The sequence below is a fragment of the Gadus chalcogrammus genome, chromosome 16 (genome assembly GCF_026213295.1).
Source record: "Gadus chalcogrammus isolate NIFS_2021 chromosome 16, NIFS_Gcha_1.0, whole genome shotgun sequence".
NCBI classification, from domain to species: domain Eukaryota; kingdom Metazoa; phylum Chordata; class Actinopteri; order Gadiformes; family Gadidae; genus Gadus; species Gadus chalcogrammus.
Window position 1 is genome coordinate 2,179,819 of NC_079427.1, and position 72,089 is coordinate 2,251,907.

Sequence of the window (72,089 nt, forward strand, 5' to 3'; positions counted from 1 at the left end):
CACCATCGACCCTTTAACGTGTTCACTCTCTCAACTTCGACCCCTTTAACGTGTTCACTCTCTCACCGTCGCTTTCTTCAACGTGTTCACTCAGTCACCATGGACCCTCTAACGTGTTCACCCATTCACCATCGACCCTTTGACCCTCACCCAGGCGTACTAGAACCTTTCCTATTGGGTAATATTAGGGCTGAACCAATGAGGGCGGCCCAGAGGTCTCCGTGGTGCTCTGTGTGTGACCCCCTCTCCGTGCCTCTCCTCTCATCACCCTGCAGGGTCCCTGGTCCACACCATGGCCTGGAACGACGCGGCCAGCATCCTGTGCGGTATCCAGGGCAACCAGTTCACGGTGTGGTACCACCCCGGGGTGGTGCTCACAGACAAGGAGCTGCTGCCCCGCACGCTGGAGCTGAAGGACGGCAGGTAGGGGGCGGCTCACTCCTCCTCACTCCTCCTCCTCACTCCTCGTTACTCCTCCTGCTCACTCCTCCTCACTCCTCCTCACTCCTCCTCACTCCTCCTCACTCCTCCTGCTCACTCCTCCTCACTCCTCCTGCTCACTCCTCCTCACTCCTCCTGCTCACTCCTCCTGCCCACTCCTCCTCACTCCTCCTGCTCACTCCTCCTCACTCCTCCTGCTCACTCCTCCTCACTCCTCCTGCCCACTCCTCCTCACTCCTCCTGCTCACTCCTCCTCACTCCTCCTGCCCACTCCTCCTCACTCCTCCTGCTCACTCCTCCTCACTCCTCCTGCCCACTCCTCCTTACTCCTCCTGCCCACTCCTCCTCACTCCTCCTGCCCACTCCTCCTCACTCCTCCTGCCCACTCCTCCTCACTCCTCCTGCTCACTCCTCCTCACTCCTCCTGCCCACTCCTCCTCACTCCTCCTCCTCACTCCTCCTGCTCACTCCTCCTCACTCCTCCTGCCCACTCCTCCTCACTCCTCCTCACTCCTCCTGCTCACTCCTCCTTACTCCTCCTGCTCACTCCTCCTCACTCCTCCTGCTCACTCCTCCTGCTCACTCCTCCTGCTCACTCCTCCTCACTCCTCCTCCTCACTCCTCCTCACTCCTCACTCCTCCTCCTGACCACTCCTCCTCACTCCTCCTCCTCACTCCTCCTGCCCACTCCTCCTCACTCCTCCTGCCCACTCCTCCTCCTTACTACTCCTGGTCACTCCTCCTCACTCCTCCTGCCCACTCCTCCTTACTCACTCCTCCTCACTCCTCCTTACTCCTCCTGCTCACTCCTCCTCACTCCTCCTGGTCACTCCTCCCGCCTAGTAAAAAGGGGGATAATGCATAGAACGTCATTATCGAAAATAAGCTTATTTTCCAGATATGACCGGAGTTTACACATTATCCCTTACATACAACACCACTCTCTCCCAACAGTCTTGTCTGCGCACTCTCATCCAAATACGTCTTGTTTGCGACGGAGGAGGGGGTAGATATAAAGAACGGACGAGAAACTGACGTCGCCGTGCTGTCCTCCTTCCTCTTAATTGAAGGAGCAGGCAGAGAAAAGCGCTCTCCTGCTGGGCTGTCATTAAAAGCAAAAACATAAAAAAGCCAAATACTGATAAGACTTCCATTATGTCGCCGCCGGTCCAGATGTGTCAAATCCAGATGTGTGCGCGAGAGACATTTGAAGGCATCACTTACCACTTTTGTAATTGCCATCTATACAGTACATTCGGATCGCAGGATAGGGTTGGATCTATTCCAACTAGAAATGTTCAAGTAAACGTGGCTACTGTACCCGTTCTCAGTGGCGAGTCCCACACACACACACACACACACACACACACACACACACACACACACACACACACACACACACACACACACACACACACACACACACACACACACACACACACACACACACACACACACACACACACACTGCCTCTGAGCGCCCCTGGGGGAGGCAGGTAGTCCAAGCTCAATCGTAGATTACACGTCGGCCCGGGGAAGCTGGCGTCATTTCCTTCAGCACAAGAGGCGTGATCAACGGGCCTAGTTCAAATGACTCTGTACGCGATTGGCTGCTTGCCGGCGCTTCCCTGTCGTCGTTGTGTTAAACCAGCCAATAGCGCGCCAGGGGGGGGGGAAGCCAGCTTGGTGATTGGCTCCCGCAAAAACGTATCTGAAGCAGAAGAAACGTATCGCTCTTCCCCGGACCCTTCTGCGAGGCGAACTCAAACCGCCAGCAGAAGGGGCGGGGCTGCCCAGGCTAGGGGGCAGGTCGATGGACAGGAAGTACCCTCACCACGTTGTCCCCCCCCCTCCCCCTCTGCTTCCCGCAGCGAGTTCGGCCGCGCGCCGCACATCCTGAGCTACGTGGGCTCCAAGGTGACGGTGCGGCAGGGCGACGGCTCCCTGGTGTACAGCAGCGTGTCCCCCTACCCCGCCCTGCTCCACAGCTACAGCGCCTCCGCAGGCTGGGAGGACGCACTGCGCCTCTGCCGCTTCGCCAAGGTAGCAACACGCGCACGCTAGAGCGCACTCGTACGCGCACACACACACATACACACATACACATACACACACACACACACACACACACACACACACACACACACACACACACACACACACACACACACACACACACACACACACACACACACACACACACACACACACATACTTATATAGACACACACACACACATAATAAAATAAATACAACTTTATTAATCCCACTAGGGGCAATTTGTTTGCACACACACAAACCCTACACACACACAAATACATGCTAATTTGTACAAACGCACACACAGACACACGAACACACACACACTCACTCATCCGTGCACACACAGACATACACATGTACACACAAACACACTCCTATGCACACATACAAACCTACTGTCATTCTCATTCTCAATTCCCAGTCTGGGGCCTCACCTGGTGGGGGGGCCCTGGGGCCTCACCTGGTGGGGGGGGCCCTGGGGCCTCACCTGGTGGTGGGGGGGCCCTGGGGCCTCACCTGGTGGGGGGGCCCTGGGGCCTCACCTGGTGGGGGGGCCCTGGGGCCTCACCTGGTGGGGGGGGGGGGGGGGGGCCCTGGGGCCACACCTGGTGGGGGGGGGGGCCCTGGGGCCTCACCTGGTGGTGGGCGGGCCCTGGGGCCACACCTGGTGGGGGGGGGGGCCCTGGGGCCTCACCTGGTGTGGGGGGGGCTGCCCTGGGGCCTCACCTGGTGGGGGGGGGGGGGCCCTGGGGCCTCACCGGGTGGGGGGGGGGGCCCTGGGGCCTCACCTGGTGGGGGGGGGGGGGGCCCGGGGGCCTCACCTGGTGGTGGGCGGGCCCTGGGGCCACACCTGGTGGGGGGGGGGGCCCTGGGGCCTCACCTGGTGGGGGGGGGGGGCCCTGGGGCCACACCTGGTGGGGGAGGGGGCGGGCCTGGGGGCCTGCTCGCCTTCCCCCGCCGTGTTCCGACCAATCACGTTGCTGGAGGCGCGTGGTTGGTGGAGGCGCGTGGTTGGTGGACACAGAACTCTTATACACTGTGCGACACAAACTGGTCCTGCGGTAGTAAACTGCAGAGACGTGTCTGTAGAGTTTTCTAATCAACACCGTGTGGAAGTGTTCGTCGCAAACAGGAAAGAAGATGAAGCTCCACCCCTCGCAGTTTCTGGTTTCCGGCGTCGACCCTGTTGCCTCCCACACAGGATCTGCTCAATCATAAAGCTGCTCTGTGTGTGTGTGTGTGTGTGTGTGTGTGTGTGTGTGTGTGTGTGTGTGTGTGTGTGTGTGTGTGTGTGTGTGTGTGTGTGTGTGTGTGTGTGTGTGTGTGTGTGTGTGTGTGTGTGGGGTTGTGTCATGGGGGTCACAACATGCTGGAATATGACACATGCACATAATATATAGACTTCATTTTGTTTAATTTAGTCTAATTGCCGTCATTATTCATATAACTGACCTCTAGAAGGTGATAAGTATTTGTCAGCCCAGAACTATGACGAAGTCCAGCGTGTGTGTGTGTGTGTGTGTGTGTGTGTGTGTGTGTGTGTGTGTGTGTGTGTGTGTGTGTGTGTGTGTGTGTGTGTGTGTGTGTGTGTGTGTGTGTGTGTGTGTGTGTGTCTGTGTCTGTGTGCAGTTTACGGGACCAGACCAGCAGACTTTAATTAGGCCTCAATTAGACCGGTGACACTATTTACCGTATTTCACCCGCTAGGATAAACTCATAAATACTCAGATATACACACACACACACACACACACACACACACACACACACACACACACACACACACACACACACACACACACACACACACACACACACACACACGAATACTGAACACACACAAATGTACACATGCACGCACACGTATAAATACTAAACACACATACAAAATGTACACACACACACACAGGGATGATGAAAATGAGTTAACCACAGGGCTGGTTGGAGGGAGACCTTGCGGTGAGGAGGGGGGGGTTTAAGAGACTCCCCCCAGCCCCCCCCCCCCCCCCTCTTCTTCTTCTGGTTAGGGGGGGGATTAAGAGCCACCGCCCCCCCCCCCCCCCCTCTTCTTCTTCTGGTTGGGGGGGGGGGGTTAAGAGCCACCAGCCCCCCCCCCCCTCTTCTTCTTCTGGTTGGGGGGGGGGGGTTAAGAGCCACCAGCCCCCCCTCCTCTTCTTCTGGTTGGGGGGGGGGGGGGTTAAGTGCCACCGCTCCCCCCCCCCCTCCTCTTCTTCTGGTTGGGGGGGGGGGGTTAAGAGCCACCAGCCCCCCCCCCCCCCCCCCCCCCCTCCATCTTCTTCTTCTGGTTGGGGGGGGGGGGGTTAAGAGCCACCAGCCCCCCCCCCCCCTCCTCTTCTTCTGGTTGGGGGGGGGGGGTTAAGAGCCACCAGCCCCCCCCCCCCTCCTCTTCTTCTGGTTGGGGGGGGGGGTTAAGAGCCACCAGCCCCCCCCCCCCCTCCTCTTCTTCTGGTTGGGGGGGGGGGGTTAAGAGCCACCAGCCCCCCCCCCCCTCCTCTTCTTCTGGTTGGGGGGGGGGGTTAAGAGCCACCAGCCCCCCCCCCCCCTCCTCTTCTTCTGGTTGGGGGGGGGGGGTTAAGAGCCACCAGCCCCCCCCCCCCTCCTCTTCTTCTGGTTGGGGGGGGGGGTTAAGAGCCACCAGCCCCCCCCCCCTCCTCTTCTTCTGGTTGGGGGGGGGGGGTTAAGAGCCACCAGCCCCCCCCCCCCTCCTCTTCTTCTGGTTGGGGGGGGGGGGCTCTTCCCAGAAGCACAGCGGTAGATGTCAGTGGGCGTGGCCTGGGGGGGTTGTACCCACTACAGCGCTGTGCGTGCTCCCTGCGTGTGCGTGCCTAGCGGGGGGGGGGGGTTCTCTCTTCTAGCGTGTGCGTGCTCCCTGCGTGTGCGTGCCTAGCGGGGGGGGTTCTCTCTTCTAGCGTGTGTGCGTGTGAACAGGCACCAGGCCGCTCCACCTCACTGACCAGTGCGGTGAGTAATCACCTCACTGATTGGTCCTCCTCTCCCACCAGGACCCCGCCCTGTGGGCGTGTCTGGCTGGCATGGCGATGGCCAATCGGGAGCTGGCCACAGCGGAGGCGGCCTACACCGCCATCGGAGAGGTCAGGCCACCTGTCTCCCTGTCTACCTGTCTCCCTGTCTGTCTGACTACCTGTCTCCCTGTCTCTTAATCTACCTGTCTACTGTTGTACCTGTCTACCTGTCTACCAGTCTAGCTGTCTACCCGTGTACCTGTCTCCCTGTCTCCCTGTCTACCTGTCTCCCTGTCTCCCTGTCTACCTGTCCATCTGTCTCCCTGTCTCCCTGTCTCCCTGTCTCCCTGTCTACCTGTGTTCCTGTCTCCCTGTCTCCCTGTCTCCCTGTCCATCTGTCTCCCTGTCTCCCTGTCTCCCTGTCTACCTGTCTACCTGTCTCCCTGTCTCCCTGTCTCCCTGTCTACCTGTCTCCCTGTCTACCTGTCTCCCTGTCTCCCTGTCTACCTGTCTCCCTGTCTACCTGTCTCCCCGTCTACCTGTCCATCTGTCTCCCTGTCCATCTGTCTCCCTGTCTCCCTGTCTCCCCGTCTACCTGTCTCCCTGTCTACCTGTGTTCCTGTCTACCTGTCTCCCTGTCTACCTGTCTCCCCGTCTACCTGTCTCTCTGTCTCCCTGGTTTTTGGGGCCCTGTCATCGTCACCACGGCAACCCTCAGTGTTTGTGACCCACTGTTAATTGAAACTAATCCACAAAGGTCCACCCCCCCCCGAGCCGGTTATGAGTTCAGCGTCACTCCCACACGGTGCAGTAAGAGAAGCCCCGCAGACGTAGTGCCACCACGCAGCGGCCCGGTCCCCTGCGCCCCGTGCCTCAGCCCTGGGTCTGTGCAGGTGGCCCGGGTGCAGTACATCCGCTTCATCCAGGAGCAGCCGTCCAGGGAGTCCACGCTGGCCCACCTGCTGCTGTTCAGCGGCCACGCCCCCGAGGCCGAGGCCGCGCTGCTGCAGGCCGGCCTGGTGTACCGGGCCATCCAGGTCCACATAGACCTCTTCCACTGGGACAGGTGTGGGGGGGGGCTGAGGGTGTGTGTGTGTGTGTGTGTGTGACTGTGTGTGTGTGTGTGTGTGTGTGTGTGTGTGTGTGTGACTGTGTGTGTGTGTTTTTAGGTGTGTGTGTTTCAGTGTGTGCATATATGAGTGTCTGTTTGTGTGTGTGTTTAGGTGTGTGTGTGTGTGTTTCGGTGTGTGCATATATGAGTGTGTGTGTGTTTCGGTGTGTGCATATATGAGTGGGTGTGTGTTTCGGTGTATGCATATATGAGTGTGTGTGTTTCGGCGTGTGCATATATGAATGTGTGTGTGTGTGTGTGTGTGTGTGTGTGTGTGTGTGTGTGTGTATGCAATTGAGTGTATGTGCAAGCTTACGTGTGTGTGTATGCATATAAGCGTGTGTATCTTGTGCATACAATGCGTACAAGTGTGTGTTTTGTGTGTATGCATATGAGTGTGCGTGTGCTCTGCGTGTGGTGATAGGGGGAGCTGTGTGTGAGTGTGCGTGTGCTCTGCGTGTGCGTGTGCTCTGCGTGTGGTGACGGGGGGAGCTGGGTGTGTGTGTGTGTGTGAGTGTGTGTGTGCTCTGCGTGTGGTGACGGGGGAGCTGTGTGTGTGTGTGTGTGTGTGTGTGTGTGTGTGTGAGTGTGCGTGTGCTCTGCGTGTGGTGACGGGGGGAGCTGGGTGTGTGTGTGTGTGTGTGAGTGTGCGTGTGCTCTGCGTGTGGTGACGGGGGGAGCTGGGTGTGTGTGTGTGTGTGTGAGTGTGCGTGTGCTCTGTGTGTGGTGACGGGGGGGGGCTGGGTGTGTGTCCTCCAGGGCTCTGGAGCTGGCGGTGAAACACAAGACCCACGTGGACACGGTGCTGGCCTACAGGGGGCGCTACCTGCAGCGGGTCGGCCGCAAGGAGAGCAGCAAGAGGTTCCTGCAGTACGCTGAGGGGGTACGTGTGTGTGTGTGTGTGTGTGTGTGTGTGTGTGTGTGTGTGTGTGTGTGTGTGTGTGTGTGTGTGTGTGTGTGTGTGTGTGTGTGTGTGTGTGTGTGTGTGTGTGTGTGTGTGTGTGTGTGTGTTATACTTGGCATAAAGAAGAGGAGTGATGTCAGGTTATAATGCAGTTATTTTCTCTCTTTGTGTGTGTGTGTGTGTGTGTGTGTGTGTGTGTGTGTGTGTGTGTGTGTGTGTGTGTGTGTGTGTGTGTGTGTGTGTGTGTGTGTGTGTGTGTGTGTGTGTGTCTCAGGTGGAGGTGGACTGGGAGAAGATCCAGGCGAAGCTGGAGATGGAGCTGACCAAGGAGAGAGAGAGGGCGGCCAACGTCTCCGTCAGGAGCAGTGTGGCCCCACGTCGCTGAGTCCTCTTAGCTCTGAGTCCTCTTGGCTCTGAGTCCTCTTGGCTCTGAGTCCTCTTAGCTCTGAGTCCTCTTAGCTCTGAGTCCTCTTGGCTCTGAGTCCTCTTAGCTCTCAGTCCTCTTGGCTCTGAGTCCTCTTGGCTCTGACTCCTCTGAGCTCTGAGTCCTCTTAGCTCTGACTCCTCTTAGCTCTGAGTCCTCTTGGCTCTGAGTCCTCTTGGCTCTGAGTCCTCTTAGCTCTGAGTCCTCTTAGCTCTGACTCCTCTTAGCTCTGAGTCCTCTTAGCTCTGACTCCTCTGAGCTCTGAGTCCTCACAGGATGCTGTTTGCTGGTCAGTAAGACTGTTTGTGGTGAGTTAATAAACGTAGTGCACTTCCACGACAATAGTCGTCAAGTGCATCTGCTAGCACGGATTGAGGTTTTGACCCGACAGTAGAGGGCAGCGTGTCCTTAGGGGCTGCAGAGCCTCATTGTTCACGTTAGTCCGACGGCGTTGGACTAACTTGTGTACATAGCGGGTTGAACGTGTACCGTTTGTTTACACATGTATATATCTTCTTTTTTTTTTTACATTGAGACGTGTGAAATAGATTTCAATAAAAAAAAGTATTTAACACATTTCATACCGCACGTGTGTGTTGCGTACGAGTGTGTATGCGTGTGTGTCTATGCGTGCGTGCGTGTGTGTGTGTGTGTGTGTGTGTGTGTGTGTGTGTGTGTGTGTGTGTAAATCTAAGACATCTGTGAATCGACAATATGTACGTTCTACATTAAGGAACGTTATTGTAAGTTTTGCTATTTCATGCCCTTAAGGAATGAGACTTTGTGGGTCTCTCTCCAAAATGCTCCCGGAACATGATGTAGAATTCATGAGGGTAGAGCTTATTGATCTGACCTTAGCTCCTCGGCTGTCCGGCTCCGGTAAGAGGAAGGCTGCTGCTTTATTGGCACTTATTGTAATGCTGCGAGCCCATCCATCGTGTTCCCACTCGCTGCCCACAGACACTCTACACATTACTGGCTCTATTCTCAGAGAGAAGTTTATCTTTGCATTTGTCGATGAAGATGTTTGTGTGTGTGTGTGTGTGTGTGTGTTTGTGATTCTCTGTGATGTAACTCTGGACACGTGTTGAAGGGCATTTCAACTATCTCCAATAAGTACTCTGAGTGCCTTCATCTTCCTACCATCTCGTTAAAGATATATGGGGAGGAAACTCGATGACTGTTTATGCTGCCTCTCTCTCTCTCTCTCTCTCTCTCTGTCTCTGTCTCTGTCTCTGTCTCTGTCTCTCTCTCTGTCTCTGTCTCTCTCTCTGTCTCTGTCTCTGTCTCTGTCTCTCTCTCTGTCTCTGTCTCTGTCTCTGTCTCTCTCTCTGTCTCTCTCTCTGTCTCTGTCTCTCTCTCTGTCTCTGTCTCTCTCTCTGTCTCTGTCTCTGTCTCTCTCTCTGTCTCTGTCTCTGTCTCTCTCTCTCTCTCTGTCTCTGTCTCTGTCTCTGTCTCTCTCTCTCTCTCTCTCTCTCTCTCTCTCTCTCTCTCTCTCTCTGTCTGTGTCTCTCTCTCTCTCTCTCTGCCCCTCTGTCTCTCTCTCTCTCTGCCTTTCACTCTCTCTCTGCCCCTCTGTCTCTCTCTCTCTCTCTCTCTTCCCCCCCCCCCCCCCCCTCCCTCACTACATCCACGCGGTGGGGGATACGGAGGCCTTCTGGAGCCTCTGTTCTGCTGTGCTTCAGTGGGGCTCAGGAGTGGGCTGAAGTGTCCATACCACCAGCCCCCCCCCCCCCCCCCTCTGGTATACCTCGAGCCATCAGGGCGCTCGCTGTCGACTCAGCAAAATTCAATAAGGAAACATTCTAGCATCCAAGACATGCGCTGATTGTAGGTCTTTCACAGCTCCTTTATTCATTTTTTGCAAAATATATAAATATATCATATTATATATATATATAATAATAAATGACATATAATAATGTATGGAGCCGGTTCAAACTCCTTCTTTTATTCAAAGACACATTCATGGACAAGGCTTCCCGGGGTCTGAACCCTAAACGTAGTGAGCGAGCTGCTTCTTACCGTCTGGTAACACAACACCATAATGAGGCCCCGTCCACCCGCCTAATGGGCGATGTATCCCCTCTGAAGCGCGGCTCATAACTTGGTTATGCTGAGCGCGCGTGGGCGGGAGTGTATCGCTTGGATTAATATAGCCCTGCTCGTATACAAGTCTTCAGAGCGGACCGGAATGGCAACGATTCAAGTGGCGATCGGTGAGTTCCAGCCAATAAACACCAAGTCAAGTTAACTCTGCCGAGGAGAGAGTTCAGAGAGAGGCTTTCTTCACGTCACGCACGGTACTGCGGGGTCAGGCCAACACGGGTACAATCAAGTGCGCTGCCCGGCCGCGTTCCAGGTTGCGATATGAAGAGGCATTGCTTTTTTTTAAATGGAATCCATTTCCAATCCATGCAAACTGAAGCAGCTCGTGAACAGAAGGAACAGGGTTTATGTTGAGCCTGCTGTCTCCTGCATGGCTGAGTGGCACACACACACACCAACACACACACACACACACAGTAAGTAATACACAAAGTCATAAGCACACGTAAACACAGACACACACTCCACCAGTATTGACCCACCCAGGCCAAGCCAGCTACATATAACCCCACCTACTCCTAGGGGTCTGGCTCTCTTCTGATGGATCCGATGCCGTGGTCCGTCGGGCTGCAGGCCCAAAGGCTCACTACAGATTGAGGTTCATCCCCGCTCTCTGCGTGATGCAGAACTTCCTGGGTTGGACCTCAGGGCAGAGGCTATGGTCCCTCCTGGGGTTTGATACTCAGAGTCCCGGATCCAGGCCTGACTCAACCCCAGATCCGGTCTGAGCTCGTACACAGTGTGGTCCCGTGATTGTCTAATAATCATCGTCAGTACGTAGGCCTACTGGATAAGAATAAGGCTGTAGTGCGGCCATCTCACCTCTAAACGTGTAGTAACTTCAAGTAAACGGCTCTAGCGTTCTGATCCCATCAAACTGAGGAGCCGAAGACACAGACAGACAGACAGCCAGTCAGACAGACAGACAGACAGACAGCCAGTCAGTCAGACAGACCGGACAACCGTTCAGACAGACGGACCGACAGCCAGTCAGACAGACAGACAGACCGGACAGCCATTCAGACAGACAGACAACCCCAGAACAACGGAGGTTTGACCCCCGTCTCCAGGAGAAGTGACCCCAGAGGGGGTAACCCCGTCTCCAGGAGGAGTGACCCCGGAGGAGTGACCCCTTCTCATTCACCATACGGGCGCAGAGAGTAACAGATAATGCGATTGTAACACGACCGCGTGAGCCGCCGGAGACACAAAGAGGCCCGTCGGAGCAGCCTTCTCCTTTATTATCTCTCCCGTTCAACCCGCCTGGGACGATTTGCATACAAAATACGAGCCGCCCTTTTTAATCGTATAAAATGCGCATAATTTCCCGTCCCTCTTTAGCCCGGTGATTATCATTATAATTGCACTTGATAGTAAAGAGTCTGCGGAGAATCCCTGCCTTTAGAATCGGCTTAGCCGGTTCCATTGTGCATGGTGGCTGTGACGGTCTGTAACATCCACCACTGTCTGTATCATCCATCACTGTCTGTATCCTCCATCACTGTCGGTATCCTCCATCACTGTCGGTATCCTCCATCACCGTCTGTATCCTCCTTCAAACGGAGTTCCGCGACGCACGCAAACAGTGTCCGTGGCCGGAGACCGGCTCCAGCTCATCCTGCCTCGGCTCCCGGGTCCTGCTGTCCCCCGCCGCGGCGCTAGTCCTCCCCGCCTCGGAGGCGCTCGGCTCGGCATCGCTCAGCAGGTTGTCGTCGGAGCGGTCCCGGCGCATCTCCAGCATGGTCTCCTCGTAGGTGGGCAGGTACTTCACCTCGTCGTAGGACGGCAGGCTGGGCGAGGCGAAGCCCCCGAGACTGTACTCCGGGTAGCGGTCCAGCAGTGAGTCCTGCGACGCGGACCCCCCTGCGGGGCCGTGGAACAGGGCGGGCTCCTCGGGCCGCTCCCCGTGGTGCGGGGGTCTTCGGGGCCGCGGGGGGCAGATGATCCGCTGGATGAAGTAGCCCATGGCGAACAGCAGCAGCAGGATCAGGATACCGGACAGCTTGCGCGTCACCCAGCCCACGTTGTCGAAGAAGATGTGGATGGGGAGCTTGCAGCAGCGCACCGTAGTGGCGCTCGCGTTCCCGGTGCCGGGCGGGCAGCACTGCTGTCCGTCACCGCAGTGGACCTCTGCGCAGCTCCGGAGGGCTTGGCACACGGAGACGAGACACAACGACAGGAAGGTGCCGGTGGCGGGACCAAGCCTCCACAACGCCATCCCGGTCTCCTCGGAGCGCGCGGGTCGGTGGCGGTTGCGGGGGACGAGCGGCGCGTGGCTCCCGTCTTGCCGTGAGGGGTGCGCGTGGGGGGTAAAGCGATCGTCTCGGCAAAAGAAAAGTCCGCTCAGGTGTTCCTCCAGGTCGTCTCCTCTCTTCCAGCTGTGCGCCAATCACGTGCTCCAGCTCCTCGCGCGGTGCAGGACTGCGGAGCGGGACAGCAGGGGGGGGGGGGGGGAGATCCGGAGCCCAGCCCTCCAGTATCGATCCAGCAGTAACCGAGTCCTGCTGTATAGAGGATGTTGTTCTTTCTTCGTTTTGTTTATCGTACTTGGTTCCGTTTTAGACGTCAGAAGTAGAAATCGGAGATGATCACAAACACTGACCTTGAAGAGGGTTCACTTCCACCCGTAGAGACGAGTCCTGCCCCCCCTCCGTCTGCTGCTGAACCCCCGAGCCGAGCCCGATACAGGAAGGAGGAGGGGGCCGATACTGGCCTTGGATTCCTTGATTGTTGTCTAATGATTCTGACATTGTCTTGCCACGGATTCATGGAAGTACAGCAATTCCCCTGAAGACAGTTTTCTAGCACATAAGAACATATTAGTTATAGTTATGATACAGTAATAGTTATAATACACTAATAGTTATACTATGGTGAGCCTTTAGAGCTGGAATGGCCGATAGCGGCTCCAACAGTGATATCCGTAGAGATGCTCATCCTCCTCTTTCCAAGACGTGGCTCATCTTCAATAACACATCCTTTAGCACCTTGGGCCTGTGACGTCACAGGTCACAGATATCCTAACCTGAGACTGAAGTTCAGCTACCTTCACGTTCACGTTGAGGGCGGTCGGCAGACCCTTTATCCAAAACGACCAACCAATCAGTAGGCCTACATGTGTTAGAAGAAAGAGAAACAACATCTCTGTCGGTACGGTGAGGCTGTTGATAGAGCGCCAAGCGCTAACCATCACTAGGTTAACCCGTTCCCCGTACACATTAGAGGTAACTAGCGTAAGACGAGGTGATAGATGTTCCCCCACAGCGCCGTGTAGCGGGCCTTCAGACCCGGGCCCCTGTGTCGACGCAGAACGAAGCCCCCCGCTGCCTTCCGGGGCGCCCTGTCCCCGCGGACCGGAGGTCTCTCGGCCCCCAGGAGCAGATAATGCTCTGTGCGCTAAATCCAATTAGGGGCCATTGTGAGGCCGAGCGCTGAAAGGGGCGTCATGTTTCTGTGGCCCTCGATTAAGGAAACGTGACACCGGCCGGCAGCGATAAACAAACACGCGATCGATGGACTCAGAGTCCTGCAGCCTTCACAGTCCGCTGCACGGATCTATGGTGTAAGACGCAGACGCAGGCTTCATACTCTTTATGTGTGGTATGTATCTGGGGGAAGTTGGCTTTTTTTTACAAGGATGGATAAATGAGATTGCTCTTATGCGTTATGTGTGTGTGTGTGTGTGTGTGTGGGTGTGTTTGTGCGTGTTTAAAACTATACTCACATAGCTATAATGAATTAATTGACAGTTGAATACAAGTATCCATTTTGGGCCATTGGACTGACATGTCACTGTACAGGCTCCGCCCACTTAAAAACCCAACATAAAACAACATTGTAATATTATCACTGACGTAGGGTCGCTTAGTGCATAAGATGTTTGGTCATTGATCCAATGGCTTCCGAGATTCTCTCTCTCTCTCTCTCTCTCTCTCTCTCTCTCTCTCTCTCTCTCTCTCTCTCTCTCTCTCTCTCTCTCTCTCTCTCTCTCTCTCTCTCTCTCTCTCTCTCTCTCTCTCTCTCTCTCTCTCTCCCCTCCCTTCTGATGTTCACCACACAAAGTGCAGCTGTGGCGAGCGATCGAAATCCTCGCTCTCTTCCTGCTGCTCATCCCCTCCAGGTCTCAGCCCTCCCCCTCCCAGAGTGCGTTCTAGGGCCGTACTCAGGGACAGACACAGACACACGGACGGACGGACACAGAGACGGACAGACACACGTTTAGACAATACGCATCATATAATTGCTCCAGAGACCCCCACGCCACAGCTATTTTACACCCACGTGCCTCCTCGTATCTCTGCTTACTCACAGTGCTGGAGAGCGTGGGAGTGTGTGTGTCTGTGTGTGTGTGTCTGTGCGTGTGTGTCTGTGCATGTGTGAGTGTGTGTGTCAGAGAGTGATAGTGAGACTGTGTGTGTGGTGGTGTGGGAGAGAGTCTGACTGTGTTTGTGTGAGAGAGAGATTATTTAAGTGTATATGAGAGAGAGAGAGAGAGAGAGAGAGAGAGAGAGAGAGAGAGAGAGAGAGAGAGAGAGAGAGAGAGGAGAGAGAGAGAGAGAGAGAGAGAGAGAGAGAGAGAGAGAGAGAGAGAGAGAGAGAGAGAGAGAGAGAGAGAGAGAGAGAGAGAGAGAGTCTGTGACTATGTGTGAGAGTGAGAGGCAGTTTTTGGACTGTGTGAAAGAGAGAGTTTCTGAGTGAGTGAGTGAGAGAGTGAGTGAGTGAAGGAGACTGCCTGCGTGTGTGGGTGGCAGCATTGTCTTATGTATGGGCCCACTGTATCTCTTTTTCCAAATCCGGCTTGCATTGAAAACCAAAGTATGACATCATGCATGAGTCTGTCTAATATTTAGACAGAGTATGTACGTATTCCCATACATACACATTCATAAGCATCTCTTTCTTCTGTTTCGTGAGAATGCCCGAATGTACCTGGGTCTCGTCAGTGAGACTTGGTGACCCAGGAAGTGGTCAAAAAAGGGAATATTCATATGTATATAGAGTCCTGTTTAACCTTTTGAGATAAGCAACCTTGCACTATGTCTGCAGATGACTCACACACACACACACAAACACACACACACACACACACACACACACACACACACACACACACACACACACACACACACACACACACACACACACACACAGGCACATACACACAGGCACATACATGCTCACACATTCACGCACACTAGACACACGCGCGCACACACACACACACACACACACACAAAAACACAAAAATGGTATATACCCCCACACACATAGACATAAATTACTATATGCCTAACAAACACACACACACAAAATACAAAAAAACGTACAAAAACACAAACAGACTCAGACACGAATGACTGGGGCCTCCGGAGAGCGGGAGGCTGGGAGGCTCTCCGACTCGAGGCTGGGGACTGGGGCCTCCGGAGAGCGGGAGGCTGGGAGGCTCTCCGACTCGAGGCTGGGGACTGGGGCCTCCGGAGAGAGGGAGGCTGGGAGGCTCTCCGACTCGAGGCTGGGGACTGGGGCCTCCGGAGAGCGGGAGGCTGGGAGGCTCTCCGACTCGAGGCTGGGGACTGGGGCCTCCGGAGAGAGGGAGGCTGGGAGGCTCTCCGACTCGAGGCTGGGGACGGGGGCCTCCGGATGGATTCTCTCCTGCTCTCACATGCCCCACGGCTCATCCCAGTGAGCAGTGTCTCCATCCTCCCCCAGCACCACCTCCTCCACCTCCACCCTCACCACCTCTTAGCGCCACCACCACCAACCACCACCTACTAATATAGTTAAATTAGGGTTAGCAAAAGGGCTGGTGTTAGGAGTAGGGTTAAGGTTAGAGGGGGGTTAGCGTTAACATCATTCGTGTGTGTGTGTGTGTGTGTGTGTGTGTGTGTGTGTGTGTGTGTGTGTGTGTGTGTGTGTGTGTGTGTGTGTGTGTGTGTGTGTGTGTGTGTGTGTGTGTGTGTGTGTGTGGGGGATAACGGGCTGGCACAATGCAGGCTATTAACCCTCCAGGGTAGATGACTCAACTGTGTCCAAACCGGTTGGCCCATCTTAAAGCCCGGTGCTGAACCAGGACCCGGGCAGGGGATCGGGTGTTCAGGGGCAGGGGATCGGGGGGTTCAGGGGCAGGGGATCGGGGGGTTCAGGGGCAGGGGATCGGGGGGTTCAGGGGCAGGGGATCGGGGGGTTCAGGGGCAGGGGATCGGGATCGGGGGGTTCAGGGGATCGGGGGGTTCAGGGGCAGGGGATTGCGGGGTTCAGGGGCAGGGGATCGCGGGGTTCAGGGGCAGGGGATCGGGGGGTTCAGGGGCAGGGGATTGGGGGGTTCAGGGGCAGGGGATCGGGGGGTTCAGGGGATCGGGGGGTTCAGGTGCAGGGGATCGGGGGGTTCAGGCTTTCAGACCTGAAGAGCCCCCTCAAAGGGCCTATTCGACCACACTATTGTAATGTGCACCGTGTAGCAAGACCATCATCCTACAAGTATTAATGAGCCTTGTAGAGTATAGGTTATAGTCTTGTGTATATTGGCGATTGTAAAGACTCGACCAATCTAGTCCGATTTTTTATTAGTTGTATGAAGGCTTTTTACCTTATCGCCCGCTTTGATTGGTTTACAGTAAAGCCCAACATGGTCTTTAGTCGAATACGGTTAGGGTTATTTTACCAAGTGACTAACAAGGACGCACGCAAGCACACACACGCACAAGCTCACACACACACACACACACACACGCACACACGCAAGTCCTCGTCGTCGTTTTATAATCTTGTCTCACGTGACCCCTGGTGGCGTCTTGGCTAAAGTGCAGCCTAAGCGGCATGCACATTTTCCCGCTCAGATCAGGAATACGTAATGACGTTTGGCTTATGTGTCACGTTTCAAAACTGAAATTAAACATGACTAAGCAATAATTTGCATATTTGTGTGTCAAACTGGGAGAAAATGTTAGACCAATTGTTAAGCCGTTATTAAGTCACCCAGTAAAGAGCCATTCAAGGGAGTTGCGCTCCCAGTAGCCACACACACACACACACACACACACACACACACACACACACACACACACACACACACACACACACACACACACACACACACACACACACACACACACACACACACACACACACACACACGTAACGTATTACAAACCAAGTAACAAGCAATGAAACATAAATACAATATGGTATGCACAAAATACTGCAGACGTTAGAACTTTTAATAATTCAACACTTTGCAGTAAAAAAAAGTCTTGCAAAACAAGTGACAATGAATCACTCTTACAATAAGTATGCACAAAATACTGCAAAGAAATGCATGATGTTTACTAAAGGCATTCATAAGCAAAATAATAGATAGAGTTCAGATTCAAATTATTGTAAATACAATTAAATGTAGTATGGTTTATCTAGTTTGGTTCTAACCAGAGATTAAACAAGCACTCAACTGAAGTGTAAACAAAATGAGGGCTGTGCAGAGGTAGACGGGACAGCAGCACCTGATGCTGTGTCACTGGGGGTGGTACTGACGTATTTTAAAAGTGCATCTGAAGAGAGAAGAGAAGTATATGTGACGACTGCATGTTACATTTTAATTAAAAAACAGATGCTTGGTGTGCTATACATGAAACTAATAGACTAATGAAAATGTGATGAGATTCATTCAACTTTATTGTCATTGCAATGCAATTCAGTCTAACCACAGTGCAAAAAACAGTAAAGTGCAGTGAAATGAATGTATATATAGCCTATGAATGATATGTGAAAGCTAAGGTGTGAAATATTAACAGTAATACACTTTAACTGCACTTTAACACTGATGTAAACTTTAACAAACATAAACTGTGACACATAAAACCAAATGCTTACAACCAAAGCATTTTAATTGACATACAAGCAGGAAAGACACCTGTAAAATAACACCTGAACATGCCTAACGTTAAGTTTCCAAACGTCCCTGATGAATTTAAGGTGGAGTAACATTAACACACGTCGACTCAGCTATTTATTGATTATTAAACAATGTTGCTATCGTCCGAAGTAAGCTAGCAAGCTAACACTCTGCTCCAACAACGGTAACTACGATGCATTCAACTATTAATTTCATGCACTTCATCACAGTGACATTACTGTGCCTCTATCTTTTTCACGTTTTTCCTCCTCTTCTTTCCTTATTTTCCTTCCTTGGGCGCCGGATGGCTTCAGTCTTTTGGACATAATTCCGATACAGTGTCATTAATCTTTTTCTGCGTAGTCGGGGTCACGGTCCGGTCAGATTCAGGCAGCTGGCCTCTTGACCCCGCCCCCCTCCCAGAGGGCAGGTACAGAGCAACGAGCCAGGCAGGCACCCAGAAAAAAGGCTTCTCCATTATTTAATAGCCTTTGCTATGACTTTATGTTGCTGTGGGCTTAAATAATATATAATATAATAATATAAAATATAGCATTTGCCTATACTGCCTATGCCCAGGGCCGGCTCTGCGACACACACACACACACACACACACACACGCACGCACGCACGCACGCACGCACGCACGCACGCACGCACGCACGCACGCACGCACGCGCGCGCGCGCGCACACACACACACACACACACACACACACACACACACACACACACACACACACACACACACACACACACACACACACACACACACACACACACACACACACACACACACACACACACACATCTTACCATATAGGCATATCAGTTTTCATATATCATATCATATAAGTAATATCCAACATCATATAGTTTTGTTTATTTTACTAACCAAAACAAATATTGAAGAAAAAAGTTTCGATAGATGTGCCTTTACAGAAATGTGATCTAATAAATATTTTGTATCTTTATTTGAATAAAGATGAAACATAAAACTTATTATAGTTATTGTTCCCGACACCGTCACCGAGACGTTTATGTTAATTAGTAATGTGTGTGTGTTTTGGTGTGTCATGTGTGTGTTCAGTAAAGGCAACTCTCAGTGGGTGCGAGAGTTGCATAACTGCTTAACCTGTGCTCCCGTCTCGTCCTTCCCGGGCTGCTCGGCAATACAAAAGAACAAAGATTATTGGAAATGAATGTCTAATTGTTTCTAGTCACACGGATACGCACACAATCATTTTCCATGCGTGAAAATAAAGTTTCAACACGTAGGTTTAAAAACAAATCTGCGCATGTCCATGCCATTCATACTGAAACTGAAACTATTCTGGGATGTGGTTTAATTTTAGTGAAACTACCTCGTGTCCACTACATATTAGCCAGTTGTTTAGATTCAGTAGACTACTCGAACTGCCGTCCTAACTTAATCTCACTTTTTTACTCACTTTGCGTACAAAGGGATTTTAGTTTCTGCGCAAACCTTGATTGTTATGGAGTTGACCTGAACAACAGATAAACGACGATAGGAAAAATAAAAAAATTATTATATTTTATAACGTTATGTATAGCGCATCGGCAAATGAATTAGTGGTTCTGCCACACCCCACAACCAATTACATTATAGAAAGAAGGGCCATACAATCTGTAGACCTATCCATAGAATATTTTCGCGTAGGGCTACATGAATTTTAATATTGATTTTCACCTATCAATCCACCTACTACACGGCAACTCTATAGCTACCTTTTTGTAAGTGCCAAAACAAACGCTCGTAATGCTAACTTGTCTAAAAACAACTACTGTATAACATGTGTCACACTATTGATACAATGATTTGTGTTGATTTATAACAAAGTTTCATTTGTTTGCGTTCCTGATTTTCACAAGCCCTCTGTTTTCACAAGCCCTCTGACAAAGTCCCAGCGAGCCAAGTCCCAGCCAATGAGGGATGAGTTCCCTCATGAATATTCACGAGCTTCCCGCTACCACCCTGCAAAAAATAAACTTGCTCCCCGTACTCAACGGCAGCCATCTTAGCTACGTAGCGGAAGAGGCGGAGCCAGGCTGAGCCAAAGTCGGCGCATTTTCCACATAGCCTGCATTAATAGAGTCATTTTGTAGTTTTTATAGTTTTTATAGCTGCTAGGCGTAAAGAGTTCACCGTTCAAAGCGGGATGTTTATTGCGGGGGAGTAGCCACGGCGGCAGTCGTGATTGTAATTTCCGGTTAGTGCACCACGGAGTTCTCGATTTGGAACAGCACTCACATCTGAAAAAATAACGTGGTAGATAGTGCGGATAGTATACTTCCTTTAAGTATACTCATGGAAGTACGGGTATGGTCTCACGAAAATACGTGACACTGTCACGTTATTTAATCTATTGAAACGTGAACAGGGACACGTAGGCCTATTTTCTAAATTTTGTATTTCAATTGGAAGTAGGCTATTTGTCGTGTCACTAAGCATGACTTCCAAACTAAGGTTCTGTCCGGGAGTGTTCTCCCTCATGTCCCTTATGGAGCTCCGTACAGATATAATTGTCTTAGAACACTCCCATTCAGAATGCATTGGTTTACTTTTCGTTCTGTGTAACACGCAAAAAGTCGGACTATCGTGTTCTGGAACACGCTTCAATAGATTAACGTTTGTGCGCAGGAGCACGCAATCGCGTGATACCGGGTTACACACACACACACACACACACACACACACACACACACACACACACACACACACACACACACACACACACACACACACACACACACACAACCTCTTGCAGGCAGACTCAGAATCTTGAGCCCATTTATTAGGGAACAGGTGTTATCGGGATTCCATCACTGCATTCCCAGAATCGTGCATTGTGAAAGTCTTCCCTTTTTTTTTTAAATGTACAATGGCATTTTATTTTACATACAAAACAACCGTAGTATTTTTCAGGAGTCCACGACCACCCTTCCCGTTTTGACACTCAAAAGTAATTTGACACTTCTGGGATGAGCCAATGATTCATCTGTTTGGAAGGTTTTGTTGGAGACAAACAAAGAATCTTCAGGCAACAGATGTGACAGCTGTGACTGCTCTCTCTCTCCTTCGTCTGCTGGGTCCTCTGTGTTTGCCTACCTGCTACAGGTAGCCAGTGGGCGGGGCTGAGAGGCTTGTCAGCTGATGAGGTGCACCTGTGCAGGTCTGCCACGCAGGCTTTAGTCTCTCTCTCTTTCCACAGAGGCAGGTGGGCTTGGGTTCTGTTTAGGGTGGTTCCTTAAGGTTTTGGACCTTTGGATTGGTTCCATGTTTTGTTTTATGTTAACACTATTCAACATCCCCACAGCACACTTTCCACTGCCCATATACATAGGCTCGTCGAAAGAATTGTGTGTTTGGTCAGTAGTTCAGTTGGTTGTCACATATGTTGGTTTGCTGTTCAGGTTTGGTTTGTTGCATTTTGTTTGGGTATTTCCAACATGGTAAAGATGGTTTGTCTGTTTCCTCCGTTCTGGCTCGGTCGGTCCTTGTGATTTTGGTACTGGTTTTCTGTCCAAACCATATAATCGCACATTTTCTAATCTTCCATACGCTACACTAATCCCTTTACAGATTTCATGATACTTACTTTATTCTAATAAATAACTTTATCCCTTATCATGTGTGGATCCCGATCTTTGCTCTGACCCGAGCCTCGTCTTAATGCAGCCAAGGAGATGGAAGAGCGTTATGAATAATTATTAGATGATTGTGTTGTACAATAAAAGACAGTAAGGATTCAATATGAATGGAAAAATAAGGATGGGATTTTATTTGAACAATAAAATATGTGTTGGGCAAATTATAGAGAGGCTGAGATTATAGATTTCATATTCAAAAGGCGAAGGGGTGAAAAAATTTAAGAAATATATTTAAGAAATATAGGCCTACTCAAAGCCCAAATCATTGATATCATACCCTATCCAATAATAAAGAAATTTGAATTTGAATGGTAACAATTCCGTTAAATCTTCGTCCTCGTTTTGAACGTCTCACTCATGGCCGATCAGTGTGTTCTTTCTGATTAGCTCTTAATTGAGATCACCTGTCACGCACCCCTTTATTAAAGGTGAACACAATGGGTTTGGTTTACTTTTCGCATCGGCCTGTGTCAATCGAGGTTGAGTTTAGTGAGGGTTGAAAGTTTTCGATCTAGATTGCAGATCACTATTGTCACTTTATACAAACTGAAAGTATGCATTGTTGCGTGTTTGTTTTTGTGGGCATTTGACTGAACAGCCCAGACAAATATTGCTACCAACATGGCACTTCGAAACAGACCACCACAGTGAGTAAAAGTTATTTTCCTTTATTAAATGTTGACGTTTTTGGGCTGTCTCCTCAGACACAAGCCATCAGTATCCCTGCTCTTTGCACCTTGACATGCATGTCGCCGCTGTTTGTTAACCTAGCTTTGCTGATTTGTATCTTGTGATGTGTGTGTGTTTTTCTTAACAGGTGTTAGATGACTGACAAGATCTATGGGGGGGGCCCCTTTGGGCCCCTCCATACCAACTTAGTCTTCAAAGGAATCTAGTGCCATGGGACTCCAGTGTCTTCAAAACATCCTCGGAATACATGTGTATGAATGGTCCACCAAAGGGTTGATCTGGAAGCCACCACGGTCCACGCAGTAATCTGCTGCGTGGGCCGTAGTGGCTTCCAGAGCCATCTTTCGGTCTTGGTCAGGATTTGTTACAGTTGCCCTTCAATGTAGCAGGCTACGGGTTTCTGAAGAAGCCTGCTTTACGTAGCATTGGAGTACAAATATTGTGCAAAATGCTCATGTAATTGCACTAGCACTGGTAACCTGTAGATTAGCTTAGTTTAACGTCATTCCGTGCTGTCTCTGTCAAATGTGTGGCTTACTTTAAGTCCACAAGGCCCTCTGGTAAACCACGTTGGAACACCCCTGGACAAGGTGATTAGTCACTGGGTGTGTGCTAAAGTTTTGTTCCATTTTTCACTAGTTGGTTAAGGTTTGGTAGAATTGTTTGGATGCTAGCGACGTGATGGCGTATGTACAAGAGCCTACCGTGGCCAGGCCACAGTTGCGACGGCCACGGCCAGATGGCTTAGTGTCAGTGCAACCTTGATTGCATTTGTATACTGTTTACCATTGGATGTTTATGCATTTTGGCTTAATTCTTCCGCTGTAAAGCTGCATTTGACTATTCCAGGGTCGTTTTGCACAGGCTTTCAATTGACCATGTTGACTAGTTTGTGGGAAGTTTTTTTTTTTTTTACCCTTGCTTACAATCCAACGGTTGCGACCACTTATGCAACTGGGCTGTGAACCTTGCAATTCTAGTTGCATATTTGTACACGCAAGCTTGTCCATTTCTATCGCCATCATTAACACTAGCTTCAGCATTTCCTTGTAGGCCATTAGCTGACTTGTGTATTGGAGCGATGATTTGGGTATTTTAAGATGCTTGAAAACCTAAAATAAAGCAAAATGCGTGTCTGGTGTGCAAGAGCCAATTTGTTGGCTTGCAGTAGTCGAGGAGTTGCCGTAGGTCGTAAGCCATCTGGAGGTGGTGGCAATGGAGGCTTGTGGTAGATCTGCCATCCAAGAAAGGTGAATTCTTCTGAAGCATGATTAATAGTTTAGTAAATTTAATCTATTCATATAGAACTATAAAATCCAAGACTGCAGCCAGTAACTTGGATCGCAATATGTGGAAAGTATTAGTCTTCATTTGTAACAACAGAATAATTAACATGACAAACTAGGTTTCTTCCATTTTCTAACTAGGGGGACTTGACTGGTGAGTCTACTGGATTAATCAGTAGCGGTACTTTGCCCAACAGATTTGATGGCATGACTACAGGGTGACAAAGACAATTATTCCCTGCCTATCAAAAGAGACTTCTAAAAACATATCTGCTAGAACAGTTCCTATACTTTTTGTCTAATTTGGTCATGCTGCAAATTTACTTTTTGTAGTTGCTCCATATTTAGTTCTTTGACAGCCTCACCTGCTAGAAAAGTCTATTCAAATCGGCTAAATATAATGAACTAAATTAATAGCCATGAAATGTTGTCACTCATACTAATGGCAAATACCCTCTTTCAGTTGGTGGTTCAACACTGATGTCTCTCTAGGCTTGAGGGAGAGCTCACAAGTAAATTACACGAATGTCCTGTTACACGAATTGGCTGTAGTTTTTCGAGCCCTGCCCGTTCCACAGATGATTGACTTGTTTAATTTTCATGTCAGTACTTCTAACTCAGTGGCTGTAAGTGGGATATAAGGATTTCAAGTAATTTTGCAAAAAATTAAATACTAACGCAACTGAAATGTTTATTAGGCTATTAACAATATTATAAAAATGATACCGTAATGCACCCGTTGTTTCTCTTTGGATCTTTTGAATAAATGGATCAATAAATGGTGAATCGCAATGATCGCAAGCAGAGGAACGTGAGTCATTGAGCAGCAGCTGAACCAGTCTAAAAATCCCTTCATCACAAAAACACTTAGTGATAAGTCACCACAGTGCCTAAAAACCATACACGTCATTCATGTTAAGTAAAAGGAAAAACCTCGGACATGAGAAGTTAACGGAGCCGTGCACTAGGCCCTCTTGAATCCCGGGCCGAAACAGCATTTGTTTCACCACGACTCCTTTCAGCTGCCCACCCCTCCTTCTCCAGCAAAAAAATAATAACATAAAACGGCTATAAAACGCTTGAGGTGGCGTTTTGAAAAGAGAAAACTTGCATTTTTTTAGTACATGGCATAAAGATAATTATGATCCTTTGATTGATATCCAGAATTTTTTTGCGGAGACACATTCCTGTTCCCCACTTGGATTGGAGTGAACGGAGATATCTACTTCTGGGCCCCTAGAATCTCTTTATTTCCCGCTTAAACAGCTGCAATACCCGGCTTGGCCGCTGAGCACTGGTGGATCGCGGAAGCATGCACTGTTCCTGAGTCATTGGTAACGAACGTCGTGAAAACGCTCATGGCTAACGAGGACTCCAGGGGTACTCGTAGGACAACCCAGTCTCCAGAGAAAAACGTTCTCAGAGAACTCTTCTGCAAACGACAAACACGTTGCTCAGTCAATGTTTCAGGGCCAAAATATGTTTATAAGTCAACGTTCCATTGTAAAGAGTGACTTTCAAGTTTCTTATTTCAGCACAGAAGAAAGATGGCGGCCAGCCGTGTAAAATGGTACATTTTAGGGCCGTTTCTGTATCGCATTTCTCTAGCGAGAAATGTGTACTTTATGTTCACAATCTTGATTCAGAGAATGCATATGAGCTTTAGTTTGGATGTTACGCGGATATAGAACGTTCCTGCCAGCGAAATGATGTGAACTGGCGTAATGCCGTAATTCCCATGCGTTACCATGATGACACAAATATGTGTCATATTAGCCTACGTATCTGATACACACATAAAAGACGATTATTTGCATGCTTCCCAACCCATTTTTATTCCCACTGCAGCATGGTGACGTAGCCTATACAATAAATTGTAATTTGGGTGTTTAATCATATGAACTTGAAGCGTTAATATAACTCCCCATTATAGTCTAACGCTGTGTGTACAGTAGGCCTTGAATTATTCTAAATAGGCCTATATCAATATTTCTAGGCTTTCAATATTTGTCAGCTATGCATGCGTAACCGAGTTCCGGTTAGGGACTCTTATTTTGAAGGAGCAGAACGGAAGTGTCTGCGTGTGGGTCGCTGTTTTGACTGTGTGTTGGGAGCGCGAAAATAATAAAGAGGATCGCCCCGTTCAGTGAGACAATAAAACGCTCGGTTACATACATATTACTTTTTATATGCATATATACATATATATAATTATCTATATATATAGTCCTATATATTTTTTTCTAAACATTTCTGTCATTTGATCTCTGTCTTTGTGTCATTGACTTATTTGTTTAAGAGGAGGAGCATAACAACAGTTTCCTTTTCACCCTCCCTCCCTGAGGTTCAAGAATGGCACTCAATAACGCTATTGTACGCAACAAGACAATCATTCAAGAAATTCTATCGGCAGATCCCCAATTCATACTTTGCAAGGTGAGAGAGAAAGAACTGATAACTCACCGCGAATACACAAAACTAAACTCCATCAATAAGGGGGACGCAGAGGATCTCGTTATCAAGCTCGTGGACACACTCATTAACAAAGGAAGACAATCCGAGTTCATTGGGCTTCTGCAGGACGAGAAAGTCCTAGAAACGTATCCTAAACTTGAAGACGTGGAATGGGGAGACAGTGGGTCTACCGCCTCATCGAGCAGTTTGAGTATTGGTAAAAGTTTTCGTCCTATTATATGTTCATTTCTATTTTAGTTCTGAAGTAAAATTGTGTTAGGGGTGTCATCTTTTGAATGAGATGATTGGTCTCAGTACAAAATGATTACTCCCGACACATTAAGAAATTATTCTTCCTTGAGTGGTCCATCATCTCGATAGGTGGAACTTGAACTGACTGTGTGTGGATCGTCTTTGTCTTTTTTCCAGGCAGCAACACTGAAACCCGCTCCGCAGGGCAGAATCTGACTGAATTGGAGCTCCTGAAGGTGGCCAACACGCTGGGACAGGAGTGGGAGCAGGCGGCCCTCCACCTGGTGCTGAAGACCAAAGATATGGACGACATCAAGGCAGAACATAGATCTGTGGCCATGCAGAAGCAGAACATGTTGTTGCTGTGGCAGCGCCGAAGACCACCAGGAGAGGCCACAGCTCAGGACCTGCTGGAAGGTCTGAAAGACATGGACCTACCGGTCGAGACTCGTCCGTTATTGACAGGTAACGTACTTAGACAGACAGACAGACAGACAGACAGACAGACAGACAGACAGACAGACAGACAGACAGACAGACAGACAGACAGACAGACAGACAGACAGACAGACAGACAGACAGACAGACAGACAGACAGACAGACAGACAGACAGACAGACAGACAGACAGACAGACAGACAGACAGACAGACAGACAGACAGACAGACAGACAGACAGACAGACAGACAGACAGACAGACAGACAGACAGACAGACAGACAGACAGACAGACAGACAGACAGACAGACAGACAGACAGACAGACAGACAGACAGACAGACAGACAGACAGACAGACAGACAGACAGACAGACAGACAGACAGACAGACAGACAGACAGACAGACAGACAGACAGACAGACAGACAGACAGACAGACAGACAGACAGACAGACAGACAGACAGACAGACAGACAGACAGACAGACAGACAGACAGACAGACAGACAGACAGACAGACGACAGACAGACAGACAGACAGACAGACAGACAGACACGACAGACAGACAGACAGACAGACAGACAGACAGACAGACAGACAGACAGACAGACAGACAGACAGACAGACAGACAGACAGACAGACAGACAGACAGACAGACAGACAGACAGACAGACAGACAGACAGACAGACAGGACAGACAGACAGACAGACAGACAGACAGACAGACAGACAGACAGACAGACAGACAGACAGACCAGACAGACAGACAGACAGACAGACAGACAGACAGACAGACAGACAGACAGACAGACAGACAGACAGACAGACAGACAGACAGACAGACAGACAGACAGACAGACAGACAGACAGACAGACAGACAGACAGACAGACAGACAGACAGACAGACAGACAGACAGACAGACAGACAGACAGACAGACAGACAGACAGACAGACAGACAGACAGACAGACAGACAGACAGACAGACAGACAGACGACAGACAGACAGACAGACAGACAGACAGACAGACAGACAGACAGACAGACAGACAGACAGACAGACAGACAGACAGACAGACAGACAGACAGACAGACAGACAGACAGACAGACAGACAGACAGACAGACAGACAGACAGACAGACAGACAGACAGACAGACAGACAGACAGACAGACAGACAGACAGACAGACAGACAGACAGACAGACAGACAGACAGACAGACAGACAGACAGACAGACAGACAGACAGACAGACAGACAGACAGACAGACAGACAGACAGACAGACAGACAGACAGACAGACAGACAGACAGACAGACAGACAGACAGACAGACAGACAGACAGACAGACAGACAGACAGACAGACAGACAGACAGACAGACAGACAGACAGACAGACAGACAGACAGACAGACAGACAGACAGACAGACAGACAGACAGACAGACAGACAGACAGACAGACAGACAGACAGACAGACAGACAGACAGACAGACAGACAGACAGACAGACAGACAGACAGACAGACAGACAGACAGACAGACAGACAGACAGACAGACAGACAGACAGACAGACAGACAGACAGACAGACAGACAGACAGACAGACAGACAGACAGACAGACAGACAGACAGACAGACAGACAGACAGACAGACAGACAGACAGACAGACAGACAGACAGACAGACAGACAGACAGACAGACAGACAGACAGACAGACAGACAGACAGACAGACAGACAGACAGACAGACAGACAGACAGACAGACAGACAGACAGACAGACAGACAGACAGACAGACAGACAGACAGACAGACAGACAGACAGACAGACAGACAGACAGACAGACAGACAGACAGACAGACAGACAGACAGACAGACAGACAGACAGACAGACAGACAGACAGACAGACAGACAGACAGACAGACAGACAGACAGACAGACAGACAGACAGACAGACAGACAGACAGACAGACAGACAGACAGACAGACAGACAGACAGACAGACAGACAGACAGACAGACAGACAGACAGACAGACAGACAGACAGACAGACAGACAGACAGACAGACAGACAGACAGACAGACAGACAGACAGACAGACAGACAGACAGACAGACAGACAGACAGACAGACAGACAGACAGACAGACAGACAGACAGACAGACAGACAGACAGACAGACAGACAGACAGACAGACAGACAGACAGACAGACAGACAGACAGACAGACAGACAGACAGACAGACAGACAGACAGACAGACAGACAGACAGACAGACAGACAGACAGACAGACAGACAGACAGACAGACAGACAGACAGACAGACAGACAGACAGACAGACAGACAGACAGACAGACAGACAGACAGACAGACAGACAGACAGACAGACAGACAGACAGACAGACAGACAGACAGACAGACAGACAGACAGACAGACAGACAGACAGACAGACAGACAGACAGACAGACAGACAGACAGACAGACAGACAGACAGACAGACAGACAGACAGACAGACAGACAGACAGACAGACAGACAGACAGACAGACAGACAGACAGACAGACAGACAGACAGACAGACAGACAGACAGACAGACAGACAGACAGACAGACAGACAGACAGACAGACAGACAGACCAGACAGACAGACAGACAGACAGACAGACAGACAGACAGACAGACAGACAGACAGACAGACAGACAGACAGACAGACAGACAGACAGACAGACAGACAGACAGACAGACAGACAGACAGACAGACAGACAGACAGACAGACAGACAGACAGACAGACAGACAGACAGACAGACAGACAGACAGACAGACAGACAGACAGACAGACAGACAGACAGACAGACAGACAGACAGACAGACAGACAGACAGACAGACAGACAGACAGACAGACAGACAGACAGACAGACAGACAGACAGACAGACAGACAGACAGACAGACAGACAGACAGACAGACAGACAGACAGACAGGACAGACAGACAGACAGACAGACAGACAGACAGACAGACAGACAGACAGACAGACAGACAGACAGACAGACAGACGACAGACAGACAGACAGACAGACAGACAGACAGACAGACAGACAGACAGACAGACAGACAGACAGACAGACAGACAGACAGACAGACAGACAGACAGACAGACAGACAGACAGACAGACAGACAGACAGACAGACAGACAGACAGACAGACAGACAGACAGACAGACAGACAGACAGACAGACAGACAGACAGACAGACAGACAGACAGGAACCTGATTAATCTTTATTAATTCAATTGCACTTCCAGCAGCACCAAACACCATGTAACAAATAGAGTAACAGTAAAGAACAACAAATATAAATGTGAAAATAAAATATATATATGCAGGGAAACAATATACAAGAGGCATAGTACACAAGACAATACTTACATGCGGGAACGCTTAAACAGTGCAAGAAACATTGCATCAAACAGCCAAGTTGTGTTTGATATAGTGTTATGCAGTGTTTCCCCGAGCACTGTGTGGTTAAGGTGGCCGCCTTAACAACAATAGGGCCCCGCCATAACAATAATTTACAAAAAATAAAGATAAATAATACATTGGTAACACTGTTCACAACAATAGTCGTGCCATAAAGCTTTTTGAATGGAATTGACCAAGAGATACCCCCCGCCCTGAACTGGTCCAGGACGTGGTCTAGACGTCCCATAGTCTACGACCAGCTCTTTGGTTTTTGAGGTGTTGCGCTGCGGGTGGTTTGTGTGGCACCCGACGACAGAGTCCCTCACAAGGCTCCTGTACTCCTCCTCCCTATCACGCATCCAACGATGGCCGTGTCACCTTCACCCCCCACAGTGAACGTTGGCTTTACCCCACCAGAGGGGACGCCACACCCCATAATGTTGGATTTGAATTCAATATTATTTGTGGTGGTAATGTAAGGTGGTTGTATTTGCAATGGAGGTTAACTTTGTTTTTTGTATGTGCACTAATGCCCTGTCTGTTTGCTTCCTCAGGCATGATGAAGAAATCATCAGAATAGTTACTTGGCAGATGCCATAGTGCAGTAGATGTCTCCGTCGAAAGAAAAGCCCTGAAGATTGACCAAAACTAGTGATGGGCCAACTAACGTGTAACGTCATCACCCTATTCCGCTCCAACCACTTGATGGAAACGCACCTAATTCAAATTACTTTTTTGCGAACTTTCTAAAGATTCTCATCACCTTTTAGATGGAAACGCAGCTACTGTCCTGACCCAGGAATGTTAAGACGTCTGTTTGAGGGAAAATAAAAATGGTTTGACCATTCTTTATTCTGATTTTTCCAGTTTCCCCAAGAGGCAGCTTGTAGTGTTTTATAAAAATAAAAGATTTGATATATTATAATGTAATTATTCAAGTGAATTTATAAACATGATGTGATTTCACGCAGAGGTATCAAAAGTGTATTCACATTCATTACTCAGGTAGAAGTAGGCTTGGGTTTAAAAAGACCTCTGTAGAAGTTGAAGGATCAACTCAAGCTTTTTACTCAAGTAAAAGTGTAAAACTACTGGTTTCAATGGACAAAAGCTAAGGCCACAGGGCCTATAGTGCTCTACCCTACCTCTAAAAAAAAAAAAATAATCTTACATTGAAATGTTAAAGGCACCCAGTGCAACTTTATGTAAACATTCAATGAAAAATAAACATTCAATTTCTAGTCTTTTTTACACGTAGTAAGTTTCAATAACTCCATACCATTGCATATCGACATTCAAGGAGCAAAGATGAGACGTCGTTGTGTGGTGAGAACTGATAGAAAATCGTAAACAACAACAATCGCCGGTGGGGAGAAGCCATTTTTCCATTGACTGGAAGCCTGCTTTATTTATTGTAGGTTACAAAAAATAAAGAAAATGGCGGCATTGTTGTTGTTATCGATTTTCTATCAGTTCTCACCACAAAACGACGTCTCATCTTTGCTGCTTGAATGTCGGTTTGCATTGGTATGGAGTTATTGAAACTTACTACGTGTAAAAAAGACTAGAAATTGAATGTTTATTTTTAAGCCTCGAAAGTTGCACTGGGTGCCTTTAATGTTGAACATTTTGGAATGCAACTCATTCAGCATGCAATGAACGTCTTTCACTCAGAACTCGCGATACATTCTACTTCTTCGAGCTCTGGTGATACGTACCATAGCGCTGCTGCCCCCTGGTGGAATGGCTGGTGCAATTACAACCAACCTAATAGAAACTGTTTGAACTCCGCACAGAACTATTAACTATCCTGAACCCAGGGTGCCACAATAGAGCTAGTGTTAGTAAGAGTTATATTACTCAAGCAATAGAGCTAGGTGTTAGTAAGAGTTATATTAACGTTAGCAATAGAGCTAGTGTTAGTAAGAGTTATATTAACGTTAGTGTTCCCAGGAGTCAGGAGCTGTTCTAGGGGCCGTCCCACTCCCAGGACCCGGGCAGGGGATCGGGGGGTTCAGGGGCAGGGGATCGGGGGGTCCAGGGGCAGGGGATCGGGGGGTTCAGGGGATCGGGGGGTTCAGGGGATCGGGTTCAGGGGCAGGGGATCGGGGGGTTCAGGGGATCGGGGGGTTCAGGGGATCGGGGGGTTCAGACTTTCAGACCTGAAGAGCCCCCTCAAAGAGCCTATTCAATCACACTATTGTAATGTGCACTGAATAGCAATGCTAGCATTTTAGCACACGTATTAATGAGCCTTGTAGGGTATAGTTATTGTGTATATCGGCGATTGTAACGACTCTACAAATAAAGTCTTTCATGAATTATTTGTCCTAACTTTCTGTTATTTCCTTATTTTAAACACTGTGTAAAAGCTTTTTTATCTTATCGCCCGCTTTGATTGTATTTATAGTAAACCCCAACATAGTCTTTGCTCTTATAGTTGAATACAAAGATTAATCGTCAGGCTATTTTACCAAGTGACTAAGAACACACACACACACACACACACACACACACACACACACACACACACACACACACACACACACACACACACACACACACACACACACACACACACACACACACACACACACACACACACACACCACACACACACACACACACACACACACACACACACACACACACACACACACACAGGCACCTGGTGCGCAGCCTGACGCGGATGCACATTTTCCCGCTCAAAGCTGGAATACGTAATGACGTATAGCGTATATATGTCACGTTTAAAAACTGAAATTAATCACGACTAACTATGATTGTTCGTTGAATAGGCAATAATTTGCATATTAGTGTGCCAAAGTGGGAGAAAATGGTAGATACATTATCAAGTCGTTATTAAGTTACCCAGTAAAGAGCCATTCAAGGGCGCTCCCAGTAGCCTCATCTGTGATAGTAACGTAGCTGTGGTCACACGCACGCACGCGCGCGCACGCACACACACACGCACACAAACAGCGTCTTCTCAGCGTAACATCCAGGGGGAGGGAGGGAGCAGAAAGTGCCTGCGGAACGCACCTGCGCTCAGAGGAGGACGGACACCGACACTCAAGTATCAACACACAAAGTGAACAGGGTGGAGAAGGAGGAAGGGAGGAAGATCCCCCCGGAGGATGGTGGCGGAGATGGCGCACTGCGAAGCGGCTTGTCGGTCGGGAGATGGGTAAGGTTCGACCAGAACGCGCAATAAGGTTCGAATGGGAATGCAGGGGGACGCGATTCGGTTGTTCAGACGGATGTTGTTATTGGGTTATACTTTACGATGATGTTTTTTTTTTGTGTTATGATGTTGTGCAGAGGCAATGTGCGTGTAGTGGATACGGCGCTTTCCTTGTTCATTTGACTATCTAGAAAGTTAACTGGTTATAAAGCAAACACGCACAGGTCTACACACACATAGGCCTACACGCACATCCGTACCGTGGTAAAGTTGGTTTTATATTGGACGTTGGATATTCGACACATTCGAAAAATCCATTTAGCACTGCTCTTGATGTACGGAATTTGTGTCTAACCAACTTAGATGTGTTATTACACGGCCTGTCTATGTAAAGCAAAAAATGTTTTTCCAAAAAAAGAACTTTTGATTTTATATAATTTTTAATGTTGATAAATGCTTTAAAACGATTATGTACTATTACTATTTACTTACCCTTTCAAAACACAGAGGGTGAACTCAGCTAACTGCCCTACAAATAACACAAAGCTTATTCTCTAAAAAAAAAACACCCTTTCATCTTATATAATTTTTTTATGTTAAATGCTATAAATCTATTATGCGGCTTGACCTTTTGACCTATCACATGTCTCAAAACACGGTGAGAACCCATCTAACTGCCCCCACACATCAAACACAAAGCTAATTCTTTCCAGAAACCAACCTTTTGATTTTATTCTGCTTTTTTAATGTTAAAAAAGGCTATAAATCTATTATGCGGCTTGACCTTTTGACCGACCTATATCAAAACACATCTGGTGAACTCAGCCTAAACTGCCCCACACATAACACAAAAGCTTATTTTCTCAAAACACCTACCCTTTGATTTTATATATATATTTTACTCTCAGAAAATGCTATAAATCTATTATGCGGCTTGACCTTTTGACCTATCCATTTCAAAACACATCTGGTGAACTCAGCTAACTTCCCCACACATAAGACAAAGCTTATTTTTTCCAAAAACCCACCTTTTGATTTTATACTATTTTTTTATGTTAAAAAAGGCTATAAATCTATTATGCGGCTTGACCTTTTGACCTACCCATATCAAAACACATCTGGTGAACCCATATAACTTCCCCACACATAACACAAAGCTTATTTTCTCAAAACACCTACCCTTTGATTTATACTATTTTTTAATGTTAAAAAAGGCTATAAATCTATTATGCGGCTTGACCTTTTGACCTACCCATATCAAAACACATCTGGTGTAATCAACTAACTGCCCCACACATAACACAAAGCTTATTTTCTCAAAATACCTACCCTTTGATTTTAAATATTTTTTTTTATCTCAGAAAAAGCTATACATCTATTATGCGGCTTGACCTTTTGACCTACCCATATCAAAACACGTGTGATGAAACCATCTAACTGCCCCACACATAACACAAAGCTTATTTTTTCCAAAAACCCACCTTTTTGATTTTATACTATTTTTTTAATGTTAAAAAAGGCTATAAATCCATTATGCGGCTTGACCTTTTGACCTACCCATTTCAAAAGAAATCTGGTGAACTCAGCTAACTACCCCACACATAACACAAAGCTTATTTTCTCAAAACACCTACCCTTTGATTTTATATATATATTTTACTCTCAGAAACTGCTATAAATCTATTATGCGGCTTGACCTTTTGACCTACCCATTTCAAACACAATCTGGGGAACTCAGCTAACTGCCCACACATAACACAAAGCTTATTTTTTCCAAAAACCCAACTTTTGATATTAATACTTTTTTTTTTATGTTAAAAAAGGCTAGAAATCTATTATGCGGCTTTGACCTTTTACCTACCCATTTCAAAACACATCTGGTGAACTCAGCTAACTGCCCACACATAACACAAAGCTTATTTTTTCCAAAATCTCACCTTTTGATTTTATACTATTTTTTTAAGGTTAAAAAAGGCTATAAATCTATTATGCAGCTTGACCTTTTGACCTACCCATATCAAAACACATCTGGTGAACCCTATAACTTCCCCCACACATAAGACAAAGCTTATTTTTCTCAAACAACCTACCCTTTAATTTATACTATTTTTTTAAATGTTAAAAAGGCTATAAATCTATTATGCGGCTTGACCTTTTGACCTACGCATATCAAAACATACCTGTGACCTATGCTATATACATGCTGGTCTTAGTGGTAATTTAACTCTCATAGAGTCAAATTTAACACTTTCTTGGTGTTTATATAATCCTCACCAAATTGGAGTTAAAGTAACACTTTTGAAAGTGTTAATATTTTAACTCTTAAATAGTGTTAAATATTTAACACTCAGTGTTGTTTTTTAACACTTTACAGTGTATTTGTAACACTATATGGTGTTACTTACCAACACTAAGAGTGTTGATTTATTACACATTAAAGTGTGTTTTTAACACTATATGGTGTTACTTACCAACACTAAGAGTGTTGATTTATTACACATTAAAGTGTGTTTTTACACTATATGGTGTTATTACCAACACTAAGAGTGTTGATTTATTTACACATTAAAGTGTGTTTTTAACACTATATGGTGTTACTCACTAGGGTGTTTTTAACTTTTAGTTAATCATTTTTCACCAAGTTTAAAATGCTTCTTATTCAACTGTAAGAAAAACCACATTGCTACAGTATAAAGTATAATCAAACCTTAAACAAACTATTTATTTTGTTTTTTATTCAACATTGCAGCTCAAACAATATTGCACACAAGATCCAGGCATCAAACACATTGACAGATAATGTCTCTCCTCCACTCTTCTCACTAATGAACCACTCCAGTGTGGATATGAGTAAGGTGGAAATAGGCCCCGTCACGTTAAAATTGTACCGGGGGCGAAAATTGTACCGGCCTACGTCATCAGTTGTTTACATCTTGCAAAAAACATTCGGCTCATGTTTCCAAAAGACGAAATAACATAACACAGATAACGGATCGCTAGATAACACTTGTTTTTACTTTATATTTGTATTGTATTAATTGTTTAATCGAATAGCAACAGACGACGCGATCGTCTGTTGCCGGGAAACGGGCGATCGCGTCAAATGACGTAGGAAGGTTCTTGTACATTCCCACGTCATTGACGCGATCGCCTCGATTTAAACAATTAAATACAATACAAATATAAAGTAAAAACAGTGTTATCTAGCGATCCGTTATCTGTATTATGTTATTTCGTCTTTTGGAAACATGAGCCGAATGTTGTCGGCAGGTTGTCAAGATGTAAACAACTGATGACGTAGGCTCGGTACAATTTTCGCCCCCGGTACAATTTTAACGTGACAGCCCAAATGAATATATTTACACATTTCACAAAATGACACGCAACTTATGCACATGAAAAAAGTTAGTTGACCAGAACAACCAGTACGTGAGGAATAGGATATGTACACAACCTATGCATATTTAAAATGAAAACAAAGGCACAATATATTGGCTCACATCTCTACCATAAGCATTTTGTAAGACAAAGGGCTTATACATTTCAAGACTGTCTGCTTTTATAACATCTTTGTCGTCACTTTCAAATACTTGGTAGGCATGAAAATGTTCACTGAATTGATCAACCACAAGTTTTGTCACTAGGAAGTACATAACACTTTCAACTAAAAGGATCTTTTGTATTCTGCAAAACACTGGCATTTCATGTTCAATCCCTCTGCAAACAACTAGTCCTGTCCTGTACTCTGTCCCACTGATTCTAACCCAATTAGTCGAGGAAGATGTCTTTTGGTACAGCATGAAGGGCTCGGGCAAACCTTTCACGATCCTCATCAAATGAAATGGTTTCAAAGGTCCATACTCCATATGGTTTAAAGGTGATGTCTCCCAATGATATCTTTAGACATTTGATGTTTTTGGCAGAGATTTGGTGATGTTCTTGAAGTTTTTTAAGAGTGTTCTTGAATACTTTGTGTTTTGCTTCACAATCTCATGCTCCACATATGAAGTAGAGGCCCTAGTTTTTCTTATGCAAGCTGGGTAGTGTATCATGAAATGATGTTTTGGGATCAGGTTTCTGTGCGGATACAGCTGTTGTGAACAACTCATGATGTTCCATTATTAGATGTTTTAAAAGTACAGTCATGCCTAGTGTAACAGAAGGAGAACAATATGGATGTTGATAATCTGCAGTAAAATCAACAGCAAAAGCCAGTTTTGTTTCCTTCTGGCACAATGTCACCAAAAAGTAAAGGGATGTTCCTCACAAGACAAAGAGTCTGAATGGAATTGAGGCCGATGTTATTGCCAATACTGTCTAAATTAATCCTTGTAGGACGGTTTTTTTCGCTCCAAGTACCCATAGTCAAAGCATAAATTCTAGATAACAGATCAGGCTTTGACAGAACATTTTCTGAGAGATATTCCAAAGTACTTCATCTCATACGGAGCCACCCCTTCTAGTATGTCGTGCATTATGTCGAACGCAAAAATTGTGGCTAACATGAAAGAACTGTAGGCCATTAAGAGATTGAATTCCTTTTCAACCAAACATGATACTTCTGTGGGTCTGATTGCAACTCATTGCAGTGCATTTCAAAAAAGCTCTTTTCACGCAAGATATCTTTGGGTGGTCCTCACTGTAAACATTCTGGCATCACCTTTTCAATCAAACATAAACGACAGTCAATACGTCCCATTAAAAGGACTCTGTAAACCCTAAATTGCATGCATTCCCAGTTGTCCCCAGTTATCTGACATATAGTGCCATGGACTTTTTCAGTGGAGAAGGGCAAGTCAAGACCGTGACTTTCCAGTGTTTTAATGTCATTTATCAGAGGCTGAAGAATAGGATCAAAGCCATATTTTTTTACATCTTCAGTGTGAAACAGTGCGACCAAATGGATGTTCATCACAGCAGAGTTAAACTTTGGTGGCAGATTTCTAAGGACAAAATAGAGAGCACCCATTTTGTGAATACCGCGTTTTGAACCCAGTGGGTTAGCAGTTTCAAAGTCATCATCATAGTACATCTGAATTTGTAAAGAAGTCGGTTGTTTAGAGAACAATGCATGCGTCTTAAAATAACTACCATCACAAAAGTCTTCAAATATGTCAGTTTTCGATACAAAAGTTTCCCCAAGCAATTTACAAATATCCGAATTGCGGCACATGAATTGGATTTCAAAATTGGAACGTAAACAAAAGGTGTCTTTTACTTGAACTTGATCATAAGTACCGGTTTGTTTATTTCGCCTTGTATCGAATCGATGTCCTAACATTATTTCTACAGGCTCAACAACACCCCATTTTTTGTTGAAATATCTTGTTCTTTTAGTTTCAGTATTAAAGCTTACAAATGGATTTTCAAAAGTATCAAGACCTTCTAATGTAGATCGGATAGGATTGTCTTTAGGCACAGCAGATAGTATTTCTTGCTTAACTTGGGAGTGCAGTCCAGTAGCAAGTTCTTCCAAATCACTAACAATTGTTGAAACAAGACTATTTGCCATACCACTTTCTTGAAGTTTAGCTACAATTGAGGCACTGATATTTTTAGTATGTTCTTTGTTAAGACCAGATACATTGTCCTCAAAACAACCAGCCTCTAAGCTCTGTGGGACACCTGTTTCACCAACTTCTAAAGTACTTTGGACACTGTGATGGATAGCTTGAAAGGACTCCGGGTTTGCTGCAACACCACTTTGACAAAAATTCTCCTCATGAACTCTCATTAAATGTTTTTTGAAACCGGAATATGACAAAAACTGACGCCTACAACGATCTTGTGCACAAACCAACTTAAACCTCCTGCAAGGATATAAACTGTGATCAATTCTTAAATGGGTTACCAAGGACTGGACATCCTGGTGTACAGCTTCACATATGAAACACTTATACATTTTAATACGTTTTTAATTTTATACGTTTTAATCCTAGTTCAGGAGTTTTGCCCGCAACTCACGGATTCTTGGAGACTCATCTGTTGTTGTGACATCGATGTTGTAGACTGTTGTCTGCACAAATGTGTAGAGCTGGACCAGGGACTCCTCGTATGACAGGTTGAACACGTAGTGTGATTTGAACAGTCCATCAAAAGCACCTAAGGAGCTGGTGCTTGGCAGGGATGAGCTGTTTGTCAACGACAATATAGAAGTTGTCAATCTTGTTCTGGGTGCGACCAGCAGCAAGGATGTACGGTTGTTGACCCTTTCTCCCACGCAGGTGTTCATCAATGCTGCAGCACGACTGAAAAACAGAATAAGTTGAACACCTTAATGTTAGTGCTCCCCCTTTTGTGATGTTATTCAATAGTTTGCTTTTCAATATCGTGTTTGACAAATATCACTAATTTTTTTCCATTTATTTTTTCTATTTCATGAATTAATTCTGAAAAATCCATCTAAAGCGCGTTAATGGCAAGGAAGGCCTTGTATATTAAATCATAAAGTCCATGAAGTAATGGCAGGGGGGTGTAGGGATGGAGGAGGTCAGAGAGGTAACGGGGGGCCAGAGCATGCAGGGACTTGTAGGTGAGTAGGAGGATTTTAAACTTGATCCGGGACTTAACAGGTAACCAGTGGAGTTGCATCAGGATGGGGGTGATGTGTATTAAATGTCATTTATCAAATGCAAAAGTCTGCTTTGTATATGGGCCTTTGGCCTACCTGCTCGCTAAGCGATACGCATCAGCCTTTGAAAAACTCATATTGGTCAACTACATTAGTTCTCTCTTTTGTTGCTGGGGAAAGAACAGATGAGACATCCATACCTTGTGAAAGTGAACCATTTTTTCCACTGCATCACTGGCACTGATTTTGCTCCTCTTCCGTCCAGCTGTGGGTGGCAAGAGATGAAGGAGCAGCAGCAGAGAAGCCATGTCACTGTCCCAGCCTATCAGGGGGGAGATACAACACAAAACAAGTCATCAGTATCAACTTGGAAGGCACAAAGTAAAGAGCACTAGCTATTTGGAATGAAAACCAACACTGCACACTTACTAGTGTCATCATTCTCCGTAGGTTTCTCAGCAGCATTCAGAAGTCGGCACAGCTCTTTTGACTGAGTCAGTTGTTTGGCCTCTTTGATAACCTTGTACTTGAATGCCGTGTCCCACTTTTCAAGCATCTTGGATGCTGTTTCACCACCAAACAGCAGCAGGAGGTCTTGATTCAGCTGTTGATCATACACCAATGTAAATACATTACGCTAATGGTCAGAGTATAATTAACTATTGGAACCCAACCAAATTAAAGACAAGAGTTTAAAGACTGGATTTTAAATAAAATTCACAACTCACTAGTCCTTTGACATCTATAAAACGTGGAAATGTTTTGAAGACGTCGGCAGATCTCTGTGCATCACGCACTAGGTCTTGGCGATGTTGTAAGGTCAACTTCATCTTCTCAAACACACCTGCCTCATCAGGAGAGTGAACAAGAAAAGAAATAGCCTCCCTGCAAGCATCTCCATCAAGCTGCTGCTGCTCTGTGGCAGCTGGTCTTTGGAGCTTTGGTCCTTGTAGTTGAGGCACTGTGCCTGCCTGTGGACTGCCCGTCGCCCGGTTCTTCCTGGACATGGTCCTCAGGCGCTATGATAAAAATCCTGTGTTTTTCACCCCATCATAGAAGTGCTCCTGTGAAGATGATTCAAACACTATTACAAAGGCCTATCACTACTTGATCTTAAGTTATTTTTCGTCTTCATGGCTATCTTCATGGTCGAGTCAAACTTTGTAGCAAACTTTGCTCAGTGGTACTATGTCGTGCATCTTTTAGATCAGTATAAATTAACAGTGCATTCAATCATGTAAGCTAAACCCAAAAGCTCTTGTCTGTAAAACTTTATTAGAAAGTAACCTTTTTTTTTTTAAAACTTACATATCCCTTTGGAGAAAAAGGATCCTTCAGCGAGGGAAAGAGTGTAATGATTCCCAGGGCATACTTCTCTTTTTGCTGACGTGGAACAATCCTCCTTTAGAGAAAAAACTATTCAACATCAAAATTCAAATGCTCCACTAATGACTATAGCAACACAACTGTTATTTCAAAATTCATTACATTCCTTCTTAATAAACCATTTCTAAACAGAAAAGTTTGTTAAAATGTATTTAAGAACCACGTACCCATGCATTTCAGTCATATGGCTAGTCAGAATGTTAACAAGGTGTCTCCGGGTGCTGTGCGTCAACGTATTTTCTGACTTGTACTCTTCCAGGACATCCTCACCTCCAGGTTTCCTTAGCAAGGCATTTTCTACCATCTTTTCACATAAGAGAAATAGATCAGTGTACATTTCAGTCTTCTGTGATAAAAATAATTTGAACAATAACCTGCCTGTTCCGATTTACTTTCCTCGCTAAATGAACAATTCTAATTCATGCACCTTTCTAAATGTCAAAATACTGATTGGTGATAATCTCAAATGAAATGAGATTGTATGTTTGCAAGTGACAACTATTGCTCAAGTACCTCTTTCGCTGCCTCTGACCCTGAGGCCTCTGTGGTACTTCTGTTCATGACTTCAAAGTTGGATACATTTCTGTCTATGGGAATCCCCCGTTCTCTTCGACTGGAGAGGTCATTATCACTCGAAGAAGGTGACATGTTATCAGTGAGGGAAGATGGTGATGAATGATCTAAAGGAGAGAAAACTTTAAAAACAAGGAAATCTGCTATTGTGGGGATGACAGTCAGAAGTAGAAATTATTTTTGATATGGTTATGATTTCAAATAAAACCATTGACTGTCATTTTTGACTCAGAAAACTGACCCAGTGTAACATGCTTAGAACAATAACAAAATTAGCAAATGGATGCCGATCCATAGTTTGCTAAAATGTGTTAATTTCTTGACCTATTTTGTCTCTCCATTACAATCTGTGCCGCAGTAAAAACGTACCGGGAATGCTGTTATATAATGTCAGGCAAAAGTCAGGATTGGCCTCTATCATTTCATGAAGCTTGTCTTCATCCACTGTTGGCAATACGTTTGTTGACGTAACAAACTGACCTTGTATGAGACAGACATGGGATAATCAAAACCCAACCCACATTTTCAAATTTGGATGCTGATCTGCATTTTGCTTAAATATTTTTTTGTTCAGCTACTTTGTCACACTAGTCAGACTGTCAGACATACAGCAGTCTATCTTTACCATTTTGTTCAGCAAAAACAGCAGATAGGCCTACCTTCAACTGAAAAGCTGTCACATACTGTCAGGCATGAGTCAGGATTGGACTCTATCAGTTCAAGAATGTCTTCATCCACTGCTGTGTCGGTTTCATCAAAGATTTGAAGGTCAGTCGCATCAGGAAGACCAAACTTGCTTTTGACTATGGGAAAGATTAGCATCACATCAGATAATACCTGAAGCAGGTTTTCAACTGCAAATATTTTGATGACTGATCAAGCAATTTATATCGGACACTAATTTTAAATTGTTAATATATTCAAGTTATGCCAAATCTACACCACATTCTAAACCTTGACTGTACCTGTGAGCAAAATAAGGGGATTTGAAAACATTTGTTAAAGTAGGCACTATTAGCCATATTTAATGGTTCCCTCTATTTCAAATGTCAAAAAAATAAGGCTTGCACCAAGAAGCATATTGTCATCTGCAGGCTAAAACTGATAATGCAATTAACTGTCATAAGGGTTAATGATCCATGTCCAACAAACTATTCATACCAACAACACAGAAAAATAGAGCCTTGCCTTGCCTTGCCTAATAGTTGGTTTTTTGTAAAGGCGGCAATATATTGTTACACAAGATGGTTACTCACCTTCATTGATGAATTCCAAATAGGTGAAGCCTGACTGCAATCTGATGTACTTCTTGGTACCCTGGTATTTCACCTTCAGCAACATGATGCCTTACCTAAAAAAACAAAAAACAGTGGAGATAATGTTAAAGTTTTAATTATTCCTTTGCCAGGAGTTATAAACAGAAATTGCAAGTCATGTGGCCATTAGCTAAAAAATACACTACATGCATATTTTAGTTATCTAACTTAGCACTAAGTTTCCTTTCATTTCAGAGATCGCAACAAAAAGGTTCTGGCCTGGGCATCAAGCGTGGTTGGTTGGTCTGTATGCGAGTTAATGAAACGTTTGAGATTATTTTAAAATAGGCGCGATACATGCCTGCTAACCGAGATCCTATCATACTAATCTTCCTTGCTCTGAAGGGGACGATATCGTTTTCAAATATAAATAAAAAATACATACGTTGTGCAAAGGAATAATACACGCATAATAATGCAATAATAATGCAAATGAATAATGCACGGAACAAACGTATCACTTCAATGCAGTTTAATAGAGGATAGACAGCTGACAAATGTCCATTTAGCAGACGCTTTTAACCAAAGCGACTTGCAATAAGTAGGCTACATTTGTCATAAGAAGTGAAACGATATATCGCTGTCAGTGACAGTGATAATGGCAGCTGTGTTTTCTGTTTTGTGTTCAATAGTTGAGTGCAACATCCATAGTGATTTTGATACAAAGTGATGATAAGCGGGAGTATTTATAGAAAATATTTGCGATCTAGAACGTTCGTATTTAAGCTTATACCGCGGTCTGCGGGAATACTCGATTCTGATTGGATGCAGCTAGCTGCTATGGTCCGTCCTAATTACTGGAGGAGTGAACAACGTTTCCGTTGCATGAGAACCCAACGGGCGTGTAATGGTGGTTCCGGGTATTAGTCGGACCCTCAGGCGTAACCAGGGAAACAAATGTATGTTTTGTGGAAAACTTTATATTCAGATTGTAAAACGCATGAAAATATAAATTAATGGTCTTAATTTGGTCACCGTTGGTAAGTGACCGTGGTATAAGCGGGATAATGCCCTTCGCGGAGGCCCTTCGCGGAGGCAACCGCCATTAATTCCTGATAATGGACACCTCGTCGGGCATTATCCCTTACGTGAATCATTTTCATTTGCTCTCCATACCACCATCTAACCAACCAATCGCGTGTAGTCATGCTTTAAACAAAAACACGTTTTTGAAATCGTCACATACACAAACTAATCGACAAGACGAGGGATAAATGACAAGGGATATATCTCTTGTCTTTTATCCCTCTATTCCCCACTATTCATGGAGCCTGAGGTGAATCATTTTTAATTAAATAGTCTAGATCGATAGTCAAGTCTTTATTAATACCAAACGACACAAATCGTCGGGCATTCATTTAGGTGATTCGGCTCACACAGGACTGTAGCCTACAAGACCACACAGAACAAGGGATACAAGTCTGACTGGACATAGAAAGTACATCACATTAAAACCACACACGTTGATAGACGGATAGATAGACAGATAGCCCTAGATAGATAGATAAATATGTTCCATTATTTGCCTTGCGGAGCCAGCCAGTCCTGTGCGCCAATGCTAATTAGCCATGTGCGCCAATGCTAATTAGCCATGTGCACCAACGTCAATTTGTTTGACGAATGAGTGCAGATCATGATTTGCAGATGCAGATCAGTGAAACACATTTTAACTAGCCTACTACAACACGCAAATATACTAAACCACTCATTTAAAAATCGGCCAAGCCATAACATGCATATTTAATCGATCTAACTTTGCAGTTACTTACCCGACAGAAACTTTTCAAGCACCCTCCAGAACCCACCACGTGTTGCACTTCTGTTGAAAATACATTAGCATAGATAATTTACCCAGCCTGGCTAGCTAAATTGCTACAGCTTGGTTAGCCCTGCTGAATCGGTCTTATTGCTTAGAACTTAAAACTAAAATAAAACGAGTGCAAATAAATACATAAAAAAGAGCCAGTTCATTAACTGACGAAATTGCGAAAAATTCGCCCATTTATTTGTGCTAGTTAGCTAATGTAGCCAAAGCAAAATTAGCATTATATCCCCACCAACTTCAACACATTTGCGGCACATAATTTACGAACACTCATTTTTATATAAAGAGTAACTTGCTAAATAATGAAATATATCTGGTCCTTACCTTTTCAAATAGTATATTACGTTCCCCTTCCAGAAGCTGGGCTGCCTTTCTCTACCAAGACTGCAGTGCAATGGCCGTTTTCAAGAAAAAGAGCGCCTTAAAACCGGATATGGAATTATCTCTAAGATTAACTCCGTTGAGAGTGCATACAATCAACTCTTTTAAACAACACCACGCACAGAGCTATTTTAGCACTGCAAGTGTTAAAATAACACCAAAATCAACACTAAGCAACTCGAAATAATTAACACTAAAATATTAACACTATTTAACACCGCAGATTTGGCTGTGTAGGTATTTTGAGAAAAGAAGCTTTGTGTTATGTGTGGGGCAGTTAGTTGATTACACCAGATGTGTTTTGATATGGGTAGTTCAAAAGGTCAAGCCGCATAATAGATTTATAGCCTTTTTTAACACTAAAAAAATAGTATAAAAGCAAAAAGGTGGGATTTTGGAAAAAATAAGCTTTGTATTATGTGTCGGGCAGTTAGCTGAGTTCACCAGATGTGTTTTGATATGGACAGATCAAAAGGTCAAGCCGCATAATAGATTCATAGCTTTTTTTGAGAGTAAAAAATAAATATAAAATCAAAGGGTAGGTATTTTGAGAAAAGAAGCTTTGTGTTATGTGTGGGGAAGTTAGTTGATTACACCAGATGTGTTTTGATATGGGTAGGTCAAAAGGTCAAGCCGCATAATAGATTTATAGCTTTTTCTGAGAGTAAAAAATATATATCAAATCAAAGGGTAGGTATTTTGAGAAAAGAAGCTTTGTGTTATGTGTGGGGCAGTTAGCTGAGTTCACCAGATGTGTTTTGAAATGGGTAGGTAAAAAGGTCAAGCCGCATAATAGATTTATAGCCTTTTTTAACATTAAAAAAATAGTATAAAATCAAAAGGTGGGATTTTGGAAAAAAATAGCTTTGTTATTGTGGGAACAGATTAGCTGAGTTCAACGCAGAATGTGGTTTGATATGGGTAATCAAAAGGTCAAGAGCCGCATAACTAAGATTTTAGAGCATTTTCTGAGAGTAAAAAACATATATAAAAATTCAAAGGGTAGGTGTTTTGAGACAAGAAGCTTGTGTGGTATGATGTGGGCATGTTAGCTGAGGTTCACCGATGATGTGTTTGATATGGGGGATAAGGTCAAAAGTCAAGCCGCATAATAGAGTTATAGCTTGTTCTGAGAGTAAAGAAATAGATATAAAATCAAAAGGGAGGTATGTTGAGAAAAGAAGCTTTGTGGTTAGGTGTGGGGCAGTTTAGCTGAGTTCACCAGATGTGTTTGTGATATGGGTAGGTCAAAAGGTCAAGCCGCATAATAGATTTATAGCCTTTTTTAACATGAAAAAATAGTAGAAAATCAAAAGGGGAGGTTTTTGGAAAAAATCATGCGTTGTTTTATGTGTGGTGCAGGTTATTTGATTACACCAGATGTTTTGATATGGGAAATCAAAAGGTCAAGCCGCATAATAGATTTATAGCAATTTTCTTAGGGAGTAAAAAAATTATATATAAAATCAAAGGGTAGGTGTTTGAGAAAATAGCGTTGTGTTATGTGTGGGGAAGTTAGGATGGGTTCACCAGAATGTGTTTTTGATATGGGTAGGTCAAAAGGTCAAGCCGCATAATAGATTTATAGCTTTTTCTGAGATAAAAAAAAAAAAAAAAAATCAAAGGGTAGGTGTTTTGAGAAAATAAGCTTTGAGTTATGTGTGGGGAAGTTAGATGGGTTCACCAGATGTGTTTTGATATGGTAGGTCAAAAGGTCAAGCCCATAATAGATTTATAGCCTTTTTAAAATTACATTTTTTATAAAAATCAAATGGTGTTTTTTTTTAAAAGAAATAAGCGTTGTTTTACAGAGGTAGGCCTTGTATTAAGCACATCTAAGTTGTGTTGATCACAAATTCGTCCATCGCAGCCAGTGCTAAATAGATTTTTCGAATGTGTCGAATATCCAACGTCCAATATAAAACTAACTTTACCACGGTCACATCCGTAGTATGGCAGTTTCCATTAAATCCTGTCTCTTTGAAAAGTGGATGGCCGCTCGAAGTCCGATCGGAGTCGCCATGCTCTCTCCGTGAGGGTCCCTCCTCCACATGGTGTTGTGTTGTTGTGTGATGAGGACTCCCTCTCCGAGACAGAACTACTCTCATCCCCGGTTAACCGACGCCTTTCTGTCGGTATCGCAAACGAAACGCATGTGCAGGCAACAGGAGAACGAGGAGCGTTAGGGACAATAGAAACACTACAGCCCCGGGCTCGGGGAGGCAGGAGTCAACAAGCCTTTCGTGAGCGTCTGGGCTCTGACAGCCAGGCATAGAGCAGTTTTAAATTCCTTTAATACTTAATTCAATACATTGTAAACATTTCCTCCTGGACAACTTTTCAGGCTCACAAATATTTCTTGCCATAAGCCCGGTATTAGATACTATAAACATTGGCTGACAGTTTAGTGTGAGCAGCGGAATAGTGCTCTGAAATATTTGAAGATTACTTAGAATTCCTATTCATATATTTTGTGATAATCTTAATATTGTTTTTATTGTAGGCCTATTCTATTGTATGTTGTCTATTATGTTAGTTTAACTTTATTTTTTTAATCATATAGGCCTAATTCATATTCAGTCCTTCGACAAAGTGGAACCAGCTTCACCTTGTCCACTAAACCTGGAACGTCCACACGCGTGGAGTCAGGAAACACAATGGACAAGAACCTTGGACAGTGTCCAAGGGATATCCTATCCATGCAGACAAGGAACCATGTGTCATAATACCCCTATATGGTTATTTAAACAGATACAGACGCTCTGAGACGTGTTAAGGACCAACAGACCTGAAAGTATGGCTCTCAGTACCATCCTAACCCAGGGAGGGGTTATTTCAATGTTGTCCTTTTTTAATGTTTTAGCAGTGGCGGCTGGTGATAAAAAAAAGAAAAAATATATATTTTCTTTTGAATTTAATAGATTTCATTACCTGTATTCTGGTGCATTTGGGGGATGGCAACTATTTACCTACTTTTCATTCAGATTCATAGCCTACATCCTGACTTGCAGGGCCTGGACAAGCTTACACTGCTACTGTATGGCCATTCCACCAGCCATTGCTATTGGACCCCCTATTCTGATATTGAGACAAATCATGATCACTGTCCTATAGCGTCCATTTTTTGTGAGCCTCAATGTCTACTTTAAATGCAGTCAGAAATATGGGACAGTTGCTTCATTTTGTTGACATGCTACAGTCCGAAATACTTAATTAATATGTAACTTACTTGCTCCTTTTAAGTATAACATTGCTTGGGGAGTCTTGAGTTCGCTGAATTGTCCAATCATGTGGTGATAACAAAAAAGAAAAGCGATACCATTGGCCTGGGGCGCACACTGGTGCGACCCGAGGGCGAATGGCCTCGGGTCGATAGACAGCCAAAAGTCTCTGCTTGATAGACAGCAAAAAGTTAGCGAGCTTACATTGACATCAACGTGGCCGCCGCCCTTGACTTGGAGGAGGGCTTTATTTCGAATGACCAATAACTAGCCTAGCCCAAATCATTGACGTTCAGACGCATTTAAATGGTTGCTGGCGGTGACAAGTGTCTCACACAATTAAACGAGGGAAAACGCTAGGTATTTTCGTTGATTTATTTGGTAATGATAATAGTTTATTAATAGTTGGCAGATATATTCAAGTGAATATTTCACGGAGGGGCGGTGCCCTAGCGCCCCCTATTGACCCACCGCACATGTGTTTTAGTCACATTGCATTGACACCCATTCATTTGAAAACCGCAATTCATTTATTTTGTAGTCTAACTGAACAAGGCTGATGTGAGTCTTTACGACAACAGACACGCATAAGCAAATAGCACACTCTGTACAACGCCTCAACTTCAAGACGGATGCTATGCTACCAGTACCACACAGGTGTCCCTGTTCAGAGCAGTCTGGGGGGGACGGGACCCTGTCTTCTGTATGTCTGTACATCACCAGATCTCACTGCACAAACCGCTGTTTTGGATGCATGGGGGCTCCTAACTTTGAGTCATCGTGTTGAAAGTCATGTTTTTATTTCATTGTTTAGTAATTAGTCGTTAGAGAGAGTAGGCCTACTCCTGACTGCAGCTGGACTCTCTCTTATCTTCACTTCTGCAAAGTAGTTCAACGTAATAAAACCTCCCGACAGAAGGCAGCTGCCACACATTGTGTGATGCAACGAATACGCCTTTATGATTCATTGAGAGGACACCTACTATCATAGTTTGTTTAGTTTGTAATGTGATCGCTGAGGGCTGAAATGGGATTACGCAAACAAAAGAACAGTCAACCTTTTGTGAACGGCCCCAGATTGTTTATAAACTGTGCGTGCTACCTTATGCCGCTTTTCCACTGCATGGTACCAGCTCGACTCGTCTCGACTCAGCTTGCATTTTTGGCGTTTCCACCGCGAAAACATGGTATCTGGTACCTGAAGTGGCTGCTTTTTTTAGTACCGCCCTCGCCTACTAGGTTCCAAACGAGCTGAGCGATGCTAAAAGGGTGACGTCGGCAGACGGCCGGGCCACTGATTGGCCACGAGAGTGTGACGAAGTCACGAGAAGCGCATGGCAAACCATGCTGGTAACAGCCATAGCAGCGCCGCAGCCAACATATTCCACTTCTTCAACTTCTTCAACATGCCAGCTAATAATAGTAATGTTATCGATGTCCTCCATTGTTGTTATGTGGGTTCTCTCCATGTGTGGGTTGCGTAGGTGTTGTTTGCGTCGCGTACAAAAATACGTCACGGCCCTTTCGCACAGCCAACCCCGCCCACGTCCAGGAGGTACTATTTGCGGTGGAAAACAACCCGTGCTGCTACCGTGTCGAGTCGAGTCGAGTCGAGTCGAGTCGAGCTACATGTGCGGTGGAAAAGCGGCGTCACTAGCTACCAAACTCTGCAGTCGTAAGGCTGATTCATACCTCCGGATCCGGACGAAGCGGTCCGTATCCGTATTTACCATAGGGTGTGAATGGGCCATTATGCCGCTTTTCCACCGCACATGTAACTAGACTCGACTCGACACGGTAGCAGCACGGGTCGTTTTCCACCGCAAATAGTACCTCCTGGACGTGGGCGGGGTCGGCTGCGCGAAAGGGCTGTGACGTATTTTTGTACGCGACGCAAACAACACCTACGCAACCAACACATGGACAGAACCCACATAACAACAATGGAGGACATAGATAACATTACTATTATTAGCTGGCATGTTGAAGAAGTTGAAGAAGTGGAATATGTTGGCTGAGGCGCTGCTATGGCTGTTACCAGCATGGTTGCCATGTCGCTCTCGTGACTTCGTCACACTCTCTGGCCAATCAGTGGCCGGCCGTCTGCCGACGTCACCTTTTAGCATCGGCTCAGCTCGCTTGGAACCTAGAGCGAGGCGGTACTAAAAAAAGCAGCCACTTCAGGTACCAGATACCATGTTTTCGCGGTGGAAACGCCAAAAATGCAAGCTGAGTCGAGTCTAGTCGAGTCGAGCTGGTACCATGCAGTGGAAAAGCGGCATTAGAGTAACGTTCTCCAGGGCAGCCCCCAGTCTCTGGAACTCCCTCCCCCAGCATATCCGCGACTCTGAGTCCCTCACCATCTTCCACCATATTCCCGCCTCTAGACCCGTCTCTTCTCCTCTGCCTACTCCAAGACCACCCACCCCCCCATCAGCTTTGCATTTTTCTGTGTTTGTTTATTTGTTGGTTGTTTCCTCTGTGAAGCGCTTTGAGTAAGAGAAAAGTGCTAAACAAATCAAATGTAATATTATTATTATTATTATTATTATTATTATGATCACTATCATGTCGTCCTTGGCGCGGTCCTGTTAGGGGGAGGGCAGGACGGGGCGAGGGGGGGCAGGACGGGGCGAGGGGGGGCAGGACGGGGCGACGGGGGCAGGACGGGGCGAGGGGGGCAGGACGGGGCGACGGGGGCAGGACGGGGCGAGGGGGGCAGGACGGGGCGAGGGGGGCAGGACGGGGCGAGGGGGGCAGGACGGGGCGAGGGGGGCAGGACGGGGCGACGGGGGCAGGACGGGGCGAGGGGGGCAGGACGGGGCGAGGGGGGCAGGACGGGGCGAGGGGGGCAGGACGGGGCGAGGGGGGCAGGACGGGGCGAGGGGGGCCGGAGGCGAGCGGGGAGACCTGCAGGATTGGCTGAGCTCCGGGCGCTGGAGGAACAGATGTTGGCAACATGCACACACTTCCTGTTTTGCAACCACTACACTTACACATGAGGAGCGCTTTGCAGACGCTGAAAGAGAAACAAGATATCTGTCGGTACAGTAAGGATGTTCATAGAACCGAGTGCCAAGCACTAACAATCGTTAGTCTAACCCATTCCCCGTACACAAAAAAGATAGCCAGGATGAGACGCTACACAATGCTAAGTACTGTTCTTAAGTGCAAGGACGTACAACCTACAATAAGTGTGTACTAGTCAATGTGTGTGTGTGTGTGATTGGGCCCTCTTCAAGTGCAGTTGGCGTTGGTGTGGGACTTGCGGTTCTTGTGTCGCATGATGCGCTGTGAGCTTAAGGATGCAACAAGGATGTTGTTCTTATGTGTTCTCTCTTTACCCCTGCAGGGACGGGGATGTCCACACGTCTGACTGCAAAGGTAAACCCTTCCCAGAGATAGTACATTTACTTAATGCTGTGTAGTCTTAGCCATACACTATTCGGTCTACAGATGATGCTACAAAATTTCACAAAGGCTTTCATGCTATTATCATCACTTAACCTCATAAAGTTTTATGAACAAATGTTATGAACAAATGTTCATAATGTTCCTAATGTAATTCTGCTGAACAATCTTGATTTCCTGCTTTTTTTTAACTCCCTCTCGCTGCTCCTCTATTCCTCGTTGACCACCTTTTGTATTTGTTTATCGTTGCCATGGCACTCCTCTCCTTTCCCTACCATTTGACTGAAGCCTAGCGACCGGGGCTCCTTCAGACACCTGCTGCCGTCTGGCATCCATGTTGGTTCTAAACGCTGGCGGCTGGCGGTTAGACCCAAGATGGCCGCTAGGTCAATAGAGGGCCCAAGCATTTGAATCATGTATTTCTTCAGTTAATGATTATTCACTATTTGAAAATCAAATCATTGTAGAATGATTACGTGGCGGCCGAATTTTAACTGATAAGCTGAGATTGGAAAGCGAGGCACTAGAACTACTAACTGGGAGTTGTCGTGTTGGTGCAGGTAACCTACCGGAGGTGGACGGCAGTGACTCAGGTAAAATATGAAACACAACCTTTTAAGAAACGCTTCACAGAGTTTACATTAGGGTTAGCAATAGGTCTAGTGTTAGTAAGAGTTATATTAGGGTTAGTGCTAGTAATAGAGTTATATTAGGATAAGCAATAGAGCTACTGCTAGTAATGGAGTTACAGATAATAACAACAATAATAGTAATAATACATTTAATTTTAAGGCGCCTTTCTCAGCATTCAAGGACAGCGTACAAAGGTACACAAAGGTCATTAGAAAGAAACAACAATAAGCAATCAGATGGAATAGGCAGCTTTGAACAGATGTGCTTTCAGTTGTGAATTGAAATGGGGTATTGAATCGAGGTCTCTGAGTGGGTAATGAATGGGAGGGCGTGGCCGCAGTTCCCCATTTATCTCCCCAAACTCAATGTCCAGCTCCGCTGAGGGCCCCTGCTCACGTAGACACGCCCCAATGAGGCCCCGAGCTCCACGGCCCTCACGGGGCCCTCTCCGTGTGGAATTGTCTCACAGAACATTCCGGTACGTCCGTGGCAGACTCTGAGGAAGGCTCTGGCTCTGAGGAAGATGAGGAAGACCGGGCGGATTTAGGTAAGAGGAGTGGCCCTTCTTCTTCTTCTTCTTCTTCTTCTTCTTCTTCTTCTTCTTCTTCTGCTCTTCTTCTTTCTCTCTTCTTTCTTCTTCTTCTTCTTCTTCTTCTTCTTCTCTTTGAATGCTGCATACCCCCCAGACAACCCTGACCCTCCCCTCTGCCTTCGTCTTGTGTCAGAAGCCAACGAGGAGAGGGATGAGGAGGAGGAAGGTGAGTTGTGTCACTCTTCCATCCTCTTCCAGTCTTGATGCCTCAGGGATTTGACAAGCTAATGGTTTCCCCATCAGTGTTTAAAAAGTATTTCTCTATAACTCTGTGTTTCAGAAGTGGAGACGGGAGAGGATTCGTCTCAAGGTGAGTGAGGAGGACAACTACAGGGGTAACACTACAGGGGTGGAGCCCAGAGCCTAGCTTAGCTTTACACTACAGCAGTGTAGCCTGGAGCCTAGCATAGCTTTAACACTACAGCAGTGTAGCCTGGAGCCTAGCATAGCTTTAACACTACAGCAGTGTAGCCTGGAGCCTAGCATAGCTTTACACAACAGCAGTCTAGCCCAGAGCCTAGCATAGCTTTAACACTACAACAGTGTAGCCCAGAGCCTAGCATAGCATAGCTTTACACCACAGCAGTGTAGCCTGGAGCCTAGCATAGCTTTAACACTACAGCAGTGTAGCCCAGAGCCTAGCATAGCTTTACACCTCAGCAGTATAGCCCCGAGCCTAGCATAGCTTTACACTACAGCAGTGTAGCCTGGAGCCTACCATAGCTTTAACACTACAGCAGTGTAGCCTGGAGCCTACCATAGCTTTAACACTACAGCAGTGTAGCCTGGAGCCTACCATAGCTTTAACACTACAGCAGTGTAGCCTGGAGCCTACCATAGCTTTAACACTACAGCAGTGTAGCCCAAAGCCTAGCATTTTTTATCAGGCCATTGTCATATAATTTAACTGAACCATTTATCATGTCTATCATTTATCTATATGATATATGTTGTGATTATAACCTTACAGAGGTCCTTTCTGAACCAGCTTCAACAGGAGAAGGTACGCTGGGTTCCTCACAGGTCCATAAGACCATCTGTTGTTGGAGGGGTTGACCCGTTTCTCTTACACTGGGCCCTGCTGTTGGTTTGTTCTTTATCCTGACAGAGGTCCACCTCAAGTCACAATGTGACAAATGTAAAGCAGCTCAGCAGGTGACTTTGCATAATAAACCCTTTCATTGATTATGACTGAGATTATGATCATTTTCGTTATGTCTCTTTTATCGTTTTAAGGTTTGATTTGCATTTATTCCACAGAGTTCTGACTACGAAAAGGTTACCCCAAGGAAAATCTCGAAGGGTCGATTACTGTGAGTTTAGTCACTGGTCCATCGTTCAGCTCTCATGGTTGTATGAGATCAATCTGCTTCCAAACAGAATTAAACAGTCTGACATCTAGTGTGTGTGTGTGTGTGTGTGTGTGTGTGTGTGTGTGTGTGTGTGTGTGTGTGTGTGTGTGTGTGTGTGTGTGTGTTAGGGGTACAGCTGGAAGGCGAGGGGACCTAGGAGTGTTCGCTACAGGTCTGGTGTTTGAAGTGTCGGAGCAGGCTCTGGTCCGCTACTCGGTCCTGTCCTGGTCCAAATTCGACACGTTCCTCACGGACTCCTGGAAATCCGCCGGACCCATTTTCAACGTGGACGTGGTCAACAAGGATGCATCTGTGCTCCAGTCCATCCTGTTCCCACACTCCCTGTGCCTTGCTGGTGAGGAGTCACTGGGACTGCGAGGCCAGTAGAGCCACAAGGGACCAAATGAATTGACATGAATGGATCCGTAATGTTTAATATTTACACTAACATACGAGACGCTTTTATCCAAAGCGACTTACAATAAGTACATTTATTAGAAGAAAGACAAACAACATATCTATATCTACGTCTAGAATAATAATAAATTAGGATTTATGTGTTTTACTTTCACACACACGTTCCTGGAGTCTTGTGTGTGCCTCTGTGTGTACCCCCGTCCTCTGACTGAACCCCCCCCCCCCCCCTTGTGCCCCCAGACCCCCAGTACGAGCTGCAGTTCAGTGTTCTGCACGTCCAGGGCAGCGGGTCGCAGCTGGAGCCGTCGGCGGAGCACACGGGCAGCCATGTGAGGTGGCGCGTGTCCTCGCTGTCTCCGGTGGGTCCCGTCGTCCAGAGCAGCCGACCCCTGGAGCACCACGGGGTGGTGCTGGTGTACAAGGAGCTGAGCCACAGCAACACCTTCAGCTTCAGGGTGTACCTGGCCTCCAACAACTCGTCCAACATCAAGGTGACGGAGGAGAAGTGCAACGAAGTCGTGTTAGTGTGTGTGTGTCCTCCTGTGTGTGTGTCTGTCTGTCTGTCTGTGTGTCTTTCTGTGTGTGTGTGTGTGTGTGTGTGTGTGTGTGTGTGTGTGTGTACGTGTCTTCCGGTCTTTGTGTGTATTGAGAGTTAGTTTGATGGTGATTTTAAGTTGCTGGTATGTTCTCCTCCTTCCTCTCCGTCTCTCGCCCGGCTGTCGTCGTTGTTGTCGCCTCTCGCGTGTCCCAGGACATAGGCACGCAGGTGCGCTCTGCTCAGAAGAGCTACAGGAAGATCGACAAACCGCCCGTCTGTAATCTAGACGTGGGGAAGTACCACCTCGTGAGCCAGCCGGAGGGGGAAATCAACCCCAAGGTGTGTGACGCCAGACACCGGATTTATGTTTTCATTGGCATTCAACAGATGAAACGATGAAGTATTGCGCAGGTTCTTAAGCATAAATGATGCAAAGAAACTGTTTTTGTGTGTGTGTGTGTGTTTGTGTGTGTCCGTTTGTTTGTGCGTGTGCGTGTCCGTGTGTGTGTGTGTACAGGAATTGAAATTCACCTTTGAAATCATCAAGCTGAAGGGCTACTTTGAGGCGTTCTTTGAACAGCCTCCTCCTTTTAAGCTGTCTCTGAAAGAGACGACCACGGACGAGACCGTGTGGTCTGCTACTATCAGAGAAGGTAACCCGTCTACGTGTTTGGAACGGCTTTCATCATTTTGGTGGTTATGAGACTGACCATGATCTTTGATACCCTAGGTGATTGCGAAGATGTCAAGATGGTGTTCAAGCCAAAGCAGAAAGCAGGAGGTAAGTGTGTTGTGCGGGGCTGTGTTCCATGGCTCATTGCTCTTCCTCTTTTAAAAGTGCTTGTGTGAGAAGAGGCCTCTTAGAGGCTACGCTACAGGTTCTGGACCCTCCCTAACCCGTTGACGCACTCTGATGAAGGCCGAAAGAGAAGCAGCAGTACATCTGAAGAAGAAATGGCCAATAAGAAACCTTGCTGTTTGGATGAGTCGGGTGAGTTGTCGCCATGTTTTGAATTTTAACACTAATATGCAAAAGAAAAGAAACAAAAAGATAAAGGTCTCATAATTGTACTTCTAAGTCCTTGTGATATTGGTTGGATTTTGGAATCTGAAATCATGAAATCATGACTCATTGAAGTGTCTCTAGACGTTAGCCCTGACTCTGGTTTGGGATGAACGGCATCCAGAGCTAACTTCTGCACTGGTGAAACTGAGCTACATCTGTGCTACTCCTAGGGATGGTACTCTAATATGCCCTGCCTACTTGATTGTCTTTTACCCAGACGGAAACAACAAAAACCGGCCCGCAGGGCGGGATCTGTCCGATAAGCAGCTCCTGCAGGTGGCCAGAACGCTGGGGAAGGAGTGGGAGCAGGCGGCCATCCACCTGGAGCTGAGCATCACAGATCTGGACGACATCAAGGCAGACAGACAGACGGATGTGGCCATGCAGAAGCTGAAGATGTTGGCGCTGTGGAAGCGCCGAAGACCACCAGGAAAGGCCACAGCTCAGGACCTGCTGAGAGATGTGGAAGACCTGGAGGACCTACCGGTCGAGACTCATCTGTTATTGACGGGTAAGTACTTCACCAACACACAGTGAAAGTCTATCATGCATGAGCATTGATCTATGATACTCTGACCAGCCTATTCATAATGCTTTATGAGTTAATATATAAATAATGAAGGATATATACAAATAAAATATACTTCCTCTTTGTCTCGTTTCTATAAAGTAGCACTGAAAGCAGTTTGGTTATTTGATTAATTATATGTACTCACTTTTTATACGATACTTCTGGTTCACTTGGTGTGGTTGCGGACCACTGTCATAGATATTATAACACCTCTGTAAAACGATAGACAGCGTACAGACTGTTCAGTGGGCATTCCCCATTAAATGTGTCCACAGCCACATGGGACATGAAGGGGGTGGAGAATGACAATCGGTGTTCTGTGAATGATGTGAAACGAGACGGAGGGATGAGGAATGATGTGATCCTCAGGGAGTTTGTTTGTGATGGAAACTGATTTGTTCTTATTTCCTGTCCGTGGTTTGCTTCCTCAGAAATGGTACAAGGCCCAGTTAAATGACATGACGATGGCATTTGCAGAGGCCCTTATGCAGGAGATGTCTCCGGGGAAAGGAAGCCATGGAGACACGTGATGGACCAAAACGCAAGCGATGGACCAAACAACGTGAAACAGTGAAGCAGTCTGAGTGTTTGCTGGTCGGCCGGATGCGGCCAAATGACAGCATCAGACCAAGTCCCTCCTTTCCTGAGCTGCTCGATGTCTTATTGGAATCACAACGATGGACTCGATGAGTCAGTCCTGCAATGGACAATAGTTCTGTTGACTCTGGAAAGTAATTGTTGATATCATGTTTAGAATAAGATATGAATACATTATCATTATCATGGAGTGTACTGTTTTTATTTTAGGCCTTACCTTAGATGTAGCTTATTACGTAGCCAGCTATAGATGCTAACATTGTGCTTAAAAAAGGGAAATTCATTCAACTTTGTTTATCGCTTCAGAGTTTATATTATCTTTTAGAAATGATTTGTGTAGATTGGTATAGCTACTTTTTTAAAACTTTATACATTTCAGGGAATTTCTCTTGTTTTGTTTGTAGGATGCATTTTTTAAGTAATTTCCTTACGGTTGTGAGTTTATAAAAAATGTTCTTGAATTGATTAATAATCCACTACGACCAGCACAATCTTTAATCAGGAATCTTTTTAAGGGCAGCTGGTATTGTCCTTCTTCATATTGTGCATCTAAATGAACAATACTGTGATTATTCTAGTGACCCCATAAAAATCGTGAGACTTAAATGACCGATCTCACACCTGCAGGGCTTTGAATCCGTCCCCATTGCTCCCGATTTACTTTGACTGGGGAAATAAAAAACTTTTTTACAAAAGGGTGCTTTCTTGCTTCATTTGTTATTTCAGTTTTTCTATACCTTATCAAATTAAGGATGTATATTTATTGTTAATGCCAAAACATCTGTGTAAATAAATAGGCTTCTATTGAGCAATTGTCAAGTTGAAAGAAGGTCTATGATGAAAAGATAAATGTTCTAAAAACGAAAGGAAGCCAAATGTTGTCATATATCAAAGAGTCGTGGAAGGGTGCCTCGAAACTTCTCTGTAGGTCTATCACGTTGAGACAAAAGCTCTGCTACATATTCAAATGATACGGAACTGTTTTATCCTCAACAATAAACTGTTGATGGCTTATCTGCATGCATGTTAACCATCCTCATAGTTATATGAGATTCGTAATATACCAATAAAAAAAACAGCAAGCAGCCTTCAGGAAGTGGTTGGGAGGAAAACGAAAGTAAGATGAATCGGCGCGAAGCAACGCTACCATCAACTATGGAAGGTAAGCAGAGTTTATCACAGCTACCCGAAAACTACCCCAAAAAAAACGTTTGACTTTTGCCTTTTTGACATTGCTGTTGGAATTTCAGAATTATTGATTTGAACTGGAAACTATCTGAATGACGATCAGGGTAGTTGTCAATAGTTTACTTTTTGTAGCCCAGCCTCCTACAGCGGGTCTAGGACTAGACTATTAAGTAGTTGTGCTGTATGTTATATGTAGCCTACTGATTTGTTTGGCACCTCATAAACGCATTGCACTAACTTCCTACATATCTGTACTTAAAACATCTGGCCGATTAGTGAACGCTGTTAATGTAGGCTAGAGAACAGACGGCTGACCAAATAAACAACACATCACCGACCGTATCACTTCTTATGACTTAGTATAACACAATGACGAGAAACTGCTTATTATTATGGAACAGGAACAGTGGACTTAATGCAACATATTTTGAGATAAGTCTGTCAAACAAACATCTTATTGATGAGATAGGTTGTGGGGGACAAGGTACGACAAACGGTTTAATATTAACAGAGGTTAAGAAGAGTCTCCTTAATTCTGACGTCAACAATTCAGAACTATGTGTTGAACTACCATGTTTGCACATTGTCATTTTATATTGATCTATTATTTCTCTTCCAGAGGAGCTTATTAGGATCCGTTCTGAATTTGCGAAGAGAGTTTCAAACCCAGTTATCAAACGTCTCCTGGATGACCTTTATGAGCGGAAGGTGTTCAGTACTGAGGAAAAGGACACTGTGATGGAGAACCACAACACCAGAGCAGACCAAGCACGGTGTCTGATCGACATGGTGATCCAGAAAGGGGAGAGAGCAAGTAAGATAATGATCGATCGTATGAAGAAGAGGGACATGCACTTATCCTCAACCCTGGGTCTGATCTCTTCTCCTGCTGGTGTGGGTGAGTTGTTTCCATGAATGTACTTTTTATAGAAACGTTCGGTACCAGCTTTGTTTTGACAAGAGGGGAGCTTCTTTGTCCTTTAGTCCACTGGGATCCACTGATTCATTATCATCCACTCGGGATTGCACTTTGTGTGGAATACAACTTCATGCTTGGAAAGATTTGGGCATGGTTTTCATCGAAAGACTGACAATCCGTTTTCTTATCCTAGGACATGGGGAAAACAAGACGGTAGTAAAGCCAATTAAACGAACGAGAGGTTAGTGTTTTTCGTAGTGATGCTGTGTTCCTTTGCTCCCTGAAGAGCATATGACGTACTGTATGTTCTTCAAAAAAATGCTGATTTGACTGGATACCTTTTAAAGGCTTCTTACAGGTTTGTAGCCTCAACTTTACCCCTCAAACCCATTAACATCCGGCCCTATTTTCAGGAAATAATGGCCGGAAAAGAAATAGAAGTGAATCAGAAGAAGAAGTGACCAATAAGAAACATTGCACGGTGGATGGGTCAGGTTAGTGGGTGACATCTTTTGAAAGAGATGATTGGTCTCAGGACAAAATTAAGAAAGTATATTCCTTGAGTGGTCCATCATCTCGATAGGTGGAACTTGAACTGCCTGTGTGTGTGGATTGTCTTTGTCTTTTTTCCAGGCAGCAACACTGAAACCCGCTCCGCAGGGCAGAATCTGACTGAATTGGAGCTCCTGAAGGTGGCCGAAACGCTGGGACAGGAGTGGGAGCAGGCGGCCATCCACCTGGGGCTGAAGACCAAAGATCTGGACGACATCAAGGCAGAACATAGATCTGTGGCCATGCAGAAGCAGAAGATGTTGGTGCTGTGGAGCCGCCGAAGACCAGGAGAGGCCACAGCTCAGGACCTGCTGAGAGGTCTGAAAGACATGGAGGACCTACCGGTCGAGACTCGTCTGTTATTGCAGGTAACATACTTACGACAGACAGACAGACAGACAGACAGACAGACAGACAGACAGACAGACAGACAGACAGACAGGAACTTGAATAATCTATATTAATTAAATTGCACTTCCAGCATCAGCAAACACCAGGTAACAAATAGAGTAACAGTAAAGAACAACAAATATAAATGTTAAAAAAATATATATATGCAGGGAAACAATATACAAGAGGAATAGTACACAATACAATACTTACATGCGTGAACACTTAAACAGTGCAAGAAACATTGCATCATACAGCCAAGTTGTGTTTGATATAGTGTCATGCAGTGTTTCCCCGAGCACTGTGTGGTTAAGGCGGCCGCCTTAACAACAATAGGGCCCCGCCATGACTACCAATGTATTAAAAAAAAAAATAATAATTTACAAAAAGTAAAGATAAATAATGCATTGGTAACACTGTTCACAACAATAGTCGTGCCATAAAGCTTTTTGAATGGAATTGACCACAAGGTAACTCTGTCCTTCTTGGCCGCCGCCTAACTCCCAGTGAGGTGTTGGACAGTTTAATGTCTCGGGGGACAGAGGAGTTCTTCAGTCTGTTGGTGTTGAGGAGCATCCTGTCGCTGACCGAGCTCCTGTGGTTGCTGATGACAGTGTGCAGAGGATGGCTGACATTGTCCAGGATAGCCAGCAGTTTGTTGGATGTTCTCCTCTCTGGCGCAGTCACTAGAGTCCAGCTTCATGCCGACCACAGAGCCGGCCCGCCTTATCAGCTGGTCCAGCCTTGATGAGTCCGTTAGATAGGCTGCCCCCCGCCGCACACCACAGCGTAGAAAAGAACGCGGGCGACCACAGACTGGTAGAACATCTACAGGTGTTTCCTGCAGATGTTGAATGATCGCAGCCTCCGCAGGAAGTACGGTCTGCCTTGGGCTTCCCGGTACAGATGGTCTGTGTTGCTTGCCCAGTTGAGCTTGTTGTTCAGCCACTGCCCGAGCTACTTATAGGAAGCTACGTTCTAAACTACAGAACTGAACTGGACTGAACTGGTCCAGGACGTGGTCTAGACGTCCCATAGTCTACGACCAGCTCTTTGGTTTTCGAGGTGTTGCACTGCGGGTGGTTTGTGTGGCACCCAATGACAGAGTCCCTCACAAGGCTCCTGTACTCCTCCCCCTATCACCCCTTATGCATCCAACGATGGCTGTCACCTCTTCACCCCCCCACAGTGAACGTCTATTGGCTTTACCCCTTGTTAGATTAGTGTGCTAAATCAGTTTGCATTCAATATTATTTGTGGTAGTAATGTAATATGGTTGGAATTGCAATGGAGGTTAACTTAGTTTTTTGTGTGTGTGCACTAATTCCCTGTCTGTTTGCTTCCTCAGACATGATGAAGAAATCATCAGAATAGTTACATGGCAGATTCCATAGTGCAGTAGATGTCTCCGTCAAAAGAAAAGCCCTGAAGATTGACCAAAACTAGTGATGGGCCAACTAACCTGAAACAGTTTCTAAACCAGGGGTGCCCAACCAGTCGATCGCGGTCTACCAGTAGATCGCCGACAGATCCCAAGTCGATCGCGAAGGGGTGAAGAAAAAAAAAAAAAAAAAAAAAAAAGTTTTTTTTTTTTTTTTTTTAATGAAATTAAATTTGCGCGGTAGCATATACGCGCGGTAGCGCATGTGCTGTTAACAGCAGTTGAAAGCCGTCAACAGTAGTTACACACTCCTAAACGTTGGCATGGCTGAGGGGAAACAAGCTAAGACCTACCATTTTCACCCTGAGTGGGAGGAAGATTATTGATTATCGTTGAGAAGGTGCGCAGACGGAATGAAACCCCCATTGAAGTCCGTAGGTTCACGATACAACCCCCCCCCCCCCCCCCCCCCCGGTCAACAATTGTTCTCTACCCCCCCCCCCCCCCCCCCCCCCCCCGGCTTGAAGGTAGGTTTGCTGGTAGATCTCGGGAGGTTGGCTACTTGAAAAGTAGATCTTGGGTCAAAAAAGGTTGGGCACCCCTGTTCTAAACTGTTTAAATTACATTTATTTAGCTGACAGGTTGGTCCAAAGCGACTGGAATTTCATTTCAGAATGGAAGACAAACCCAAAAAGTGCAGGAATATGTGCAAGTGCAAGTACATAAAAGGCATAAATAAGGAAGGTGCTTTAAGTGCTACATTATAGAAACAAGTGATAGAGAGCTTTCTATCTGAATTATTTTTCATATGCCAAGATGCAGCCGGAAAAGATGAGTTTTCAATCTGCACTCTTCTTCCAAATGTCTTGACCGTGTAAAGTAATTATTGATATCATGTTTAGAATAGTTCCTCCTTCCTGTGCTAGTACATGTGTACTAAGCTGTTCCCCTCTGGTACCTCCTATAGCCAGGTATAGATAGGAATTTTGGTATGATTGTGATTAGGAAATTGTTGACACAAATTGACATTATCCAAAAAATGATTCAGGAATCTTTTTGATAGTTTCCCCAAGAGGCAGCTGGTAGTGTGTCATTTTAACATGTTCATGACTCATGATCCATACTGTGATTATTCAGGTGTCTACAAAAAACCTATCTGTAACTTACTGATAACCTTACCTCAGGGTTTACAGCGTAACATTATCCTGACCCAGGAATGTTCATACATCTGTTTGGTGCTAAATTAAAATGATTGGTGGAAAATTCTTCTTTCTTGCTTCATTTGTTGTTCTTAGTCATGCCAACATATTCAATATTAATAAACACTTTTAATATAATAATTACATCACAATAATATAATTCAACTCCATTCTATAAATAATGGAACACATTACTGTAAGCTTTTCGGTCAACATTGACATCTCAGAGGATTCATGCATATAATTTATTGTTTCACTAATTGCCCTAAAGATTTGTGAGTAGAAGTTTGAGCTCAGGTGCTTCTACGATGAGTGGAGGCATGTTTTCCAGAGTTCAGCTGTGCTGAATTCTGAAGAACAGTCAGAGTGCTCTTTTTTGTCACAGAGTTACGTTGGAATGGCGTCTTGGGATATTGGCATGCAGATAAAGCTATTTCAATTTGACTGATTCATTAATGAATAAATAGTGGCCCCACAGGGCCCTTCTGATGTCCAAACAAAGGAAGGACCATTATATCAGAGCAAATAGCACACTCCCCAGTGTGACCAAGAGAGGTCGCTGCAGACCCTTCCAAAAGAAATCCCACAAACTCGCTGTGCAGAATTGAGGATGCAACAATCTGATTAATCTGATACTGAAGCACAGAGTGAAGGTAGCAACACACATGCCACAATTGTATTTGTTGCTTTGCAGCTTTGAACACTATTCAACTACACATTTCAGTAGATGAGTTGTTAAGAAATTTTAATTTAGCTTTCAGTTCAGTGGGGTGGATTTTGGATTTTTTTACGGACGAAACTCAGAGTGAGGGTAAATGGGGTACTCTCAGAGGAGATACTGTCCTCCACAGGGTCACCACAGGGCTGTGTCCTGTCCCCTCTATTATACATCCTATAAACTGATGTCTTTCGCCCCTAGCACACAAACAGACATATTTAAAAATGTACAGATGACTCAGTTGTTGTCTTTTAAATGGAAAATCGTACAGTTTTCACACAGTTTCCCAAAAGCATCGTTGGTTACGAACGTCGTGAAAACGCTCGTAGCTAACGAGGACTCCAGGGGTACTCGTAGGATGCTAAGAGCATCGTTAGCCTACTAAAGCCTCAGTGGCGTCACCAGCGGACATTCCGTGTATTGGATGTGTTTTATTAAAACACATCCAATACCACGGAATGCCCAGCTGGCACAAATTCCCAACAAAAATCTGTGGTTACGGCCGATATAATTCACATATGCCACTTTTCCACTGCATGGTACCAGCTCGACACGACTCGACTCGACTCAGCTCGCATTTTTTGCGTTTCCACCGCGAAAACATGGTATCTGGTACCTGAAGTGGCTGCTTTTTCTAGTACCCCCCGCCTCGCTCTAGGTTCCAAGCGAGCTGAGCCGATGCTAAAAGGTGACGTCGGCAGACGGCCGGCCACTGATTGGCCAGAGAGTGTGACGAAGTCACGAGAGCGACATGGCAACCATGCTGGTAACGGCCATAGCAGCGCCGCTGCCAACATATTCCACTTCTTCAACTTTTTCAACATGCCTGCTAATACACACGAATACCATCGCATCGATGTCCTCCATTGTTGTTATGTGGGTTCTGTCCATAGCTGTGTTCGAAATCGTTCCCTATCATGGATGTAGTGCACTAAATAGGGTGCACGCCATTTTGTAGGGTGTTCGAAATCTCAGTGGTCCACTATATAGGGCACTATATAGTGGACTTAAAATAGGGTACATACGATGTTCCCTATGTTACTCCCGTATACCACAATGCAATGCGGCTGTGTTTTTCCGGAGGAGAAGAAGAAGCTGAATAACCGCGAAAACGAATACATTTAATGATGGAGTCTCCGGCTTTCGTTTAGAAATGTCAACAATTTATTTGGGATTTAACATAGAATATTTAACATTCAACATCAATACAACCTCCAGCTTTCCTCGTGAGTGCCTGGTATGTTTACATGATGTGGGCGCATCTTTCTGCGTCACAAAAATACCCGGCGCATTTACTGACGCAAATGACGTTTAGAAATGTTCAGCGTAGTGTCCGAATTCTCGTTCCCTATTCCCTATATAGTGCACTAAATCATATACACTATATAGGGAATAGGGAACGAGTGTATAGGGAACGATTTCGAACACAGCTCATGTGTGGGTTGCGTAGGTGTGGTTTACGTCGCGTACAAAAATACGTCACAGCCCTTTCGCGCAGCCGACCCCGCCCACGTCCAGGAGGTACTATTTGTGGTGGAAAAGGACCCGTGCTGCTACTGTGTCGAGTCGTGTCGAGTCGTGTCGAGTCGAGCTACATGTGCGGTGGAAAAGCGGCAATAGACTGCTGTTAGATTTAAACAGCAAAGATAGAGACATCTTAGAAGTCAACAACAACATAATGTGGCGAGCAGTGCGGGAAGGACGAGACGGGAGCCCAGGTTAAGCGATGACGCAACTCTCGTGCCCCATACACCGCACGACTACGAGAGCTGCCTTTATTTAACACGACACAACACACAGCGCAACGCACACCCAACCAACAGACATGCAACTCTCGGTAACGGTTGCCGCAACACTACACACAACAAGTAAACACTCAACAACACACAACTACACCCTACCGACCACACACCCCAAACCCGTTAACCCCAACACAAAAAGACCCCTTTTCCCCAACCCGGCATCTCGGATCCCCAGAATCCCCGGCGCGACCCCCGTAGGAGTCGCCACACTAATTTATTGCAGCAATTAAAAAATACAAAAAATACATGCGCAGCCGAAATGTACCGGTCAATCGCCACGTCACAAGGCATATAATAAAATCGAATGATTCCATTGATCTTTTGTGGGAGGTCGCTTTCGAGCTGCACTTGCTGTCTCCCTCTGATTTTAATTCAACCATCCTGGTTAAAATGTCCTCATGTTGATCAATGACAGAAGACATCATGCATCATGCTGAGACCAGCGGGTGTCGGATAATTTTGGCAGGCGTTTTTTGTTGCGATTGTTTGCATGCAGGCGCTTCGGTGAGGCTGTGATGAAGTTCACTTTTTATTGGACCCTGTCTAGACAGTAACGAACATCCCTGACCATACTAAATCGCGTTTGTAGTTTACACTTAGACGTGAACTCATTATTGCATGCAGGTGTCTTCATTCATAAAAAAATTAAAACATTCGGGAGTATGCAATAATACCAATTATTCTGAAGAGGTCTAGACACCGTGCGCAGCCCCGCCTTCTCCAGTGAACCAAGAATGCCCGCGCCGTGACGACCGGGGGGTTGACCCCCTCGGTTTTACACTGGAAACTTGAGATAAGAAGGTGAAATTGCCGGGCGTGCCAAGCTGCGACCAAACCGGCTTGGCAGCGTAAAAATACCCATAGCCTACATCATCCTGCCCAACAATATGGGCAGGATCTAGACCAAGTTCTCCTAATGGGGTCAGCAATAGCCGTGTGTCAATGCCTAGCCTCTGCGTTTGAATGATAATGTGTATGCACAATGCATTCAGGATTAGGACCGATACATATGTCGGCCTAGGCCAGGGGTGCCCAACCAGTCGATCGCGGTCTACCAGTAGATCGCCGACAGATCCCAAGTCGATCGCGAAGGGGTGAAGAAAAAAAAAAAAAAAAAAAAAAGTTTTTTTTTTTTTTTTTTAATGAAATTAAATTTGCGCGGTAGCATATACGCGCGGTAGCGCATGTGCTGTTAACAGCAGTTGAAAGCCGTCAACAGTAGTTACACACTCCTAAACGTTGGCATGGCTGAGGGGAAACAAGCTAAGACCTACCATTTTCACCCTGAGTGGGAGGAAGATTATTGATTATCGTTGAGAAGGTGCCGTGCGCAGACGGAATGAAACCCCCATTGAAGTCCGTAGGTTCACGATACAACCCCCCCCCCCCCCCCCCCCCGGTCAACAATTGTTCTCTACCCCCCCCCCCCCCCCCCCCCCCCCCCCCCCGGCTTGAAGGTAGGTTTGCTGGTAGATCTCGGGAGGTTGGCTACTTGAAAAGTAGATCTTGGGTCAAAAAAGGTTGGGCACCCCTGGCCTAGGCCTAATCAATTGTTTTTAAATATCTTTAGCATTCAATTTATTGCAGTCTATTCTTTTCGTAGGCTACTCTGCTGTTGGCCTTGATGGGGAGATATTTTAACGCTTTTTAACCCCTTTTTCCTGCGATATTCCTGCATCTCCCTCAGTATGGAGCCCATTTCAGCACCGTGTCAGTAGACAGTTACAATCCTACGAACGTCGTGAGTGCAGTGAACGCGCGTTCATGTTAAGAGGAGTTTCGGGAAACGCTCCAAAGAAATTCACGATGGTTCGCAAGATCCATCGTGAGAATGATCGTACGAGCAAAGATCCATCGTTATCGGGAAACGAGGCCCTGTACAATAGATTGTCCAAAAAAGGCAGAATCTATTTTACATTTACATTTAGGGCATTTAGCAGACACTTTTATCCAAAGCGACTTACAATAAGTACATTTGTCATAAGAAGTGCATCAATATATCGCTGTCGGTACAGAAAGGATGTTCATAGAACCAAGTGCAAGAACCACAATCGCTAGGCTAATCAATTCCCTGTGTTACAGCCATGAAGCAGCTACTGCAGTTGCTACACAGTTAAGTACTATAATACAATACAATACAATACAATACAATACAATACAATACAATACAGTGTACAATGGTGGCCAGAAGGGGGAGGGTGGCTATACAGTGTCGAGTTGGACTCTTAATAGGTGAGTCTTGAGACTTTTTCGGAAGATAGTGAGCGACTCTGGGTCCTGAGAGCGGCAGTTCCACCACTGAGGTCCCAAAACCGAGAAAAGTTGTGACTTTGCTGAACGGCCTTTGCTAGCTCTTAGAGATGGCGATTCCAGACGTCCAGCTGAGGTAGTTGAGCGGAGGGATCGAGCTGGGGTGTGTGGCTTTAGCAATGCTTGGAGGTAGGCAGGGGCAGTTCCATCGACTGCCTTGTATGCCAGTGCCATCGTCTTAAATTTGATGCGAGCTACTACAGGGAGCCAGTGGAGGTCCCGGAAGAGGGGGGTCACATGGGAGAACTTCGGTAGGTTGAATTCGAAGCGCGCTGCCGCATTCTGGATGCGCTGCAAAGGTTTAATCGCAGAGGCAGGAAGTCCAGCCAGGAGTGAGTTGCAGTAGTCGAGGCGGGAGATGACCAGTGATTGGACTAGAAGCTGAGCTGCTTCCCTTGTGAGGAAGGGCCGGATTCTGCGGATGTTGTAAAGTGCAAATCTGCAGGATCGGGTGACCGCAGTGATGTTTGCAGTGCAGGATAACTGATTGTCCAATACCACACCGAGGTTTCTGGCAGTTGGAGATTTTATCATCCAATGGTCATCCTCTTCATCAGGGGGGGTTCTAGGCACGGGTGAACCAGGGCGCCATTCTTTCATGACACGTGGGGGGCGCCACGAGCAGTAAAAGAAAAAAACATCTGCGCAGCGAAGCAGTTTTCTATGATGTAGCATAACATTGTGTGGGGAATTGGCATATTGGCGCCCCCTCTGGCGGCAGGCGCAACTGCTTGTTGAGAAGGTCACATTTCAGATTCCCTGCAGTTAAAAACCAACAGATACAGACATTAATTTGTTGCCGATGCCATTTCTCTGCTGAACTCAGATTTTGGAGCTCTGGGCTGACATCATGGTGTTTTTGGTGCCCAGTATATAGTATGATTTCCGGCTGTATGATGGTACTCCATAAAGACTAATATTTATTATTACTTTTTATGTACATGGATATGTCATGCAGGTCGTATCTGCATGTATGTTTTCTTCAACGAAAGTAGATAGAAGACAGGCACACTCAGACATACAGAGAGACAGGTACACTCAGACATACAGAGAGACAGGTACACTCAGACATAGAGGGACAGGTACACCCAGACATACAGAGGGACAGGTACACTCAGACATACAGAGAGACAGGTACACTCAGACATACAGAGAGACAGGTACACTCAGACATACAGAGAGACAGGTACACTCAGACATACAGAGAGACAGGTACACCCAGACATACAGAGGGACAGGTACACTCAGACATACAGAGAGACAGGTACACTCAGACATACAGAGAGACAGGTACACTCTATGTACACATGATAAGAGAGGGGTCCTCTGTACCTTGCCTCCTTTTTATGTGGACTTGCGATGGAAATGGAGCATTAGTGCTTAGCTTTGCATTTAGAAAAAACTAAACAAATTGGCGCTGTGACTTAATTTTCTAAGCTATCGACCATTTTTAAACACGTGTTCTGGAGGATGGGTTCTATGTGCATGGCTTGTTCTGGTTCCATCTGAAGCTGACTTGGGGTTGGTAGGATAATGTTTGAAAATTAGCTAAGGCTGAATTTGCCATAACTCCATTTAACCATATAAACCATTTTTTACTCAATACAAATTCAACGACTTTAATTCAGGCAACCCCTTAGATCATGAATATCAAAAATTTAAAGCTATGGCTCTGTATAAAAATATATAAATAAAATATTTTTCACTGTACAGCCAAATCTATCACAACAGACTTTAGAGGTTGAGATATGGTCGCTTCCGAATAAAAATAATACCTAACCGTGAAAATAACAATAGGGATCACATCAGTTACACTTTGAATACCTCACTATGTTTGGATATAGTAGTCTGTCTATAGGCCTACTGAGGGATTGTAATGGAAAATTTAAAATATGTTTGCCCCTGAATACCGTCTGTGATTGCATGACTGGACTCACGTAACACACTTAACAGACTCTGTTTTGTGACTTTTGTGATTCCATAACTCTGTACATGGTGCTTTGGATATTAACATGTTGGTGATTGTGTTGGCTTGATTAATAAGTCTATCAGTAGGCAACCCACTTCTGGTATACCTTTCAATGTATCGCCTTTGGACTAAAGCGATACCCCAACGAAACAAAATAGTATTATGGTGTGTTCAAGATGCCTCGTACACCACCTGCACGAGTTGCAAAGGGTATACTGAGTTCAATGAGTTTGACAGTAAGACTCGACAAACAAAAATGACTGCACCCGTAAGGAGATGCACTTTCTCTGTATTTGTACCACATTGGTCATTTTGATGTCGATTTAAAATTCTCTTACACACTTGATTACATTGTCCCCAATTTATACATTGCACGGTCTTGCTGTGCGTGCAATACAATGCAGTGTCATTTGTTTGTGTTTGTGCTGTTTGTTTTCGAGCTGGTTTGCTAAGAGGCTAATGTAGCTAAGACAAAAAGACAAATGGGAACGCTTTAAGAACTACAAAAATAATAATAATAATTGATCCGTTTTTTATAGCGCTTTTCTAAATACTCAAAGACGCTTTACAAATAAGAAAAGAATACATATAGACAGTACAGACAATCAAACAAAAGCACCACAACAATAGGCAACACATTAAGAGAGCGGGAGAGAGTGGAAGATGGCGGAGGATGATTTGTCAAATGTTGTAGGTGGTCCTGAAGAGATCGGTTTTAAGATGACTTTCGAATGAACAGAGTTTATCAGAGTTTCGGTTGGCCAGAGGGAGGGAGTTCCAGAGGGTAGGGGCGGCGATGGCGAAGGCTCTGTCCCTCAGGGTGCGATACTTGGTCTTGGTGATGGAGGTGAGAAGGTTGGCATCAGCGGAGCGTAGGCGGCGAGTGGCGATGGAGGAGATCTGGGGCCGTATTCACAAAAAAAATTATCTTACTGCTAGGAGTGCTCCTAACTCGCGCTAAAACATTTTAGTTTTTTCTTAAAAGTTATTCACAAAGCCGCTGAGACCTACTCTTACTAAGGATAAATCACAAAGAGTGAACTAAGAGTGACGCGCCGTTGCTATGGATTACGTCAATTCTCGTGCACGAGTTTAGAAGCAGTCAGTTCGGTGATTGGTTGTTCAGACGAGCCCACTGAATCACCGAAAAACAAGGAAATAGCCTAGGCTAGAAATGAATTCCTATCAAGTAGTTATAGTGCAGTTAGCAGAATACACGCATGATGACAATTTTGACCACGATAATGACGTTGTAGCCTGCACGTTCAAGAGAGAGAGAAAGCAAACAATAAAAATACGTACAATTTAAAAGAAAATAAATGTTATGAACTACACAAGTGTTGACTGATTTGTGCCAAGGTGTTTACCTAAAATGTGTTTTTAAAGTGATCAATAAAAATGCCAGTCCACTCGGTTCCATACGGCCAAATTCATTGTCATGTTGATCGCCATCATCATCATCATCATCATCATCATCGTCTGGCTGTGGAATGTTCCTCCGCTTGCAGAGGTTGTGTAGAATGGCACATACAGTAATGACTGTGCTTGCCCTCTCTGGGGTGAGGCGTATTTCGCCGTGGAGGACATGAACCGACGTTTCATCTGCCCAATTCCTCTCTCCACAACATTTCGTGTATGTTTGTGTGCTCTAGCATACATGGAAGAAATCAGTAAACAATAATAAATATGGATTCAACAAATAAAAGGCGTCAAAGAGCCAATATGATGTGTTTTACACTTTACTAAGCGTAATATGCGTAATCACTTACATGTTATACTTTAACTGTGCTCCCGGTTGTGGATTGAGGTAGGGTGTCTAGAGCCACGTCTTGCATGGATAGTCACTGTCTCCCAGCAAGTGACACC

General features: G+C 45.7%; 3 protein-coding genes and 2 long non-coding RNA genes across 7 annotated transcripts in view; 3 read left to right on the top strand and 2 right to left on the bottom strand.

Annotated features, from left to right (window-relative positions):
* Positions 1-8,477, top strand: part of ift80 (intraflagellar transport 80 homolog (Chlamydomonas)) — a 46,624-nt gene extending 38,147 nt beyond the window's left edge. For both annotated transcript variants that reach the window (XM_056610952.1, XM_056610953.1), the window contains 6 exons: positions 276-423; positions 2,313-2,484; positions 5,508-5,597; positions 6,362-6,534; positions 7,339-7,462; positions 7,758-8,477. In XM_056610952.1, the coding sequence (XP_056466927.1) occupies positions 276-423; positions 2,313-2,484; positions 5,508-5,597; positions 6,362-6,534; positions 7,339-7,462; positions 7,758-7,868 (818 nt within the window). In that variant the 3' untranslated portion in view covers positions 7,869-8,477. The remainder of the gene's footprint in view (positions 1-275; positions 424-2,312; positions 2,485-5,507; positions 5,598-6,361; positions 6,535-7,338; positions 7,463-7,757) is intronic.
* Positions 8,478-25,866: 17,389 nt separating this feature from the next.
* Positions 25,867-31,673, top strand: LOC130405774 (uncharacterized). The gene is made up of 3 exons (XM_056610974.1): positions 25,867-26,222; positions 26,435-26,722; positions 30,716-31,673. The coding sequence occupies exons 1-3, from the start codon at positions 25,904-25,906 to the stop codon at positions 30,739-30,741; spliced, it is 633 nt and encodes a 210-aa protein (XP_056466949.1). The 5' UTR covers positions 25,867-25,903; the 3' UTR covers positions 30,742-31,673.
* A 1,457-nt stretch (positions 31,674-33,130) lies between these two features.
* LOC130405775 (uncharacterized) lies at positions 33,131-54,563 on the top strand. Of its 2 annotated transcripts, none has more exons than XM_056610975.1 (8): positions 33,131-33,348; positions 51,971-52,002; positions 52,590-52,622; positions 53,132-53,209; positions 53,388-53,420; positions 53,535-53,564; positions 54,225-54,409; positions 54,515-54,563. In XM_056610975.1, the coding sequence occupies exons 1-7, from the start codon at positions 33,299-33,301 to the stop codon at positions 54,308-54,310; spliced, it is 342 nt and encodes a 113-aa protein (XP_056466950.1). In that variant the 5' UTR covers positions 33,131-33,298; the 3' UTR covers positions 54,311-54,409; positions 54,515-54,563. The 2 variants fall into 2 exon arrangements, with proteins under 2 accessions (XP_056466950.1, XP_056466951.1); XM_056610976.1 differs by having other exon boundaries at positions 54,243-54,409.
* LOC130405783 (uncharacterized) lies at positions 39,513-40,499 on the bottom strand. The gene is made up of 3 exons (XR_008904374.1): positions 40,342-40,499; positions 40,117-40,238; positions 39,513-39,593 (listed from the first exon to the last, which is right to left on the bottom strand). It is a non-coding gene; the product is annotated as an uncharacterized LOC130405783 (long non-coding RNA).
* LOC130405785 (uncharacterized) lies at positions 40,901-42,410 on the bottom strand. Its single transcript, XR_008904376.1, has 4 exons — positions 41,816-42,410; positions 41,470-41,606; positions 41,225-41,318; positions 40,901-40,980 (listed from the first exon to the last, which is right to left on the bottom strand). It is a non-coding gene; the product is annotated as an uncharacterized LOC130405785 (long non-coding RNA).
* Positions 54,564-72,089: the final 17,526 nt, after the last annotated feature.

Excerpts from the sequence above, each read along its gene's own strand:
- LOC130405774 (XM_056610974.1), top strand. The coding sequence starts at position 25,904 with ATGGCACTCAATAACGCTATTGTACGCAACAAGACAATCATTCAAGAA. Across the intron at positions 26,223-26,434 it reads ATCGAGCAGTTTGAGTATTG|GCAGCAACACTGAAACCCGC; the intron begins GTAAAAGTTTTC and ends TCTTTTTTCCAG. Across the intron at positions 26,723-30,715 it reads GACTCGTCCGTTATTGACAG|GCATGATGAAGAAATCATCA; the intron begins GTAACGTACTTA and ends TTGCTTCCTCAG.
- LOC130405775 (XM_056610975.1), top strand. The coding sequence starts at position 33,299 with ATGGTGGCGGAGATGGCGCACTGCGAAGCGGCTTGTCGGTCGGGAGAT. Across the intron at positions 33,349-51,970 it reads GCTTGTCGGTCGGGAGATGG|GGACGGGGATGTCCACACGT; the intron begins GTAAGGTTCGAC and ends TTACCCCTGCAG. Across the intron at positions 53,210-53,387 it reads GGAAGACCGGGCGGATTTAG|AAGCCAACGAGGAGAGGGAT; the intron begins GTAAGAGGAGTG and ends GTCTTGTGTCAG.